We start from the raw sequence: 72,089 nt of genomic DNA, 5'->3' as shown, positions 1-72,089 counted from the left end.
CAAGCCTAGTACATCCGAGTTCGCTTCGCCAGTGGTTATTGTAGATAAGAAGAACGGAAAGAAGAGCTTGTATTGCAAATATCGTAAGTTAAACGAAAAGATTGTTCGAAATAACTTCCCGACAGCTCAAATGGATTGCGTGATCGAAAAGCTATAGGGAGGACAGGTTTTGTACTACGCTAGACTTAACCAATGCTTTCCTTCATGTGCCTGTTTCGCCAGAGTCACATCGTTCGTAACGCTTGGTGGTCAGTATGAGTTCCTATTTGTACCATTCGGTATAACAAACTCTCCAGCAGTTCTTATTAAGTTTATCATGGCAGTCTTGCGTGATCTGATTAAGAACAAGGATGCGGTCGTATATATTCTGTACTTGCTAAGTCAAAGAAATCTGTGCCGACCATACCTATAGGTACACAGAATAAAAATCCGTCAAGATCAATTTGATAAGCGCATGGTAAGTTTGTGTTTTTTCGACAAATATCAATTTTACCATGAAATATTGTCATTTGATTTATTGATTTTTCTCTTTTCGATAAATTATTGATATCGAAAAAGAGACGGTATAACAATCAATTGCGTGGGTGAAAGCGAAATAGATATATTCGAAATTCGACTTGGCTTACTTCAAACATGTTGTCTCGCTTGCACTAACATGGTTTTAATGGCTTTTGAACTTAACGCCTGCGGAAAACGTTGTGCGATAGACCAGCTGGTAAGGTGTCTGTCTCTGATGCTGAAGGTCCGAGGTTCAAGTACGCTCCAAGGCAAAGTATGCTATGAGTGTTTAAGAATAATATCTGAAATGACCTTATAATTTTTATAAAAAAAGCTGCATTTAAATGATTTCAGATTTCAATAAAAAAAAATATAAATAAATTTGTCACGGGGAGGACTCGAATCTCTAACTCAGGCTTGTGTATCAAAAACAAAGCGCTAGCCCTCTGAACCAACGCTTGATTGTGACAAAAAATCTTTGTAAAAACTTTTTCCTAATGATATTACCGAAATATCGTTTTTAACCTTTCGTATCAATTCGGCCCTGATATGTTACATATCAATTCGGCCCTGATATGTCACATATCAATTTGATATGATATGTGACATATCAGGGCCGAATTGATACTAGATTTCATCAAATTGACCATCATATCATATCAATTTTTTTTTCTGTGCACAGTAGCCACAGTTCCTAGATCTCAGCCTACTGAGTTTTGAACTGCTGCTGGAGGGCGTAAGAAACTTGCAGTTGTTCCACAAAAGAAGCAATTATTTGTTTCTAGATTCACCCCAGATACCACATCTGAGGATGTTTTGGAATTTATACGTGAAAAGTTCCCATCCGAAGATATTGCACTTCAACAATTTCGATTTTCATACGCTCGTAGGATATCGTTTTTTAAAATATTTGCTCCGCCTGATGTTTTTAATTTTTTACTTTCTGAAAGCTTTTGTCTAAATAAAGATTTAGTAATTAAAGAATTTGTTCAAAAAAAACCGACAACAAATAACAGGCCCTCCACAAAAAACTAAAAAGTTTAATTTTGGCGTATAAAAATGTTAGGCGAAATGTGAAGCTACCCAAACTTAAGGCTGACTCCTCTGCATTTACTGAAGATATTTTAGTTTTTACGGAAACTTGGCTGAAACTAGAGATATCCGACTCTGAAGTTCTGTCTAATAACTTATTGGACCAATCGTTACTAACTTGGGGGGGTGGCGGTGTGCTGATTACCGTTACCTCTACCCTAACATCTGAAAGAATTCTCATTCATATCCCAAATGAAATTAAATTTCTAAGTGTGAAAGTTTCCTCGCAATTTTTATCTGTTTTTGGACAGATTTGTACCATTGTACAGACAATGAAACTGCCACTGAACTATTCTATACAGTGATAAATACGTTTTTAAATGAATGCGTACCTGATAGGTTTCTTTCAAACCTAAACAGGCCTCCTTGGTTGCCAATGCGCTTCAAAGACTTATAAACCTTAAATCTAACACTTATAAAAAGTATAAAAAATCGGGTAGATAAGCAGATTTTTTACGAAATATGTGTATATTGAATTTTTAATCGATCCAAAAAAGTTTTAAAACTTTGTTAATGCCAAGCGTAAGACTTCGGCATTGCCTTCTTCGGTACGTCTAAACTCAATGGAGGCATCGACAGATTCGGAAATTGCTGATTTATTTGCTGAGTTTTTCCAAACTACTTATAGTTCGACAGCTTGGTCAAATTCTAACTACCCTAATCCCTTAAATAGGGAAAATTGTACTTTTTCCCCTGTAATCACCGAAATCTCTCTCGTAAGAGATTTAGCAACAACAACGCCAGCTTGTTCTCCAGGTCCAGATGGACTTCCTGGATGTGTGCTTAAGTTTTGTGCGTCAACCATTTGTAAACCGATTCTTAAACTTTTTAATTTGTCTATTTCATCATCAGTTTTCTCTTCTATCTGGAAGGACCATTTTATTATTCCATAAAAAAGGTGCGAAAGCAGATGCCCAAAATTATAGAGGTATTTTTATATTGTCAGCAATTCCTTAAGCATTTGAAAGTAGTATCACTTCTCATTTGCAACATTTAGTTTCCTCGCTTATATCACCGTGTCAGCATGGTTTTGTTAAGCGAAGATCGACCATCACCAACCTTCTTGAATTGTCATCTATTGAAATAAATGGGTTTAAGAAAAAAATGCAGACTGATATTGTATATACAGATTTTAGTAAGGCCTTTGACTCCGTTAACCACTCACTTCTTATATTTCAATAAGATCAGCTTGGGTTTCCTGGTAATCTATTATCTTGGATTTCATTTTACTTGAAAGGTAGGACTCAGAGGGTTGTATTCAAGAATGCTGTTTCAAAATTAATCTACGTGACATCTGGAGTGCCCCAGGTTAGTCATTTGGGCCCTTTGCTGTTTACTTTGCTTATTAACGATCTTCCCTCAATCATAACACATTCTCGTGTACTAATGTATACTAATGATGTTAAGCTTTGTTTATCATATAATGATATAGTTCGGGTCTTAACTTACAATCAGATATTGATTGTTTTCATGGATGGTGTGAGTACAACTTTTAACACTTGAACTGTTTTAAATGTAACGTTATGACTTTTTAAAGGGGTACTCCTACGTTTATCAGTTACTTTCTGAAAAATACGCCACTTGACCATATATATTCAGTTAACGATTTAGGTGTTCTTCTGGACCCTAAACTTAAATTTGACTGCCACATAATGTCCACTGTTAACAAAGCCATGAGTGTTATTGGGTTTATAAAGCTTTGGTCAAAAGAATTTAATGACCCTTATACGACCAAATTATTATTTACTTACCTTGTCCGTCCTTTTTTGGAATATTGTTCCTCGGTTTGGAGTTCACAATATAAAGTACACATCGACCGTATTGAGTCGGTACAAAAAAAATTTATCTTTTTTGCCCTGCGTAGTTTAAACTTCTATCCCGGTATTAAAAACTACATACAGAAATTCATACAGAAGCATCCAAGTTCGGATTTGGAGCCGTTTTGCTACAACGAGATTCCAGTGATAACCTGTGGCACCCAGTTTTCTAAATGAACCGCAAAATCAAACCGTGTGAGGAAAAGTATCATTCCTGTGAACTTTAAGTTCTTGCAGACAATGGAGCCTTGATAAGGTGGTGGGTGTTCGTTCTAGGAAAGAAGTTTAAGATTGTCACGTACTGCAACGCTACCATGAACATGAAGGAGAAAGAGATTCCGCTCAGATGAGCAATGAATCTACAAGATTTCGACTGCGAAATGTAATGTCCATTTTTAAATTCGATATTCTCCACTAATAAAAATAATTGTCAAGTAGAATTATTACATATGCTTTAGATATGATTGTTTTGCTTATACACGGCACACGCCGAAACACAGCCCGAACGCTTTGCGATCAAGCTTGTGGGGCAGTGTGGACTGACGACTGATGAACTTTACACACTAATATTATTTTTCCATGCATTTTAAATATTTGTTCTTGTTAAGTTGGAGAGGAGAGAGGCTTACCAAGATTCCAGGACCCCAATACGACATAGCTTATGCCGGCAAAAATGGAGCCCGAACTTCGGACTCCTCTCCCTCGGCCCGAGTCCTTTTCAGAACTCAGGCATTGATAAGCAATAGATAACGACTGTTGAGAGCGAAACTAAATTGGTTTTACACAATCCCACATCACTAAATTGAAAACACAGACGGCGAGCAGTAAAATATGTTTTAAAGTAACTTTCTTTTACATTTCAGCTCTCGAATCAATGTGTATAACATTTGGCGTTGCAAAACCCGTTTAAAAAAGTTGTCCTTTCTAATTTCCTTCTTTTACTTCTGCCGGTTTTAGAGATGGTAGGTATTTCTTATACCAAAACCTCGTGTTTTATCGTGTGCTTATATAAAACATAAAGAAATCAAAATGATATTTAAACTATGGCGGTAACATTCCCCATCCTGGAATTAATTCTAAGGTGGTTTGGAGTCAGCACAGAGTCGTCTTAAAAGGAAAACGAAGGTTAACGGACGTGAGTTAAGGAGCACACCTCAGGTTTTCGACTTTGAACGAGTAATTCGGGCAGATGCCTTTTAGGACTGTTTTAATAGAGCGGACTAATCTTTCCCAAGCACCGTCCATATAAGGGCTCCTGGAGAGTTAAATAGTCATTTAATTATATCGATCGCTACATCTTATTTTAAACCTTGAAATTGGTGCTGTTATCGGAATAAATTTCAATTTCAATTGCCATTACTAAAAACACATCACACAGAAGCTTCTTTCGAGACTGTGACTGTGTCTGTCTGGACAGAAAAGAAGCTCAGACACTTAGCCACAGTTAGCCATCTCTTAACTCTGTTCGAGGTATAATTAAGGGCTCCGCGGGAGTGACCTTTGATTTTGCAGCCAGAAGAAATGAATACCACTTTCCGTCCTGATGATATACCCTTAGAAACATAGCAGCTGTATAAGATGTGGACGATCCGTCTGAAAACACTTCCATCTGCACTGCGGATATTGAAGATGGGATGTAATGAAGTCACCATGCTTATCTCGCCGATCCTCAGCAAGTTATCTAGAAATACTCGTCATCGCTTCGCAAAATTATCAGGAACCGCTTCGTCCCAGTCCAGTACAGTCAGCTCTGCGTGCCTTGTCTTGACCATCATAACCTTCTTCAATATAAGCTTTCCCGAGATGACCGGCGCAATGAAACCCAACGGGTCAAACAACCTTGCTATGCTGGATAGGATCATCCTCTTTGTGGAACTGACTGGAATCTGAAAGTTGATCTTGTACTTAAAACAGTCCTTATTTGGGAGCCAATACATTCCTAAACCCTTTATCGGATCTGTAGTGTCCCAACTTAACAGGGTCTGACTGCAATGATTCCGTTTTCAAAGTTACTTGATTACAACGTAGTTCAAAAGATTTTCTAACTCCGTCTGCTCGTCCATATAGTATTAATCCAAAACTGGTATTTTGAGCCCGTAAGTGTTGTGGGTGCTCCCCAGCGTTGTGGGTCTTCTTGGGCAGCTTTGATGCTACGTAATGCGCCAACCAGTGCTCCGATTCCCCGTCCAAAGCTTGGAAGCGGTGGAAGGCAGCTAGGCAAACATTGACCGTGCTTAGCATGGACCGCAAAAAATTGGTACGTCCTTCTGCACTCTGGGCAACGCATAGATTGCGTTCATATGGTGTGAAAAACGAGAAGAGGATTGTTGTACCTTTTGATCTTCACCAAGCCATAATTTACATCTGTGAGCAGCATTTGACGAATGTCATTATTACGACCGGTTGGCAACGACTCCTTGCAATCTTTGGACATTGCTCAGATTGTTGTTGTTATGTACGAGTATTAGACTTGTAAAGGCGTGGTAGTAGCCTGTCCAGTCCAATCCACACACGCTCCGGAAAGTTTAGGCACCGCCATTTGCGGCAAGCTTAGTCACAACTCCGGGTCAGCGTTCCTGGCGGTTGCGGTCGGCGTAGTATTTTCTGGTCCAAGCCTGTAGAAATCTTCGGCAAGGGCGAATTCTGATTGGAAATTCTTCGTAGCGAGTGCCTCTCCAGAAAAGCGTATTGTAATTGCTTAACTTGGTCCAACCTTTTTTTAGATAAATTTTAGTTTTTCTGCATGCAAATCTTTTTTAAAAGACCTGACTCCGTTTTTATGTTGCCATGTGTACGTCTAAAGCCTCTTCAACTCACCACCCCAAATAATTATATAATAGAACAAGAAAGGAAGTTAGCTTCGACAAGCCGAAGTTTGTATACCCTTGAAGTTATAAGTAATAATAAACTTTTGTAACACTATGTGAAATTTTTAAGGACTGATGCTGACTTGTGACTGACTGTTTTTCGAATTAAATTTTATCAAAATGGGACGACTATATCATATAGCTGCCATAGGAACAATCGGAAAATTAGTGGGAAAATAATATGAAAAAATTATATCTTCGGTGTTTTTTAACATATAACTATCTAAGCTGGGAAATAACATTTTTTATTTTGTTCTGAATTTCGAATTAAATTTTATTAAGATCGTACTACTATATTATATAACTGTCATAGGAACAATCGGGAAATTAGTGGGAAAATAATATGAAAAAAATATTTACTAAAGTTGATCGGCTTCCCGAAGGTAACAATAAATGTGTAAACTGAAATTTCTTAACTTTTTTAAGTTTTGTACTATATTAAGCGTTTGTTTTGTTTTGGTTAATGGCATTGTTTAGTCTAAAATAAGGTCATAGACCAAATAAAAATAGTTCTAAAAAAAACTAGTGCTGAGGCCTGGTCACTGACTAAAATCTTGTTAGGGTCATTGAAAAAAAAGGTCACAGGTTTTTAAAAGGTGGTTAGGCATCGCTATATTCCCAGGATGAAGTCCTGGCAATCCAGAAATTACAGTTACAGGTTACAGTTGTAGGTACCTGCCATACTAATGTCAGCATAAGAAGCTGATAAATCTGCAATGTTTTTACCATTGATTGAATGTACAATATGGCTCTCATTTTGATCAAGAGATGGTGTGGTGATTTCGGAAACGTATGTAAGAGCAGAATTATAAGAGTTGGTGAGAAGTTTGGGTCATAAGGTCAGATTTTTTAACCGCGCGCTGCAAAGGCCGCGACTTGTAAAAACTGCTGATACCAGTTGACGATTTTTCAATTAAATTTCCTTTAAACATTTTTTTAAACTCCCATTGCAGATTTGCTTATTAAAACTATTTTGTGGAAATAAAATATTTGTTGTATATTTGTTTATTTACAAAATATTTTTTATCTATTTATTTATTTATCTGATTGACTTCATTTCTTTTAAACGTAAACCTTTAAAAGCTCTACGTTTGTAAAATATTTTGATGCTTATTTAGCAATTTCTTGAAATTAACAGACAAATTTTAAGTTTTTTTAATATATATAATTGATTCTAATAGGTCCTCTAAGTCGTACTACCAACAAGTGTGCGGCAAGTAGTGCTTCTCGCTCATTCTTGAAGATGTTTTTGCAGTTTGCTTTGCTGCGTCATTTAGCAGTCTCTTTAGCTTACTTTTATTAGATGCTTATGGCTATTACCTTCCGAAATTTTTTAATTGTTCGCTTATATTTTGCGAAGTGCTTTTGACATCCCTAGCCAATTACCAAATTTATTCCTATTCCGCGTGTCTTTTGTGACGTCTTGGTCATCATACTTTCCTGTCCCTTTTCCACTTGAAACCAGCCAAGACATGAAGTGTACTACAAAATTCCACATGTACTATTATTTACCATTCGGAGAATTTTGCTGCCTGTCAAGTGGCTCCATGGCCAGCTCTGGCCCAATCCAATTAATACAGATGATTCTTACACAGAGATGTGCGCCTTATTGATGGTAAATTGTGGATTTGGAAAATTAACAGACATAAGATTCAAAAATCAGTGTTACTGGCGCCGATGGTTTTGCGGAACATTTTTCCGACACATTTCATCTTGCCTCTTTCGCCACTTCTGGTTGTTTTCGCCTCTGGTTTCTTTGCCGCTCATAGGCCGCATTCTTGAGTTCCTGACAAAGTCCCTGATAACTATTTGCGCGAAAAATTTAGAGACCATCGACTCCATTAATTTATCTAAACGAGATACAATGACAGTGTGCTGTTAGTCACAAAATGTAGCTGTAAGGTGGCCATACATGGCTTTCTTTGATTTTTGTATTAGCTGGCCTCATTATGAATAATATTAGAAAATAATATGTCACTTTTTCGAGTGGGAAAGCACTTATCAGGGAGTCTGAGTCCCTGTCAAAGATAGCTCTCACATTGAAGCCCGAGAAAGCCGAAATCGAGTATAAGGGACTTCTTCTGTTCAAGAAATTTTAGCCGGCATTCGAAAAATCGACCTTATTACACACAAACAAACCAACAACGTTAGCTGGAACCGAATAAATCGCGCTGGGCATCTGTTCTTCCGCTACACTCTTTACATGGACTGCATCTTTCATTGATTGTTTGGTGCGTCATTTCTCTCTCATCTTTCATAGTTGCACTCTTTTCCTTTAACGTCACGCTCCCGATGCACGGTAAGCAAACGTCAGAGTTTTTGAAAACTGCTTTAATAGTGGCCCTACGACAATGACATGATCACGGGAGAAGCTCTTCGGCGTTTATACATTCACATCATGCTTGAAGATTATTCTTCAGCTATGGTTCCTAGTAATGTGAATCTTCCTCACGAAAAACTATTATATAATGATGGTATGGACTTAATTTAGATTAAAAATATATTCAATAAGTCTAAGAGGCTTCTAGATTTATTTTTGTTAGCCCGAAGTTTTGCATTAAATTAAGTTTTAATAATATTTAACTCCCTAAATGTGGAGCCCATCACCAACAATTATTGTTATTGATCTCATGCCATATTTTTACGCTTTTTTATCAGTGCTAGTAGTTTAAACCCAATTCGCAATGACATTTCTAATACTTATTTGTTATGGTCATTTTATTTCTTCTCCTTTTTTGTCAGTGCTAGCATTTTAAACCATATTCGCAATGAAAAATCTAATACTAATTCGGTTGATATTCTTTCTCATACCACTTTCTTATAACACTTGTTATGAAAATGTTATTTCTAAACTTTCTCTTTTCTTTCGTTTATTTTAGAGTTCAATGTTCAACCCTAGTATACGGGTGGACTCCAAAATAAATTCTACAAGCCTTGAGAGTGGGACCGCTACTGATCATGATCGGTACGTGGTACATAAGCTTGAATTTGAGTTCTTTTACCAATTTTTTTATAATTAATATATATCAGATGTTGAAAGTAAATTGTGTAAAAGTCCAAAATGATACTAGATATTCGCCTATTGTTGAAATAGTCCATGTATATAAAGCAAAAACGCCCCTCTACTCTATTCTTGTGTTTATCGCAAGCTTATACACTGTGTTTTTGTTGGTGCACTTGCTTTATTATATTTTCGTTATGAACCTTTACACGCACAAAAAGTTTTTCTCTAACCAAACCCCAATCTGCTCTTTCAACATCTATTTTGTTTATCTAGGCCTATATAACAACACACTATGTCATCCTGCTACATCAAACCTTGTCTTTTAAATGGTAAATGCCTGTGTAACAACTTTGCTCATCCTAAATGTTCCGATGTTGGGCATAGACTAATTGCAGACCTTACCATATCAAATATATACCTGAATTGGTTGCTACATATAAAAGTGGATATTATGGCTTTTCTAAGACAACCCGTTCTGGAATACCAGTTCTTATCAGCCGGAGATAAGGACCTATTTCATTGTTTTCAAAATGCTGAATCTACATTTAAAGGCATAAAATTTGAGTCAAATGAAGCAGACTTTAATGGCTATGACTGCCAATTCTCGGTGGTGCACTGCTTCTCTTGGCTCCGGTTATGATCCAGACCTTCTCCTATCGCTGCCTATTCTGGCAACAATGAAGAGGCATCTACGTCACGTGCTGTTGCAACGCAGGACCATCGCAGTCAAGCTTATAGGGAAACTGTCCCCTTATCGGGACTTGCACAAAAAAAAATGTTCGACCCACTCTTTAATACTGGAGCTCCTAAAGACGATGTCAAAAAACACCTGCGGAGTAAACTCAATATTTATCAAATAGAACTAACTGACGTGAAATATCTTAATTTTTGGACTTCCTGGGGTACATCTTGATTTGGCTCTCAATGTTTCTATGTGTCATGAACATGCCATTGTTCACGAGTAAATAAATAATCGTAAACCTCGGGTTCACGGGCCTCAGATTCCTTCAACCAACGTCCCTAGCTCTAGCTAGAAAGAAATTCCCAACCGATTGAACCAAACGAAGAAAAACCACCCCACTCCAGTACATGATCCACCGACCGGATTTTTCAAGTTCTTCAAAAATTCAAAATAAGTAAGGCTATTCCCATTTTCCAAACGATAGCAATATTCCAGCTTTTTTCCACACCCACTACCAACATGTTCGCAGTTTATTGGACAAACTTGGTAAACTGCACGTCAACAGTGACCACATTAATATTCACGGTTCGCAAACTCCTATGTAACTCGAACTTGTTCTCTTTCAAATCCGGAATACGAATAAGGTTATTTTAAAAGCATCAGTTACCGTACTGCCATGTCCTGAAACCGAACCGGCATCCTTTCGTTGTTTTCGTAGAAGCAATCAAATGATGATCCCTCACACATTTCATCTTGAAACTACATCCGCCTCTTGTGAATCCGATGTTTCGAACTTATTTACCAAATTCTTACAGATTACGTACTCTTTTGTCCTTGCATCTAGCTGACCATTTGAGGTATCTAATTACTCGGTCTATATTCTTAATCTCTTATTCTGAAAGCTACAATAGTTACCTGTTGCATCATGTTTTCATTTTGAAACTACATCTTGTGAATCTGATGCTGCGAACTTATTTGTCAAAATTTTCCATTTTCCACTCATTAGTCAGGACGGCGTTTTTAAAATCTTCAAACACTAAAGTGTTGTTTCTCTTCTCTTTCATTTCTTTATCATATCACTTTATAAAAAAGGGACCAAATCGGATATTGCAAAACTAATAACAATTGAACAGCTAATTATCGCTCAGCTACAGCATCCATGCAACGCAGTAATTTCACCGATTCGGCATGGCTTTATAAAACTAAGGTTAATGGCTACGAATCTTTTTAAATTACTTCAATCATGAAAAACTCTTTTAAAAATAATTGTTAAAATGACGACGTATAGCTTTGCTTGCCGTTAAGGAATCCCAATCTCATGAACTTTTGAAAACCGATTCAAACAATTTGCATTTTTTGTGCAGTTCCTAAACAACTGTAAATGTAGCTTAATGTCCTTTTATCAGAAGAATCTTTTCCTCAGATACTTATTGGATCGAGTGATCTTGAATGCATAAATTCCGTACAGACCTTGAAGTATTATTAAACAACAACTTAAGCTTCACTTTGCCTTTGTCAAACGTTGGTCAAAGGAATTTCAGGACCCCTTACTTTTACATTTCTTTGGTTAGTCCAGTCAATGAATACTGCTCGTGTGTTTGGTTACCTCAACATGCTAAGTACCAGGACCTTTTAGAATCGGTACAGAAACAGTTTCTTTTGTTATTTACTTGATTTGTACGGATGGCTTAGTTATGCACAATAACATTTTTTAAATTTTAAAGTGGACTCACAGAATTACAGTCGCAATACCGATAGCATTCAAAAATGTAAATCGTTAACATAATGGATTCCCATGTTTCGTATTATTGAAACTGTTGGTTCATATAGGGATCTAATTTTTATAATCCGAGGATTTTTTTTTATATTCGTTGCTCGTAGAGTAACCTACAGAAAGCAATTGGAGAAAGAATAATAGCGAGATTTTTGGTCCCGAAAATGCTAATCACGGACAACAGGGTACAGTTTACCCGTCGAGCTTAAGTCCACTGATTACTCGTCTTCGTTTCTAAGACAGGGCAGGAGGAACGAACTGTACAATCGGGAAACATTGGGAACATGAAGGCGACGGAATCGCCAAAATAGGATGAGAAATAGTTAAAGAGATCTTCGAAATCATGAGACGAAATCCAGAGAAGGCAGCCCATGACCAAGCCAGGCAACAACAATTGTCGATATTGTTTTGGCCAAGGAGCACGACCTGTCGAATGTCTGGATCGGGTGGTCGATTTTGCATTATCAGCAACTGAAAACATCAAGATTAGGTGATAGATTCCAGTGGGAACGGCGATTTGAGAGGGAAGAAGAAAAGGTTACAAGAAGCCGTTTAGTCGTCGGGCCAAAGACGGAGTTAACGAAAGGGAAAGTTAAACTGTCAAGGAGACCGATCGTTAAGCCGTCAGGTAAATGCAGAACCGCATAAACGGCAACGTTTAATCGTCAACCTAAAGCCCGAGTCAACGGAGCAGGCCACACATAAGCCAGACCTTCGTTATTTAGAGACGTTCCGGATTCAACTACGCATAACAAGAAAGGAGTAGAAAACTGTCAGAAAACTGAACCAGCAGTGTTCAGGTGTGCAAAAGCAGCGGGAACTGTTTAATCGTAGCATAATCGGAGCATGCCACACACAGATTAGATCTGTCGCTCTTCAGTTGAACTGCTACTGAACTGACTTTTGAAAAAACCCTGAAGGGTGACCGAGCTCACTTTTATCAAATCATCTTGCTTAAATCATTTTTGAATAAATATACTTGTCTACTTCAATTTTAACTTAATATCTTCAATATATGAAGCACATAAGCTTTTTCTTCCCTTTCCTTATCTCCATTTAGGTTTAATAACAAAAATAAGATTGTTTATATGTGTTACATAGATTATATTAATACGACTTACAAATTGAGCACATTAAAGTAAACAAAATGCTGTAGCAGACGATTTTTACAGAGCAAACACAGAAGGTAGCAATCAAAAAACAGATTCCGCCTCCAAACTTTATAAATATTGAAGAATCTGATTTCCTTACCACAAGAAGCCGTTATTACCGACACTTCATAGTGCAAATAAAACGGCTCTTAGGTAATAAAATTACAAAGCGTTCTCTTAATATTCATAAAACATAATATTTTTTCATTGGAGATCACAAGGACAAAGTCGAATAAAAATATTCAATAATTTTAATGTGAAAATGTTTCAAAAAACGCAACACTGTAACTAAAATCTATCAAGCTACAAAAAATCTTAAAATGGTAAGTAACTATTGACAATTTAAACGTGAAAATAAAATTCAGCATGGAATACAAACAAATTATAATAAATCCAAAAAATTGACTCGGCTCACATAAAATGAATAGCAGATATTAATTCAAACACAATTCACTTTCTAATGAATTAATTTCAATTTGTAATATTTTTTTTAATTATAATTTTTTTCTTTCAGGTATATATAAAAGTTTTTTTGAGTTTTATTTTAGTAGTATTAAAACTATCTCCACAATTTATTTATACTTTTTTAAACCATTTTAAAAAAATTGTTTATCAAATGACTTATTTTATTGAGTTTTAATAACACTCATAATAGCGACTCTAGCTTTATCTACTGATATTGCTAACTTAAAATATGTAATATTCTCGTCTAAACTCTTGCATAATTTAATCGTCGATCTAAGAGTATCGTCGTGAAGCAACTGGTTCCCGAATGTTTTCTTCCCATCAGATCCTTACTTTTAGAAACCTTAACGTGTCGATATGCTAATCTGCGCTGACTTGTTTTGACATGCGCATGGTAAGTTTGTGTTTTTTCGAAAAAAAATCATTTTTACCATGAAATAATGTCAAACTGATCGAAACATCGAAAAAGACAGGATAGAGCAATATGGTGGCGTTAATTACGTAAGTGGAAACGAAATAGACCTATTCGAAATTCGACTTGGCTTACTTCAAACATGTTGTCTCGCTTGCACTAACATGGTTTTCATAGCTTTTGAACTTAACGCCCGCAGAAAACGTTGTGCGATAGACCAGCTTGTAAGGTACCTGTCTCTTATGCTGAAGGTCCTAGGTTCAAGTACGCTCCAAGGCAAAGTATGCTTTAAGTGTTTAAGAATAATATCTGAAATGTCCTTATAATTGTTATAAGAAAGCTGCATTTAAATGATTTCAGATTTCAAAAACGAACGACTCACTAACCCTGAGTCCTGTGTATCAAAAACGAAGCGCTAGCCCTCTGAGCCAACGCTCGATTGTGACAAAAAAGCTTTGTCAAAGGTTTTTTCTAGAAAAAAGTGATACCGCTAATATAAAAATTATATTACCGAAATATCGTTTTAAACCTTTCGATCTTATCAAATTGATGTGTGACATATCAGGCCGAATTGATACTGGATTTCACCAAATTGACCATCATATCATATACATTTTTTTTCTGTGGATTAAACCCTTCGACACTTAACCGCCTGTCCTGCAAGGAAACAGTTCCACAGTTCAGCTTAAGCGCACAAAGACGATTGATATTGGATTTCACCAAATTGACCATCATATCATATAAATTTTTTTTCTGTGGATTAAACCCTTCGACACTCAACCGCCTGTCCTGCAGGGAAAGCGCACAAAGTCGATTGCGACGTCGGCAGAGCAGCTAACGACTCGGGCAGAGCCAAATGAGAGTCGCGCGGGGGAGAACGCACAACAACTTTTTTTCGCCGTCTCTCACGATATGCCTTTCCTGAAAAATGCGGGTGAAGGCAAAGAAGCCGAATTAAAGTGACTAGCTTTTGTACACCCTTGCAAAGTAAGTAATGCAAAATTTTTAGTAAATGTAAATACAAATAATATAAATAATTTGTGCGGGAATTTAATATGTATTATTTTTTTTATTTTTTTTAGTTTATCGTCAATAAGTTATTAATAATAAGATACTTACATTATTAAAAATAGGAGTTTCTCAGACAACACAGTGTCGAAAAAAAATAGCAGTGAAAAAGATTATTTTTTTAAGAAAAAAGAAAAAAAGTTTTTAATTGCTTATTGGCAAGGAAGACTATCAAAGTTTCGTCAAAGCTTTCTTTTTCGTTTTTTTGCCATCAAGGTGATGGCAAACCGTACAATAAGAAATGTCATTTCGGAGCAAACAGTTTTGACCCATAATTTTGAGGGGGGCAAAGCAAAAAGAAGTTAAAGCCCTACCCAAATTTTTTCGCGATCTTACTTAATAAATGTTTATTACGCGCTAATTTTTATTTATTTAATTTTTAAAAGACTTTTAAGACTAAATGCCAAAAATTAAATATCTTTTACTTCAACTAACTTACAACTTTATTTGAGTCTCATTCTATTTTGAAAACAAATTTTTTTATAATTCTACGTGCAATCTCTCAGATAGAACCATCCGAGCCTCCGGAGAAAGCGCTGCAAAGGGCAATTAGGTATGGTACCCAGGACCTCAAGGACCCCAATAAAATCCAAGCCCACATTGTAAATCAAAAAAAATTAAATCTATAAAAGAAAACAAAAAATTGTATTTCATTTTTATGTGTCTACCAGAGCTAAACCTGTGCTTTTTCGTATGCTTAATTAATCGCAAAAAATGGTGCTTTAAAAGCACTGAATGTGTCCTCATTTTGAAATCTAGGACATGCCTATGTTGATTTAAGCAGTCAATTACAAACGAATTGATCAATGTGTAGAGATTCGGTGCTTTTTCTGTGGTGAATGGTACTGCAGAGTTGTTTTGACCAGTTCCCGCCGAGTCAAGGCGAACACCAAGAAGCTGCCTCGCTCTTAACTTTGCTTCTACGCCTAGTTCAACCCTGGCCCCACCCATTTGATTACTGTAAGTGACGTTTCCGCGAGGCTTATGGCACGTAAGATTCTCCTGGACGACTACACTTGAGAACTTACCGATCGTACTCTTCCTTCTGACTTATTATGATCCGGGTTCGGACACACATTCCGCGATTTTACGATTCGAAATCGTAGAGCTCCTGGAGTACTCCACTAGAAACCGCTCTCTCAGCTAATCGCGCCAGGACCTGCTTATGGCTCAATTCGGAGGTGTCACAGCGCTGTTTCCAACGATTTGACTTTTTCTGGCCATGACGGTTTGACTCCTTGTGATCGACAATGATGCTAATGGTGAGTGAAAAAACATTTGCTCACGTGTGTCTCACGTAGTTCCACGGAAAAATTTGTAGTAAGCCTTTTTTTTCAAATAAAGTCCTTCTTGTTTTGGATCCTCCTATGAAACATTACGACGACGGTTTTTGTCCCTAGAGCGACGTATGAAAGTGAACACAAAGAATCTATAAATTCGCAGTGTCGGCAGAAATCACTTAAATGAACAGACAAGCTGTATTAAAGGAGGCACATAGAAAGATTCAGTTGACAAGACGTTAAGCCACGCGAGACCCTTTACATATGTATCGACTAAACACTGTGGCATATGGTACGGATAGTGCTCCATTCCTCGAAATACTTTGTGTTTCACCCGGAGTCGAAAACAGTATACATCCAAATTCAACGCCTATAATCTACATCTCGAAAACCCAACCTCTACGCGGTCTATGATTTTATTTGCAGCACGGCTATTTAATCCACTACCATTTCAAAAATCGTAATTCTGACGGAACAACAACTCGCATAAGGCAATCAACAGCAACAAAACAACCACCAGCACCGGTCTTTAATTTTTTTGGTATGTCTCAATGCATCTGGAATGAAATTTATAATTAACAATAATTGTACAGACCAGGCAGTTGTTAGCTGCGGGTCTTGATGTTTTTACCTAGGTACAAATGCCTAAAGCAGGAAAAGTTAACAAAAAGAAGAGAGAGGATGTCAGAAAAACATCCTAGATCTAACAAGGAAGAACGCTATAGTCGAGTGCCTGGAATATCAGATACCTCTTACTCAGCTTAAGTGAGCAAAAGGGAAATGGAGATATATAAGCAGCAAATCGATATTTTAGGGTTCCACCTAGCGGCTCTTAAGCTTTTAAACCGTTTGTGGGCGTTAGAGTGGGCGTGGCACATTTTTCTAGGTCAGTGGATAGGTATTGATGAGACAAACACAATTCAGTTAAAATTTGGTTTCTATCATAAAAACTGTAGGTGCTACAACATTTCGCATTACATACTTTCCGAGGAATATAGTATACCCTTTTACTCTACGAGTAAAGATAAAAAGATAAAATAATTAAATAGAAAAAACATGATGACAAAACTACCCTAGTGTCATGGGGGGAAAATGTAAAAATTAGGAAAGAACTAGAGAATGCGTACAGAGAGTAAAATGCGTAAAAGAATAAGAAAGACATTAAGGAAGCGGGAAAAGCAAAGCGCCCTGCAGATGTAAACGGCCTTTTGAAAATACAAATTGCGATTATGCATGCCACTGGAAAACTAAATATATAAGAAAAATATTCAATATAAATTCACTTTTATTTTAAATTAACACATCATCCAAAACACGTCTGAAATACCACATAAAACTTAAATGCAATACAGAAATAATACCCAAAATGAATCTAATTGACACTAAAACAGACTCCTCTGCTAACGTAAATAACAAAGTGGAATCAAAAAATATTGATACCGACTTAACAAAAATATTATTATAGGAATAGTTATATTCACAATGCTTTATTAGGATTAGGTTTAAACATAGAAGTGCTCATATTAATTAACAGTTCTGCTTAATTTCTTTAAAACTGTCTAGTGCTCTTTTTACGAACGCTAAATGACGACTCCTTGCTCAGTCGTACAGGTAACGGCGGTCTGAGAAGAATCGAGTACTCAATCAAGGATTTTAGATGGTGAAATGATTAAGAGTTGCCATATAACTTAGCCCGCTACGAGTGTGCCATGCATTAGGCCCGTCTGATTCCAATCCCGCAATATTATTAATAATTATTTTCATTATGAGTGCAATCATTTTGTATAAAGCCTATATGTACCACAATAAGTGTGTATTAAAAAGGGCCATAAAAAGAAGCCACGCTAACGATCTGGATAAGATCTAAATTAAAAAAGTGCAAACAATTCTTAAAAAAATATGTTTTAAAATAAAATAAAATGCAGACATATTAAGAAGACAGAATTAAATGTTGTCTCAGAAACAGAAATATAAATGATTAAAAACTAAAAATTAATACCAAGGACTATATTACTATCGATTGAATCAAAATGTAAGAATAGGGTATTAGCCATAGTTAGAAACAGAACGGAGCAAGAATCCTAGTACATGAAAATAGGAAAGCAATAAATAAAACGAATTGGTCAAAGTTTTCTAAGTTATTCATCAAGTTACGTATAAATCTAAAAACTGTCAAAGACAGGTATAATTTAAGTATCGATACCGATAATTTTAAATACCCCTTTTACAATAGATCAAGAAATAGACATAACTGAAAATTAAGATTCCGATTCGAGCAAAGGATTTAAAATATAAGAAAAAGAGCAACATGATATAACAATTCCTGAATTTATAACAGTAACAGAAGCAGAAAAAGAAGAAGATATAGACTTAGATATAACAGTGGCAGAGAAAAAAAAAACATAATGGCAGATTCGGCCGCCTAAAGGGTACATACAAAAGATATCTAGAATGTCATCCCGGAATTTTATGGACAAAAGATAAACCTTCGATGATTTTTAACAGCCTTAAAGTTGGTTAACTTGACTAAAGGCACATTCAAAGATTTGACAGAAAAGTCATTAGATCAAAAATTATAGAATCTTTATTTTACAAGTTACAGAATGAGCTAATCATAAAAAAACTGAAATACACTATAGTCGATGAAACATCTGACGCATTCAAAGCCAAAATGGCGAAAAAAAGACAGAAAAATGCCTAGAATATACAATACAGAAATAGACAACAAAAGCTCCATGAATCTTTATACATTGTACAAGACCCATGCAAAGAGAAAACAACAACATAGCGGATTTTAGCAAAATAATGGCTATAACGAAAATAACAGTTATAACCGAAACTATAGTATTCACCCCAACAACAAATATAGAGGTCATGGCAATTATGGTGGAAGCAATTATGAAAATACCAACAATAACAATATAAATACAAGCAGACAAAAAATATTAATTTTTTACACTAAGAACTTTAACTTCAATATTATATATTATATATATTCATTAATACATTATGATACAGATGCAGACATCTCTTTAACAAAAGAAACTTTAGACCCATTTATCAATGTTGACTATAAAAAATAGGAACAACCAATTTACAAGGATTGTATTAATTATAACATCTTTCAACCAACTATGCTATACCACATAATTTTTCTTATAGCATCAAAATCAAAAAATACAATTGTTTTGTTGATTTAAAACCAGAAAATGATTCGCCAATTCTAAGACCAGATAACCTCTTAGCCCCAATTAACCATCTAATAAACAATACACTCAAAAAGAATTAGACAATTATACAAGCAAGATCATAAGTCGACCAAAAATTGCTATAAATTCAGCAACAAGGTATAAATATTGATACCAAACCAAAGAATCCAAGTTGGAATATTCATTGGAAATTCCATTGCACATGCTAATCGATCTTTTTCCCGAATTTTGAATACAACTAATACAACTGAATACATTTAATTAAATACACTGAAAGTTTAATCATTGAATGATTACGACATAATTAAATCTAATAAAAATGCAAGCCTACACGAAATCTTAGACAAACTGAACAAACATTTTACACCTCAATTCATAGAAATACTTAAGAATTGTGCACCTAATACACAGATATATTCGGAACAGAATTCAATCAATTAATCATTTTTCAAAATAAAAAATAAGAATAAAAGCTTATAAGCCGGCATACATAAAGAGTTGAAGAATTCTTCACAGTCAAAAATAATATGAAGAAAAACAAGTAGGAAATTTACAAACAAACTAGTAGAACTTTTAGCTTCTGAGTACAACAGCCCATTAATAATCATATTTTCAATTCAAGATCTGTTGTTAGGATTTTATCAAAGAGAACTCGAAAAATCGTCTAAAAATATAACATCCATTTCCACGAGCAACGGCTCCGGAAGAGCAACAAAAATACGACTGAACAAGAGTTAGCAGCTATCCGCCGGGCGATAAATCATTTTCGACCATAAATTAATGAAAGACATTTCACAGCCCAAATCGATATAGCGTCCCTCGTGAACAGTTGTGTTTTCTCTTGTGCTCTGAGTTTTTGTCTTTCTCAGTTATTTTTACGAATATCTTGTGTTCGATTATTTACAAAGCTTAGCCTAATAATTTTGTTAATAATTTTATTGTTTATAGGTATTTTAAAATTTCTATTAGATTTGTTTAATCTCTTTGTTTTGTTAGTGTAATTTAAGCTTTCTAAACTTGCCAAACCTCTTTTATTTCCTCTCTCCTGCTCAATATTATAAGTGTAATTTACTCTCTCTGAACCTGTGCTATTCTCTTACTCTCTCTCTCTTGCTTTGTTTACATTGTAATTGTTCGTGCGTATAGTTGTTAGTGTCGCACTAGAGTATTCCTTCTTTCGTGCTCTCTTACATTCAATTTAATATGCCATCTCGCGCTCTTATTTTTTTTTCGTATTGTGTGCCTTTTTTCAGCTGGCACTGGCAGAGCTAAAGACTTCATTGATTTTAATTCTGGTCTCATGTGGTCGTGTGGGTCCTGCAAGGAAATGGTAGTTGAGATGACCGGCTTTTTGAAACAGACGCCCGAGTCGCCTAAACGCAAAAAAAAGCCATCTCAACGGCTGTGAACATAAAAATATACAGCTAGTTTGGTTGGAAACCCTGTTTCTGGAAGTCAGGCTGTAAAAAATTGTTCAGTGCCTTATCTATAGCTACAGTAGATACCGACCCCGGTTCTCAGCTTAGTGAGTTTTGAACTGCTACTGGGGGGGTAAGAAACTTTCAGTCGTTCCACATAGAAAGAAATTATTTGTTGTATATTTATCTATATTCACCCTAGATACCACATCTGATGATGTTTCGGAATTTATCTGAAAAAATTACCATCCGAGGATATTGCAGTTGAACAATTTCACTTTTCATACGCTTTGCATTCACACTCATATCCCAAAGGAAATTGAATTTGTTAGTGTGAAAGTTTTCCTGCAATCGTTATCTACTCGTATTTTTGTCACATCCACCTCCTTCGTCTCCTACTGGCTCACTTGCCGCTGTACCTTTATTCGCACATGATTGTGTGAATGACCTTTTAAAATGTTTGTTACAGCAAGTAAGCTTTTTAGAAAATTTCTTAAATAGAAAATTAGATCTAGTTTATTTTAGACCAGTCAGAATTCATGGTATGTAGAATTGACGTCCTTGGTGTACCTGAAGACCGATATCTTCCCACAATGGAATTGACTGTAATTTAAAACCCGACGGTATAATTATATGATAAACAAAGCTTAACATCATCAGCATACATAAGTACACAAGAATGTGTTATGATAGAGGGAAGATCGTTAATAAAAAAATTAAACAGCAAAGGGCCCAATTTTGAAATAGCATTCCTGAATATAACCCTCTGACTCCTACCATTTAAATAAATTGAAATCCAAGATAATAAATTACCCAAGCTGATCTAATTAAGGAAAAAGAAGAGAGTCAAAGGCCTTACTGAAATCGGTATATATAACGTCAGTATACATTTCTTTCTTAAATCCATTTATTACGATAGATGACAATTCAAGTAAGTTGGTTGTGGTCGATTTTCGCTTAACAAAAATATGCTGACACAGTGATATTACTGAGGAACATAAATCTTGCAAATGAATTGCGCACACTATCACCAAACTGGAATAACCGTGGAGCGAAGCCACAGAGCATTTTATAGGTTTAACCGCTCATACATCTCAATTGATAAAACTGTATATATTTTTCTAACACAACACGCTCTATGGCACATGACTATTGTCCATAGGAGTTAGTTTTTGGTAAAACTGCAAATTTACCTAAACATTTTAATAATATAGACAAAATTAATCATTTATATACTATAAATGACTATGCTTAAGAATCTAAGTTTAGATAGAAGAAGCATTCTAGAGAGGTAGATTAATGTTAGAATCTCATAAGCAGAAACAAAAAACAAGGAAAAACGCTTTCGTCGAGTGCCTCGACTATGAGATATACGTTACCCAGATTAAGTGAGCAAAAAGGAAATGGAGATAAATATAAGCGAATTTTTTTATTTAATTTTTCCACTAACTTTCCTATTTTTCCTATGGAAGCTATTTTATATAGTCGTCCGATTTTAATAAAATTTAATTCCAAATTTTGAATTTACCAATAAAAAAATGTTATTTCGAAGCGTAGGAAGTTATATTTAAAAAAAAACACCAAAGATTAAAATTTCTTTTTTCCGTTATTTCCTATTGGATCTATAAGATATAGTTGTCCGATCCATCTGGTTCCGACTTATATACTACCTGCAATAGAAAAAAGACTTTTGGGAAAGTTTCAGACCGATTTAAAACTGAGGGACTAGTTTGCGTAGAAACGGACGAACAGACGGATGGACAGAAGGACATGGCTAGATCGACTCGTCTAGTGACGCTGATCAAGAATATATATACTTTATGGGGTCGGAAACGTCTCCTTCACTGCGCTGTAAACTTCTGAGTGAAATCATTATACCCTCTGCAATGGTATAAAAAAAATAATAAAATGTTCATTTATATTATATATACATAAACTAAAAAATTAACTTCATAGAATAACATTTTAAAAAAGGAGCGATATGTTGTATGTTTACATATCGATAGCACACTGTACTGAGTTTTATGCTGACATATAAGTACAAACTTATTGTAGCATTGGCTACAATACTTACATACAAATGTACGACCCAAGCAGTTCCTCAAGTACTCGGTAATATGACCGCTCTTGAGTGCACTGGGAATGGAGATTGCAGAGTCAGCATAATTGTGAACATAGAGGTACTATTCCGCAGCGGCCCTCCGTCAGCCATACACTTTTATGCATAAGCGTCGACCGCCGCTCTGCCGGCGACTATGCCAATGTAATAAAATTAAAGAGCAAACAATCTTCGAGCAAGTCGCTCATCTAACTGAAAAAAACACAACTTGATTATTTAAATTTTGGAATAAAATTATTTAACCACGTTCAAATACCGTTTTCTCTTGCTGTTGTTAAAATCATTTGATAAATTGTCTTTCGCAATAAAATTAACCCAAGATCTCGAGCACAGATACATAGGTCCTGACTGACTTCTAACCTAAACAAGAGAGGAAGTTAACTTCGGCAAGCCGAAGTTTGTATACCCTTGCAGTTATAAGAAATAATCAACTTTAGTAACAGCAATTGACATTTTTAGGGCTTGTGGCTGACTTCAGTGATATTGAAAAAAAATTATTTCATTCTTTTTTTCAGACCATTTTTTTGACATCTACGAGTATATGTTTGAGTAGTCCGATTTTTATTAAACTGAATTCGAAATTCTTAAAAATATAAAAAAGTTATATTCCCAATATTATAAGAAAATATTTTAAAAGCCCCAAAGCATTAATTTGTTTCATATTATTTTCCCACCAATTTTCCTATCGTTCCTATGACAGCTATATGATAAAGTCGTCCGATTTTGATAAAATTTAATTCGAAATTCAGAACCAAATAAAAAATGTTATTTCCAAGCTTATAAGGTTATACTCGTATGTTAAAAAACACCAAAGATATCATTTTTTCATATTATTTTCCCACTAGTTTTCCGATTGTTCCTATGGCAACTATATGATATAGACGTCCGATTTTGATAAAATGGATTTCGAAATTCAAAACCATTTCCAAGCGTAGAAGGTTACATGTTAAAAAACACAAGATATCATTTTAATTTTTTTTCTCCCGATAGTTCCTATGGGAGCAATAAGATATAGCTGTCCGATCCGGCTGGTTTCGACTTATATACTACATGCAAAAGAAAAAAGACTTTTGGGAAAGTTTCAGCCCGATAACTTTTAAACTGAGAGACTAGTTTGCGTAGAAACGGACGGACAGACAGACATGGGGAAAACGACTCTTCTAGTGACGCTGATCAAGAATATATATACTTTATGGAGTCGGAAACGTCTCCTTCACTGCGTTGCAAGCTTTTGACTGAAATCATTATACTCTCTGCAAGGGTCAGCTTCTTTCCGGATTTCAACAGCGCTAGGCCGAGAGTCGGCCGTGAGTTGGTATTTGCTAGCCATTTCTCGGAATTTTCATTGCCCTATTTCTCGCTAGATAATGACATTTTTAACTCACAGTTGTACTGGTTTATTTAAAGAAGTAAACAAGTGTCATAAGTTCGCGTAAAAAACTTGAGCTGCGTAGGAAAATAAGGTATCCAAATCTGAGATCTCAACCCTCGCTCTTATACGGTCAGACGGGAAAGACTTAATCCACTCAGCTAGTGATGGTGATCAAGAATATCCATACTTCATGGGGTCGGAAACGCTTCCTTCTACTTTTTACACACTTTTTTCCGAAAAACTATACCCTTTTACTATACAAGTACATTAATACATTATATTATTAAAGAAGGGTTTAAAAAGAAAAACTTACAAATCTATTCAATTTGAGATGATAAGAATGGTGTTCAATGGCTCAAATCAAAACAAGGAATAACGCTACAGCCATGTCCCTCGACTATTAGATACACGTTACTCAGCTAATGGGAGCAAAAGGCAGATTGATTACGTTTTGGGCGTAATTTTTGATAATTTAAAATTTTAATTTTGATTAGGATATAAATTTTTCTGGTACTCAAACTGGAGGAAATAAACTTACGATGCGCAAGATACATACATGCCATATCTAAATTTTTAAGCTTTTATAATTTCCGAGATCTTAGCGTTAAAATGGATGATCTGATCAAGAATATATATACTTTTGCACGGTCGGAAAAGCTTCATGAAACAAATTTTCCACCGAGTCTATTATACTCTTTTACCCAAAGAGTAACGGGTTTAGTAAAAACTTGATTTGCAAAGGCAAACTAAATATCTACGCTTGATAATTCATATCATAAAAAAATATTAAAAGCAAAATGTAAGATATATTCTTTTTTATTAGCCTATCAAAGTACAACATTTAAACTATGCTTTCACAAGTTTTTATGGAAAAAAATAAAGCTGTTTGCAGCCAATCTCCGTTGACCCCTCCAATAATAGAGGTTTTGCGGTGTACAGCATAACTCAATACTGGTTTCAACAGAAAAATTAAAACCGAAAATTGTTTATTAGTTCAATGTTTCCGAAGATAAACTTTTATTTTTTGTCTAATTTTTGGATTTTTGGTAACATTTTGAAGTCGAAAATGTGATTTTAGCCTAAAAATTCGATATATTAGTTATTATAAAATAAGTTTTTAAATAAAATTAATTAGGAAAATGTTGCGTCAGTACCTGCGGATTAAGGTACAGAAACAGTGTGCCGAATTTCAGAATGATGAGTGCATTCGATTTTGAAGGACAGTGTAAGAATCTTTTTCAAGAGAACGATTGTAAGTTTTGAACGATAGAAGACCGTCCTGGTCCTTGTTCAAATGTTAATATCTTATTTATTTTTTGTCCTATGGGCATGAAGGGAAAAATAACGTTCAATTGGTCATATCTTTTCCAATTTTCGACCGATAGGTATGAAATTTAAACACAACATTCTGGAAACGTTAAACATTAAACAATCCAAACAATAAAAAAAAAGAAAAATAAAACGAAATAAAATATAATAATACCCACTTATTAGGTAAATTAATTTATATGATTTCAATCCCTGCCAGTTCAGTCTATTTGCACTTTTGTTGATTGTAATAAAATTATTTAATTGGCTACCAAATTTTAACTAAGAGCTATTTTAGTTTTGTTTTTATTTACACGAGCACCCGGTTTGGGTATATATACAACTTAATTTACGTCCTCCAAAATATTTAATTTATAATTAAAAATTTTGTAAGATTAGATATAAATTAGCTTTAATTAAGTGTACCCCGACATCCTTGAGCACCACATAAGCAAGGTATTTTTTCTTCTTCCAATGGAAATTTATAATCGTACGTAATTTCCTCGTTGATTCCAATTGGTTGCTTTGAATATATAACTATCTTCTTTTCAGACTCAATTGTAATGACCTTTGCATAACAATTCGGCTACAATAAAAAAAATTTACATTAGAACAACGTAAAACATTTAGATCACGAGCACCACTTACATTGCAACTGTGATTTATAAATCGTGCCAAGTTTCCACACTTGGTAGCATCGATTATAGTTTCCATGTCTATTCGAAACAAATAGGAACTGCCAATTCCAATTGCTTCGTACTTTGTTTCCCTTAGATCTGCAACAACGGGTCTAATCATTTGACCAACGTATTCAATAACCATTTCGTCTGCAGCTATAGGCTCCATTGCAAATAATCCCCAGTCATGTATTGCAGATTTCGCAAACTTAAGTTGTTTTTTCCGAAACTTGAGCTGATTAAATTTTAGAAGCTCGGACTCACCCATCGAACCAAAAGCTGTCAAAAGTCTGCGTTGGTTTGAGCGCGCTTCGCGGGAAATACCTTGCATTTTGGATATTAGTTTATTATGGTGGTGATTAGTAAGTGCTGTAGGTTCATCACTTCGGTCTTCACTATGGGAATCTTCAGTATTGGCTTTAGCATGATGGTACTTGTGTTTAGCCTTTTCCCGTAAATCCAATTTATAAAAACCTTCAGTTCGAGCACATCCAGTTTTATGACGCAATAGTTCATCATCTTTTCTACGTTTTTTCTGTGGTGGTGGCCAAAAGGCTCTGTCTGTTGTACAGTGATCAATCCAATGGGTGTTGTTTAAAAACATACTAGAAAAAGAGGAGGATTTATTAAATTCTTAGTGCTCACTAAAATCACTTACGCGTATGGCTCCTTTTGTAAATGGTCCGAATAGCTCATTTTTATGAAGTTAATATCTTCTGAATCGATGCCTTTAGTTAGAAATGTGTATAAAATAACCATTTCCTCATTCTGATCACGAGCTTTAAACACCTCACACGGTACAAAATGTACAGCTTTCCGTGCCAGTTCGGTCATAAGATCTTTAATTGGGGCTATTTTATTCTTCACGTTAGGCATCCGCGAGATTGAATCTTTCTTTTTTCTTTGAGAACGAATAGTATCCTTTCGAGGTCTACCTGGCCCTGACTTAGATATTTGATCAACAATTATAATGTCATCCGATTTGCGATCCAACATAGTCTTACTATCGTGTAAGGGTCCAGGTGAAATAGCTCCGAAGGGAACTATCTGAGAGTCGGGCGGCAACGAATAACAATGTTCTAGGGCAACCTGACTAGCCTGCGATGCTTGGCTGGAACCACCATCTGAAGAAGCTGGTGATTGAAATATTTTTGTTTCGTTCTTTGAATTTTCGCAGATTTGATAGCAGCCATTTAAAACTATGTCAGTATTTTTATTGGCGTCCGATTCGTCATCCTTATCGGTTTCAATGTTTATATTATTATTTAAAGTTGTGAAGCCTGAATTAATTTGCAAGGTAGATGTACCTTCATTCATATAAATTGAGGACATTCTGTTTTCTGATACAGGATTAGACAATGGCAATTTTTTATCCAAAACAGCTTCGAATTTTTTCTCTTGTTCCTCTAAAAATTCTCTTTCAATTTGGGCCATGTACTCAGTATTCCTTCTTCTTTTTTCCTGATACTCTCGCTCTTCTTCAGAGTCGCTGTAAATTCTATCGTACTCAAAAACTGACTTTCGTTTACACTCAGTTATCGTTTGTATGTCCTCTTCATTGTAGCCCGGTGGCGGAACAGGTGTAAGAGAGCGACGACGCTCTTCATTTGTTTTTGGCGAACTTTGTTGCTCTGATATATAAGTGGGTTCTATATCGTTCTCGCCCAATTCGCAGCAACTATCTTTACTTATATCTTCGAGATCAGAAGGAATAGATGAAATTTTGTTTTCTTGTAACGAAGGCAACAAATTCTTTAATTTAGTATCTTCATTTTCTTCATCAGTATCCGAATAAATGTTACTAATTTTTGTTCGCTGTTTTATGTCGTGTTTCATGTACTCATCGGAGTCCGTAAATACGTTTCTTTCATTATCTCTTAAAATCCCCCGGTTTCTTTTCTTAATATTTTTTTTCCGTAGGTGGTGATTTTTTTGATTATGTTTCTCTTGAATATCTTCCTCACTCGTCCTTTCTTTTTCACCACATTTGTCGCCTTCATACTCACTAGATGAGGAAGAAGAGGAAAAAAAGCTTGAAGCACTGCCTTTTCGTTTTGAATTAAGGCCTATTATCTGCGGTTTTGTATCAGAGTCATGGTTTGAAACTTCATTCTTTGAATTTGAGCGGGCTGTCGTATCAGAGCTTCCCATATTAGAATCTTCCTTTTCTGAGTCTGAACGTTGTACCATTTCCTCTTGGTCACTCAGATCTCTTTCCAAAAAAGTTCCTAGGTCTGGAATAGGACTAGACAATTTCCTTATTCGCCGGAACGATGGTAACTTAGGCATTGCCGCCCTTAAACTTACACTTGAGAACGTTTGAAAATCTGTGATTTCCCGTTGCGTATTAATTAAATGATTAATGTCAGGTGGCTTCTCGTTATGTGTAGTTTCTTTGATGAAATTTGAAGTGGTTGAATCTGCAATATCGGCTAGGGGTTTTGATCTAAACTTTAATGTATGCTCGTCCCACCATGTCTCGAAATGTTTAAATGCCGTTATTTCTATCATGCGTTTATTTACATCTCTTTTTAATATCTGCTTGAGCTCTTCGACAATATAGTTTATAACCTTTTTGACCTTTAGGGGAATCCCATCATTCTGGTCCGAAACATTATTCATATGGTAGTCATAGGGCTCAGCAAACGAATCAAAATGAAATGAGCCCACGCCTTTTAAGTAATCGGACTGTATGTAGGCAGCAAATCGGCTAGTAAAAGAAGAGTCGGGCGGTATACCGGAAGGATAATGTCCATAGCTAGAGGAATGGTAATACAAATGATTTTGATCTGAAGAATTTGGATACATGTAAGACGACGTCACAATGGGTCTCTTATATTCCTCATCTTCTAAAGCCAATACACTCTGGATAGGATCCTCATGGGAAGATAAACTTGATAAAGACATATTGTCATCATTTTTTTCTTTTTCACTTGTAAAAATGTTTTTAGACCTGTCCTTTCTCATTAATATTTCTTCGTCACTTGATATATCACTTGCTCCATTTGGTTGTTTTAAAGATTTCATATTTCTTTCGAGCGACTTTATTTTCTTGTCTGACTTGTTTGAATCGGAATTATTGTCAAAGAACACATCCTGTTTTTTATCTGTGTCCGAGTCGCTACTATCCATTTGAAGAAAGGGTGGTGCATTACCAAACGTCTTTCCTTTAAATATTAAGGCTATCCGAGTATCTAAATCTACGTTCCCTGGTTCGAAATTCGATTCTGTCGCCGTCTTGATTGTAGACACATAATTTATATTTGTTGCCTTTGGCGATTGAAGTTTTTCATTGGCGCATTGCGTAGTTAATTTTGAATCAAGTTCATTATCCCAATTTTCTTCCTCTTCTGGAGGTGGTGGAGGAGGCAGAAAAGGCTGGAGGTTTGACTGTGGAGCTGTCCATCTTGTATGGTCTGGCCATGTCTGAACATTTTCGATCGAAGAGTAAGAATAATTATTAAATCCGTAACTTTCATCAGACAAACTGGAACCTGAAAGTCCGGAATAGTATTGTTTTTTTGTGTTTGTTGAGCTTCTAACATCAGTCTCTGCATATTCATGTAGGGAACCGCGCTTAGAATACCTATGGTTGTTAAGATCGATTTCTTTTTCGCGATAATCTCGATCTTTTGATGAATTATAACGATGTCCTCTTTTTTCTCTGAATTGGTCTCGGCATTTGTCACGAGACCTTTTAGATTCACGAAATGAATCTCGTTCCCTGGAACGACAATACTCGCGCGGAAGTGAATCTGGGTCTCTAACTCTTTCCTTTGTCATGAACAATCTATTACGCAGAATTTCTGGGCTTATATCTCTAGAGCGCCGACGGTAGATATTACGTTCATGTCTTACAGAGGTTTGGTACTTTTCTCGCATTTCACGATCATAACTTTGCTCTTCTGAGCGTCGACTCCTATCCTTAAAGTGGCGATCTCTTTCCCTTTCCTTATCGCGATCCCAGTTTCGATCCCGTGCGCGCTCTTCTATTTCACTTTGAAAGGAGGTGTATGCACATTTTACTAGATTTCCAGCTTTGTTTTCCATTCGGCTAAATTCGTCATCTTGGGTAGCAACATGCATTAAAGTCGACTGTTGCGTCATTTTAATTCCTTTCAATGGTTTTGCCACAATAGGATTTGTAAGATTATGAAGCGTTTTCTTTAAAATTATACCAAAAGGGTCGCAAAACACATTTAAGACCTATAAAACATAAATTATAAATTGATCAAGTCTATAGGTATTCGTCTTACCTTTCCCATTACCGATTTTTGATTGTATTTCTCAACAAACTGCCTTGCTCCCTTTGTACTTTCAAACACTATACGAGCAATACCCATATGTTTATTTGTAGTTGGATGATGGTAAATATTTATTTCATCGGAGGTACCACACTTGTCCAACATGTTAGAAAGAAACTGCTTGTCGATGTTATCATTTAAATTAACCAGAGTAACTTCGATTGCAGGTGGCTGCCCCACATAGTCTGAATCAATGACAAATCTGCGGAAAGTGTGTAAAAATAAAAATTAATGAACAAAAAAACAATCTTACCTAGGAATACGAAGTAAAAGTGGATCAACTGGCCTGGCACGTATGCGAGTTAGTGGATTCCGCGGATCCCTTGGTGTTATTGTTGAATAGGCCGGGTCTCCGGGCACAACGCCATCGTAACGGTATAGTCTGGCGCTACATTTTACCAACTGCGGATCAGCTAATAGTTTAAAATTGCGGGGCATTTTCGTGTTGGACAGAACCGTAACATGGTTGCTGTTGGAAGTGCTGATGAGGGTATTATCACGAATGTCCTGCATCTGTAACAAAGGATATATTTGTTAAGTCAATAATTAAGCTTAACCCTCTACCTCCAGTTACAAATTCTACAAGGACGTATATTTAGTTCTACTTTTATTTAAAGAACCCAAACCCCCCGTTCGAGGAAGCTAAACTAAATAGAACACTTCACAAAAATATGTATTGATTTGCTATAACAGAAAACGATATGTATGAACCAATGCTACACAGTTAAAATATTATTTCATTTTTCTGATAGCCTCAAGCAAGATCCAGAATAATTTTGGAAGCATTTTGTTTTCCTTCCTTAATATTACAACTTTTCTAAGCCAATCAAAAATAATCTTATGTGGGACCAAAAGCGTGCACTGAAAGGGCAGTTTGACGTAGCTGGTATTAGCTCCACATATTAGTTGTAAAATACATACAGCTCTCAAGTCCATATGGCATTAAAACTAGAGCATAATACACAAAAAATAATACGAGACTTCCTACATGTAAGGCCAATGTGATCGATGTGTACATTAATTTCCTAACTATTGCTAAACACTTAATTGAGATTCCTGAAACAGTTCAGCAGCTTTATTCCAGTACAACACTTTTTAGTGGGTTATATTCTTTTCACGCAGCTGCAAAAAAATTCTGTGGATGTTCACACAAGCCATCGTAGTGGGGAAAAAAATTCTAAAAAGAAATAGTAGCAGTAGTTTACCCTCCACTATTTTTTCTTTTTTATTTTCTTTGAGGCAACGTGTTGAGTCTCTTTCTAGCATACAAACGGCGCAGTTCTTTTCTTCGGCGTAAGCTTAAAAAAAATTGTTGTTAGAATAATGTAGTTTTTAGAATGTGTTTCATAAGCCTTTTATCAGTTCTTTTTGGCAGTTCTTTTCTTCAGCGTAACAATAAATAAATATTGTTAGAATAATGTAGTTTTCAAAAAGTATTTCTTCAGCCTTTAATCTTATTGTTTATTTATTTTGCTTAAAACTTATCCGGTATATTATAAATTATTTTAGTAGAACAGCTACTAGTACAAGTATAAGTCTTAAGATTAAATGCTTGGTAATCACATGATCAAAACCGCGACCTAACAATATAAGTGCGCCTGCCATTTTTGATTTTTCCATTGTCAGCATGGCTTAATTTTTCGTAGTAAATGATTTTTCAACAACAAGAAGAACTCAAAGTAGCACTGAAAAAAATAGCCGAACTATAATATAATAAGTCTGTTCAAGGGATGTTGGATGGATGGATGGATGTCAGTGGGAATACAAAACTACGGTGGTATTATTGACCCAAAAAAAAATATACTATTTTCTAAAGTTTTGAAAGGGTCAGGTAATGATACATTTGATATAAATTTACGGTAACACTGGCTTGAATACCAACAAAAAATTGTAAGCAACAGATTGTAACGTATAAAATGACATGCTGTAAAATCTTAAGCTCTTAAGAAATGACGAATATCAACGTATGTAATTTACCCAAAACTAAAATAGACTTCAATATAAATAAATTGTTTCGTTTTTTTTCGCCTATCTAAAAAAACTTTGGTGGTTAAAAATTTTGAGATATTTAAAATATTGCTAGCATAGTCATTATAGCTTTTCGGTATTGCTGCCAAACAGCTCGATAGCCCAATAAACATATAAAACTAATTATTTCTTGAGCGGTATTTAAGTAATTTTTTTAAGCATAAAGACTGACGTCTAAACATTTAACCAAAATTTTTTCTCCAAGTATTTTGTGCGGATTTTTTATTTTAAGTGTTTTGTCTTGGCCGACTTTTTTATGAAGTATTTTGGGTTACTTGGTACCTGCTTAAGCGACCAAATAAATTTTGTAGCTTTTAGTTCCCAAAGAATTATACTTGCCAAAAAGAAAAGGTACATAACAGCGGATTTTAATAGTACTTCTGTACTTTTAATAAATACCGGTGATTTCTGTATTTGAATTTTTGGGATTTGGAAAAAGTTTAAACTGGGGCGTCTACCGTCAAAATTACATAAATGATTATCGACGGAAAGAGATTTCTTAAAATATATGCTCCAAAATATTTTTCGCGGTTTTATGTTTTGCCTTAAAAACAAACTTACCTCTTCTAAAACTAAAAGTGCTGTGCTCTAAAAAACATATTAGCATACTATTCGTTGTTATAATAATCATTCCCCCATCCGTGAGGTATACAACCTCGATAGAAAGTGTTTTGTTTAAAGTAAAGCAAATGAATTTAAAAAAATTGCTAGACTATAGCGGTTTTTTATTAAATTTTCGTTTCTACACCACTTCTACACGAATTGATTCAAATTCTTATTGTTTGGGCGTTAATCGAAACCCTATTTAATTTATTTTTCCTGGTATTTTCTCAGCTCTTCTGAGAACCGTGTTGAAAAACAACCCCATCAAGAAGCGTTAGGCGCTTCTCGCTCAGTCCTATGGTAAGCTCGTGGCTTTAATCAATGTAAATAGGAGTTCAGGATTTCATTATTCGTCCGTAGGTGAGAAAAACGCATTGAGTCTTTATGTGTGGTTCAGCGTGACCGCGCCGAACCAATCGAAAAATACTACTTTTCTAAGAAAAATATACTATTTCGATATTCACTAAATACTATAAAAATACCATAATAATTTTCGGTTAAAAACGCCCAAAAATTTGAATTTCATATTAGAATTTTAACTATACAAAAGAATAAAAGATATTAATAAATCCATAAAAAAGGACTTATTATTTAAAAAAATAAGAGTGTTTATTCATTTCAATGTTTTTGTTGTATTAAAATTATTAAAAAAAAAATTATAAGTAAAAATAAACAAAAAATTCATTTAAGTCCTTAAAACTAAACAATGTGTTAAAACTAAAAAAAAATTCAGTTTAAGTCCTTAAATCTAAGCAAGTGGGTAACATATTGAGTATCAGGTTTCCTTTTGAGTATCAAATCTTATGCTAATTCTAATCTAATTTTCGTCAACAGAGCTTAAATTAATATTTTTTACATCTGCCAATAACATAAGTATATCTGGAATAAAATTATTGCAACCATGTTCTAATGATTGCTGTACATGCAAGATATTTGCAACGTTTTCGTTTTTAAAACGATTGCGATTTTTAGTTTTAATTAAATTTATTTGTGAAAATATGCGTTCACAAGACGCATTCGATACTGGCAAAATTAGCATGGATTTGGCAAATTTAACAATATTTGAATATTTAAAGCAATTATTAATGTCTCTTAGTTGGCCCAATTCACACCAAAATTCGTCGCAATTTAAATTTTTATCTATAATAATTTTTACCATGTGCAGTGCGCATCCATCTTATTTGCGCTCCTGCCCAGCCATTTTGCATTTTCCGGCCTTAAAATCTAAGAAAAATGCTACTAAATACCTATATACCATTAAAATACTTTTGAGCAAAATCATGGCTGATAAAATACCAAAAAGTATTTAAAATACCATATTCGGTCACGCTGGTGTGGTTTGATCATCCTCAAAAAAGAGTTGCGAATTTGACCATTGGCTACTAAAATTCATTTACCACCTACCAGGTTCTGAACAGATTGTCCATAAGGTTTGGACTCTTGTAAGCGATACATAATATACATAATATTTTATTCCAGATATAAAAACTAAAACATTAACTACAAAAACGTAAGCCAGAAACATAACAAAATGGAACGAGCAGTTGCAAAAGGATTGGTTTGATTAACCACAGGTTTTTAGAGCAGTTCTTATAGAATGGTAGATGCGCTTTGTGGGGTCATATCAGTTAAGAAGCCGTTACAAACAAGTATGGAAGAAGCTGACGTTCATATTGTATTTAATTTTGGGTTGTTTTACATTTTTTTTTTAATAAAACCCAATTTTGCCCGCCTATTGATTCGTGTATGAATTGTTTGTCTTGCCAGTCAGATTTTTTCGCTTCAGGAATTCTGTTTATAAACAGGAATCCGTTTCAAATTGCAAAAAGTATTTTTAGGACTTATAGCCATATCACACCTTGGCGACAACCTATCGAGTGATAACTTGATTCCTCCAAACAACATTTATCAGAGCTCGTAAAATATGGTCAACCGAATTTTCAGAAATGGGGCTCTAGTTAAAATACAGAATGAGTAGCTCAGGGTCTGAACACTGTTTTTGGTATTAGTTCTTGTTCTTGGTCTCGGGTTTTCGGTTGACCGGAACAATCGAATCGGTCCCTTACCGACCTCGATACGAACAAAATCGTTTGTCGCTCATACATATATTGATTGTCAGTAGGTGAGAATAACAACTAAAAGGATCCTAAAAAATGTCTTTAATTTTGTTGTAATAATAATATATTATAATATATCATAATATCCCGAAAACCTTGGCTGTCTTATAGTCACCTTTCAGGTCCGGAAAAAAAGTTTCTCTGGGGGGAATTTAATTTACTTTTCATTATATTTTATTTAAGTTATATTTAAAAATTTTTATATAATTATAATTATTCGAAAATTTGTTTTTCACTGGCCAACGCTCCTGTCGTTGTTTATTAACAGCTTTGCATTAGGTCAGTATGTAAGGAATTTTATTCGGCCAGCAAGTACAAGTGAGACCCTTCAGTTCCAAAAAAAAGTTTCCCACGGAAATCCCTTGGGACATGTCCTCTTGCGCGGGAAAGTCCACGGCTCGCCCCATATAAAAAATTTTATGGGATGTCCGTATTTTCCAAGGCGGAAAATGCAAAGGAAATTTTTTCGAAGTGCCATGGGATTTCCCCTGTTCTTTATACTCATTTGTTGTATGGCCTGTCCCCTGCAAGTGAAACGTCCCAGGGAAATCCCTTTGGAAATTCAGAAAATTCTTGATTTTTCCATTGAGTTACAGCTGTTAAATCCCTTGCAAGGGAAACTGCCTAGTAAAATCGCTTCGAAAACTTCAAAATTTTTCCATGGAGTTTCACCTGCAAGGGAACTGTCCCAGGGAAATTCCTTCGAAATTTAGCGATTTTTCCATGGAGTTTTCGAAAATTCGAGATTTTTCCATGGAGTTTCACTTGCATGGAAACGTCCCAGGGATATCCCTTCGGAAATTCGGAATTATTTTCCCTGGAATTTCATCTTTTTAACATTGAATTTAAAATACATACATATTAATTTACTTATTACTATATTTTATTTAAATTGTATCACTTAAATTTACTGTATAATTACAATTATTATTCGCAAGTCTTTGTTTTCTTTCTTTGATAATTTATTTTAAATATTTGAAATCGCTTTTCTTATAGTTAGGTCCGGGTCCTCAGAATCCCTGTCCAACGCTTCTAAAAAAAGAGCATGTGTTTTACTTGTATATTTGTGTATTTACCTTTTCAAAATGTTTAAAACCCTTTGAGGGTTCATCACGCCACTTTCGGGTAACGGAACCAGAATTTTCTGGGTTATGTTAGAAAACCTATAAAAAATTTCAAAAATGGACGTTCTTTAAACGTGGATCAACGCACAACATCTTCAACTTAAGGAAGCACTTACCTGACTTGATATTTTTTTTTTAATAACTTTTATCAATAAATTAAAATGTGTTGCAGCGCACAATCTAAACAGCTGCTGTTTCTCTTTTCATAACTTAAACAGAGTGCACCAGGTCTTCTTCTGCTTCTTTTGGTTTCTTTCTGAACATAACGGAGAAACGCAAAGCAAAATAACCGGCCGAAGGTCATTTGTTCCCAGGTCCCTGAGAGCCGCGGGCAGGCAGATTCTTGCCGGACCGCTTTCGTAGGTACTAATCTAAGCTGCTCCTAATTCTCTGCTGATGTCGACATAAGCATACAGTTTAAGGCAGAAAAAAAAACAAAAACGCTTTTTGCGCTCGGATATGTCCTGGCGACCGGATTGCGGAACTAAAGGGATACCTTTTTATGAATTTTGCTTTTTATACCCCATACCGGTTAACACAAATGCATATCCACCACTACCATTCAATAACCTTTTAAATGAGCACAACAACGCTTCGCGAACAACGAAATCTGACTAACAATTCTGCAGATTCGAGCCAGCATGGTGAAAAAATAAGATCAGATGTCGCCCAGTATTGTCTAAATGTTAAAGTTTATTGAGTATAAATATGTTTCTGTTTCATTGCAATACCATATGTAATGTACACTTTACTAATTCAATAATTCTATCTGCATAAATCCCCTAACTTTCCACCGCCTGTTATAATATTCTCGACTGTAAAATTAAAAATTTATTGTTACAATCGGCGCCTGCCACTTTTAAAAGTTTTCCGTCATCATTCTTTATGTTTTCGTAGACAATTTTTTAATTTTCACTCTCCAGCAGTGCTGCCAGGTTTTCAGCTCGCGTATAAGCTAGACTTGTGAAAAAATAAGCTAGAACAAGATAAAATTAAAAAAAGAAATGCTAAAAACATGCTTTACCCAAATAAGAAAAAATATAAAACGTTTTTACGTTTTTTGTAGGTAGCACAAATCATAGGGGGCTATATTTATGATAGGGTCTTTAAATTTCCGTTGCGAAAGTTTGGAAAGAAAAAACAATAATTAAAAGTGATTGTTGATGAATTTATAATAGTTTTTTATATGGGTGGACAATAATCTTATTAAATATCTTATTATTAAACCTTTTCTAATAAATGTATTCTGAAAGTTTGCAATTAAATTAAATTAGTTAATAATTCATCGATTTCGTCATCTTGATCGTCATTTGAATATTATTCATTTTTTTATAAGCATGATGTATTTTTTAGGCAAGGTACGTATGGCTACATTTCCCATACCTACGAAATTCATATCTAAGAAATTAAAAAAAAGTATTACAAAATAAAACCATTCTGACTAAACAAATATAACAAAACTTATGCTTAATATTGCATTTAAATGTATTTTGTTATGCAATTTCGTTTTCATGCTGTTCACTTCGTCCCACTGCGGCTTTGAACCATGGTAAGAAAGTCATTTGAATTACAAATAATGCAAAAGACTCAAAAGGTTTATTTTCTCCAGTATCGTTATAATCCATTGCCTCTGCCCAAAATTTTACAGTATCATTAATATTCTCCCATTTAATGATATGCATTTCATCTATTTTGGATTTTAGTTATCAATACTCGATATATAAAAATATAAAAATATTTTGATGAAATCCAACACATTTTTTTGGGCTCGCAAAAATCTCGAAACTATCCGTGAATCTAAAATAAACAAGGAAGAACGCTTTAGATACCCGTTACTCAGCTAGAGGAAGCAAAATAAAAATGTAAATAAAAGGAATATTGTTAAGCGCTACCTGCCGGATATTTTAGTATTTATTGACAGTTTTTGGCGGCAGACAGTTTTAAGCGTTTAAGGCCTTTGGGGGCGTTAGAGTGGGCGTGGCAAACATTTTTTAGGTCGATCGAAAGGTTTTAATGAAACAAATAAATTTTATCAAATTTGAGCATGACAACTGTGGCTACCACAGTAAGACAAATACTGTGGCAAATTTTTTTGGGTCAGTCGATAAGTATTGATGAGACAAATACATACCAGTTAAAATCTAGCCATGTCAGTCCGTTTCTAAGCAAATTAGTCTCTCAGTTTTAAAGCTATTGGGCTGAAACTTTCCCAAAAGTCTTCTTTCTATTGCAGGTAGTATATAAGTCGGAACCAGCCGGATCGGACAACTATATCTTATAGCTCCCATAGGAACTATCGGGGAAAAAATTAAAGGTATAATGATTTCAGTCAGAATTTTGCAACGCAGTGAAGGAAACGTTTTCGACCCCATAAAGTAGATATATTCTTGATCAGCGTCACTAGATGAGTCGATCGAGCCATGTCCGTTTGTCCGTTCGTCTCTCTGTCCGTTTCTACGCAAACTAGTCTCTCAGTTTTAAAGCTAGAAATTTAACCAAAAGTCTTCCTTCCATTGTAGGTAGTATATGTCGGAAGCAGCACGATCGGACAACTTTATCCTATAGCTCCCATAGGAATTATCGGAAAATTTTTTAAAATTAATTAAAAGCCATATTTATGAATTATTTTTATTCATATATCGACTTAAAATATTAACAGCAGTGGCCAAATCTGGACGTGTACATAACATAACATACATAAGACTAAATTCCGACAAGGTGCGCCATACCATTCCTCTGAATTTAATAGTTCATAATTAAGCTTGCTAGTGGAGTACTGGCTGATTCACAATCACTCATCTTAAACTTATTCGAAATCTTATTAATATAAGCAGCTTGGCTTAAAAGAATTTTATTATTATCATTTTAGTCTCTTTAGTCTATCACTTCTTCTAGAACTACATTCATTACTGCCATTGGGATGTTTTGTGTCAAATATTTTCTCTAAACTGTGATTCTGGATATTCATTTTATCACAATCCTTACTCTCATTCAGCATACTAACATGATCACTCATTTTACTATCATTGTGGATATTCGTATTTTCAATCTCCTGTTTACATATACATCAATATAGTACTGTTAATACTTTCATTTTTTAATTTGATCCACTTTCGTTTAGGGGTTGATAAAAAAATACTTTTGATTTGGTTGGTTATCGCCCGCTCCCAGCTCGTTTATTTTTAAAAATATTTCATACAACGCTTAGAATTGAATATCTCTTTGCTTCTGCTGGCTTGGTTCATATCGCTAATGATCGCTAAGCTTTGCCAGCAAAACTGCGGTCGAACCTTGTGTGTAATTGCTTAAGGCTGACGGAGGGTCGCCGCGGAAATGCGAGGTAGTATGTTCACTTGGTGACAGAGCGGCCGCGCATGGCAATCATGCTGTCTCTGCAATGTCCAGTCCCAGTGCACTCAAGGGTGGTCGTGTAACCGTGCACTTTGGGAACTGCTTTGGTTCTAGTTTTGTGTGTAAGTATTGTGGCCAAGTGCTAAAATAAATTTGTACTTACGTTAATGCATAACACTGAGTACAGTGTGCATTCGATATGTGAACACTATACACAATTATTTAATTTGACTGCTTGAGCGGATTTTAATAGGTTGCTAAATTCCAATTTTTTTCTGTTTCCCTACCGCGGAATTAAGTAATAATTATTTTTCTTACGAGTAATGGCATTAAAATCCGCTTTAGCCCAATTTACAGTTTACTGCCTCATCCAATCTAAGACCATGTTGCGCACAGAAATCACAAAACTAAAATAAAGTATCAGTCAAAATATCTGAAGCTTTAGTAACTCCATCCCAAAATTCCATATCCAACGCCAGTCGGCTCTCTCCTATCGACACAGAGGTTTTCCTGGGCGATTATCCTCGCTGGTAGATTTTTGTGAGACCCTTTAACGGCGATATACATGGACAATCCGAGTCTAACGTCCATTAAAAAATGTTCCATTCACCAAGGATGGCTTTATTTTTGTTTATTCTCTTTTTAACTCTTCCTAACGCTACAAGTACAGGAATATTTATAAATTACAATTGTCTTAACTACTTAGTTCTAATTCAAAACATTGTATTTTTAGGACTAAGTTTTGTTTTTAAGTATATACTGTTTTGAAGATGTGTGTGTAAAAGAGTAATATGAATTGCGTGGCAGATTTAATTGTTTTTAATGATTGTGGTAGTTTATTCCAAGAACGTACAGCACAGATAAAAAAGTTTTTCTCAGCGTGGGAATGTTTTACTTTTTGACAAATTATATTGTTTTTTCTGTGGGAAGAGCTATGTTTTAGTTTGCTGAAAAGATATTTTGGTTCGCAAGTTGCATTTACATTACATTTAACGGCATATCAAAAATGTTAAAAGTTCCATCAGAGATTCGGTCTTGCGATTAAATATATATCTCTTTACATTGTTGAAGGCTACAAGGAGTTTGTGCTGGCTAGTAACATTTAAATTTTTAAAGATTTCAAATAGTAGTGGTGTTCGCTTACTTTTCGCAATAAGTATTTTTAAATTTACTGTCTAAGTATCTCATACAATAGTAGAGTGAAAGATTTTCCAGATGATCTGTGTTAAAACATCGGTTATGTATTACTTTTGATTTGAGGGGTTTAAGGGTAATATATTTCGCTCTGCCCATTTGCAAACCATGTCTAATTCACTGTTAAAGACTCGAACACATTCATTAATTTGGCTGGCAAGGCAGCTTACATGTAGTTGGACGTCGTCGGCATACATGTGCATGTCACATTTTGTTAGAATACGTTGAGATCTCGGAATCTATAAGAGCTAGAACAGTCAGACTTGGCATGCAGATTCCTTGGTTTCCTGGTTTGTTTCAGCGGGGTGCCATGCCCACTCTAATTTAATTTTTGTCGTCAATGTATTCTTAATTTTTATTATTTTCAAAACGCAATCCGCTCATCAACTGGATTAACGTTATCTAGAAGATTATTGTCAACAAATAAATTATTTCTTTTAATTTCAATAAATTTCCCTTTACTAATGTGATCTAATCTCTCATGCCATAACCAATTTTCATAATTTTTCTTTCCCACGTTTAGTGTATATGCTTAAAATTTAAGAATTGGTGTTTTGAACATACCTAAATTCTCAGCCACAACATATCGGTCATACCAGCTTCTTGCAGTCGCTTAACAGAAATTAAGTTTTCTCCAACTTCCCGGCGATAGAGTACATTCTCGAGCGTGATTTGGTTTCCATTGTGCATTCTGACAATTCCTCGCTTCGTTACAAAAATGAATTCACCATGCTTTTATTGCCGACTCCAGGTCGATGTAGTCCATTAAGAGTTTCTCGTCATTTACGAGATGTTCTGTACCACCAGAATCCAAGATAAATTGCACGGTTTGGTCGCCAGTTTTGGACACATTTTTATTAAAACAATAACGAAACGATTGTCCGTGTTTGGTATTTTCCTTATTTTTATCATTTATTATGCTTTTATACGCATAACAATTTTTCTTAATATGCCCTTCCTTGCCACAGTGATGATCTTTAAATGATTTAGTTTTATAGCTGTTGTTATTATATACTGTTGCTTTCAGATTTTTATCTCGTGATCAAGCAATCTGTCCCTTACAAAAGCTAAAGTAAGGTTTTCCTCAGATAGGGTCTCCATTGCAGTTATTACCTCGTAAAATTACGATGGCAAGGTAAATAGAATGTGGGAAACTTAGTCCATTTCATCGATTTTCGCTCCTGAAGCCAGCAATTCACTAATTAATTCGTCGAAAATGTTGAAATGGCACAATAGTGTTGTCTCACACTGCAACTTCAAGGAAAGCAATCGTTTTCTAACAGCTAACTACGACGCGAGACTAGTGCGTTCATAGATGTCGTCTAAATTTCTAAGAATTTGTCGCGCCTTATTGTAGCTTGCCGCAAAAATTTAAAAATAAGTCACTAAGGTATTCTATCAAAGTGTTATTTGCTCAACGCTCTGCCCTTTTCCACGAATCGTCAACCTCATCAGGAATGTTCTGGTCAATTAATCTTAAAACATTCAATTCGGCGAATAGAGCTCTAATTCAGAATTTTTATACCATACTTTTCCCCGTCAAAAGACATAATGTTGCGATTTGTCTTTTCCTTGGTAATTTACACACACACACACAGCTATATGTATAGATGAGAAACCGTATTTCACAACGTTATGCAAACCGAAGTTATTTCACAAACTAAGTAAAATTTCACTGATCTGAATATATTAGGCGTAGCCTGAGTGCATAACCTGTTGGGATTCCAAGTTTTAATTCAACAAATCAGTGTATTTTGTATTGAACTATAGTTTTTTTTATTTTAGCACTGCACAACAAAACACAACATACGAGATCAGAAAAAAAGGAGAAGGATTAACCGCGTGGTTCAGGCTTTAGTGTTATTATAATGCTGCTTTGGTATATACCATAAATGAAATGTTGTTATTCAATTTCCGGACTCAATAGTAATTAAGCTTAATAGCGTTGAAACCATACTTTTAAATCACGATTCCTAAATGTTTTAAAAAGTTAACATATACAAAGACAATTAAATTTTAGACCCACAAATATATTTGTGCAAATAAAAAAGAAAATAATGTAATATTTAACAAGTAATTTCGACACACTAATATCCGTGGGCTCACTCAGCATTAAGCTACATTTTAAAACTCTGATGTCGACGCGCAAGTCTTTCATGAAATGCTTAGCTAACACATTTATTATCTGCGTGCATTTCGTACGCCCCAGATGTATTGGAGCGGTTGCACTTCATGCTTTAAATTTAGTTTTGCACAATTGCGACAAGTGGTTCGTTGGCAACATAGCAGAGTGTTGGGCAATGTATAAACAAAGGGCTGCTTCCTGCTCCTGTGTCTTGCAGAAAACTTATTTTCTGCGTTTGAGCAATTGTCCCCATTGTTAACATGTGCTGCAAGCAAAAAGGCGATAATTAGTTAGACGATAGCACACATTTTACAAAAACAAAAAGGGTCGCGATTTCGAAGAAGTATCTTCTGAGACACTTCTGGACGATAGGTAGATGATATAAAAACAGAGGTTCCGGGAAAAAGAAGGACACGATAATTGTCGTTAACCTTTATTTCTGAAAAATCCCCTCCCTTTTTACCTACACGTTTGTTTTTCATCCGAGCGTCAGTTTATTTCGCAATTTGCTCGTGGTCAGTCCAGTTTTGTAAAAAACTTATGTGCCCGCGATCCGAATGCGATATCGCGGACGATAGTTTTCATCTTCTAGAAGTCACTTAGAAGTGTCTTCCGCGATAGAAAATGGTTGAAGGGATGCTGCCTTATTTCGATAACTTGCTGAAATTGTAGATCTACAATAGCAGCAATATGCTTTGGTTCCGTCTCCTGGCAGTTTGCGTAACCTTGCATTAGACTGCCTTGGAGCCATGCATCGCGAAAAACGCAAACGCTTTATTTAATTTCCCAACTCCAAATGATTAGTGGTAAAACATCACACAGCCAACATATTGATGACACTATCAATTATAAATTATATCACGATCTTATGAATTGCACATAACCATCGGCAAAAAAGAAGAAGCTCCGATATTTTTATGCCATAAAGCATACATTTCTTACGAAACAACCCGTTGATGTCGCAAATACACTTAAAGCTAGAATGTTCCCGATGAATTTTAAAATAAGGTATATTTCTTGCTGTAACTATGTGAACATTTTACAAGCTTTTCCCATTTTTAAATATGCTAGAACTAGCTTAAAATAAGCTAAACTAGCTTCACTGCTCTCAAGAAAAAGAAATCAGAGTTGCACTAAAAAACTATCGCCTATCTATCACATAAAAGAGAACTAACTGAATACTTTTAGGAAAGGCAAATGTACTATAATTTGAAAGGGTGAGGAAGACGGGTTATTATTCGGCCGCTCGACGCATGTCGTTAAACTACTAATTAGAATCTGAAGAACTGATAAACTGAAGTTAGTCATTAAAATTAATCAGGGAAATACACATAAAAAATTAAAAACCTTATTTATTGAGAAAACCTTCGTAGTCGCTGCGACAACATTACTCACAATCGTTGGGTTCGCAGAGCACTACCGTTGCACCATTTATATCTCAGAAAAATTCTCACAAAAAAATGTTTGAAATGTAAAAGTATTGTTCTGATTTTTTGATTATTATTTTATTGTGTTCTAAAATTTTTCTTTGCTAAAAACGTTGAATGATGACTCCTTGTAAGCTCGAGCCCATGACTGAATTATTTTGAACGTTCAAGGTATTAAGCCGCTGATTTTTTAAGGGAATTTTGGGAGTTTCGAGGGCTATTTAAGATTTAGACTCTGTGTTCTACGAAATATGACAATTTGTGTGAAGACGCTATTACACTATGTCACACTGCTTTGATTTTAATAATATGTTGAATATGTTCGCTCTACAGATCCGACAGCGTTTTCGTTGCCTCTTATGATTACAGGATTTTATGTACAATATGGACTTTTAAACTAAACTAATCTTAATTCATATACTCACAAATACATCAACACACTTTTATTTTGTATTATTAGGTATGACCAATCGCGGCTTCGATCCTAAAAAGACTCATTTTTTAATTCTTAATATATAAAACATAGAATAATTAATATAAAATTAAAAACTCATAATTATTCATTTTATTTAAATTTAATTATTTAAGTTTTCTGGTGAATAACAATTATGGTTAGAAACCCAATTTTTCTGTTTCGTTAATTTGTTCTTTTAATAATGTACTGGTCGGTAGCATTCGCTTGTGCTTGTTTTAATGTGCCCACTTTGATTAGCCCATCCTGTCCGGGAACAACTGATTCGACGAGCCCGATCTTCCATCATTGACGATCCAGTATTCCAGACGGATTGGCGCGACTAGAGGTTTCGGGCCTCCATGGCAATTCCGAAGATGTAAGTGCTAGGCAGTAGCAGGGTGTACCATTCAGATTCAGGGATGTCGGCGTACTGGAGTCGTCCTCCAGCCCTGATGAGTGCATATTCTAAGGAGTTGTTGACAAATGGAGTTAAATACTAACCAATGTAAGAGCTAATACGGATCAAATGGTGGAGAACGTGTTTGTTGATTATAATTTCACAGAATGCGCTCCTTCTTTGCTCCGCCTTGACGACTTCTATGCTTATATCGATAGTTTCTGGAGACTTTGGCCACTGGGATATCGGTTGGGTATTTCTGTGAACCATACAGAGGTTGTGAGTTCAGTTGTGGTAGTCAACCGGGAAAAAATGTCTACTTGCTATGCGGTTACAGACGAATGCTGACGGAGTTATTGAGTGCTGTTTACGCCAATGGAAAAAAAGTGAATCGGTCCAAAAATATGTATTTTCTGTTCGTTAAGAAGTTGTATCTTTGTATACAGTTGTTCAAGCAAATGTGCTCCGCACGACTCCCATTTCGGAAGAGAATTCTTCTTAGTAGAAACTACTCTGGTTTTGCCAGTCAGCAAATGAACTGTAATATTTCCTTTCGGTGTCTCCGAGCGTAGATACAGGCAGCAACCGTAATCTCTGATTGATGATTCGCACAAAACCATAAAGTTGAAGTAATCGAGGCTTGTGTCGAAAACATTATCGAGGTATCGACAATATTGAGACTTTTTGGATTGACTCTAGACACTTGCTCTATGTTCTGTGGTACGCTCTCATCCCAGCACAAGTTAGCGAACCAAAGTTCTTGAAGGAGTATTTTTGCGACGACAATAAGCGGCAAGGGTAGATCAATAAGTTCGAAGAAGGCCGTTGCGATAGATATAATTGTTTTTTTCCGGTAATGATGGTTGACTGGTTCCTTGGAGTGAACTTAAAGAACAGTGTATCTTAATGTTGGTTCCAGTTAACGCCGAGGGCGCTAGCTAATCGCTCACCATACGAACTGAGCTCCTTATTCAATCCAGCGTTATTTGAGTGCGGAGCGTCTCTAGGTCGTCTGCAACCGTAAGTAGCCATCAACGTAAAATGACAACTGTGCAGTCAGCCCGATGGATATCACCAAGATAATTTTTACTGCGTGTTAAGTTGGTATGTGCGTAGAGTGTTTTTTAAGGATGATCTCCAAATAATGTACTGGTACTTGTGATTGATAATGTCAAGATGTATTTGCGTGTACATTTTAGTCACGTCCGTAGTGATGGCATAGCGATATAACCTAAATTTTAGGAGTTGGAAGAGAACTGGTTATTGAGGTCAATGTAGAGAGCACGCGCTCCATGCACACACACAAGCGACGAGATGTGTGAAAGAGAGTACCGAAAAGGTCGATTACTTTTGAGACTGTGTCGTTTGCCGTTGTGAAGTTTGAGAATTGTTAATAACTTTAATGTTAAGATATTTAAATTGCGTTATGAGCGACTGTAGAGTTGAAGTTCGATGGCGGTTATAACGATATTCAGTTGTGATGGGCGGATCAAGAAAATGATTTATCGGTGATGACTAGTTGCGATTGTTTAATGATTAATAATTTGTTAATTAATTTTTTGTACAGTGAAAACAAAAAGGGTCGCGATTTCGAAGAAGTATCTTCTGAGACACTTCTGGACGATAGGTAGATGATATAAAAACAGAGGTTCCGGGAAAAAGAAGGACACGATAATTGTCGTTAACCTTTATTTCTGAAAAATCCCCTCCCTTTTTACCTACACGTTTGTTTTTCGTCCGAGCGTCAGTTTATTTCGCAATTTGCTCGTGGTCAGTCCAGTTTTCTAAAAAACTTATGTGTCCGCGATCCGAATGCGATATCGCGGACGATAGTTTTCATCTTCTAGAAGTCACTTAGAAGTGTCTTCCGCGATAGAAAATGGTTGAAGGGATGCTGCCTTATTTCGATAACTTGCTGAAATTGTAGATCTACAATAGCAGCAATATGCTTTGGTTCCGTCTCCTGGCAGTTTGCGTAACCTTGCATTAGACTGCCTTGGAGCCATGCATCGCGAAAAACGCAAACGCTTTATTTATTTTCCCAACTCCAAATGATTAGTGGTAAAACATCACACAGCCAACATATTGATGACACTATCAATTATAAATTATATCACGATCTTATGAATTGCACATAACCATCGGCAAAAAAGAAGAAGCTCCGATATTTTTATGCCATAAAGCATACATTTCTTACGAAACAACCCGTTGATGTCGCAAATACACTTAAAGCTAGAATGTTCTCGATGAATTTTAAAATAAGGTATATTTCTTGCTGTAACTATGTGAACATTTTACAAGCTTTTCCCATTTTTAAATATGCTAGAACTAGCTTAAAATAAGCTAAACTAGCTTCACTGCTCTCAAGAAAAAGAAATCAGAGTTGCACTAAAAAACTATCGCCTATCTATCACATAAAAGAGAACTAACTGAATACTTTTAGGAAAGGCAAATGTACTATAATTTGAAAGGGTGAGGAAGACGGGTTATTATTCGGCCGCTCGACGCATGTCGTTAAACTACTAATTAGAATCTGAAGAACTGATAAACTGAAGTTAGTCATTAAAATTAATCAGGGAAATACACATAAAAAATTAAAAACCTTATTTATTGAGAAAACCTTCGTAGTCGCTGCGACAACATTACTCACAATCGTTGGGTTCGCAGAGCACTACCGTTGCACCATTTATATCTCAGAAAAAATCTTCCAAAAAAATGTTTGAAATGTAAAAGTATTGTTCTGATTTTTTGATTATTATTTTATTGTGTTCTAAAATTTTTCTTTGCTAAAAACGTTGAATGATGACTCCTTGTAAGCTCGAGCCCATGACTGAATTATTTTGAACGTTCAACGTATTAAGCCGCTGATTTTTTAAGGGAATTATGGGAGTTTCGAGGGCTATTTAAGATTTAGACTCTGTGTTCTACGAAATATGACAATTTGTGTGAAGACGCTATTACACTATGTCACACTGCTTTGATTTTAATAATATGTTGAATATGTTCGCTCTACAGATCCGACAGCGTTTTCGTTGCCTCTTATGATTACAGGATTTTATGTACAATATGGACTTTTAAACTAAACTAATCTTAATTCATATACTCACAAATACATCAACACACTTTTATTTTGTATTATTAGGTATGACCAATCGCGGCTTCGATCCTAAAAAGACTCATTTTTTAATTCTTAATATATAAAACATAGAATAATTAATATAAAATTAAAAACTCATAATTATTTAATTGCTTTTTACTTCATTTTATTTCAATTTAATTATTTAAGTTTTCTGGTGAATAACAATTATGGTTAGAAACCCAATTTTTCTGTTTCGTTAATTTGTTCTTTTAATAATGTACTGGTCGGTAGCATTCGCTTGTGCTTGTTTTAATGTGCCCACTTTGATTAGCCCATCCTGTCCGGGAACAACTGATTCGACGAGCCCGATCTTCCATCATTGACGATCCAGTATTCCAGACGGATTGGCGCGACTAGAGGTTTCGGGCCTCCATGGCAATTCCGAAGATGTAAGTGCTAGGCAGTAGCAGGGTGTACCATTCAGATTCAGGGATGTCGGCGTACTGGAGTCGTCCTCCAGCCCTGATGAGTGCATATTCTAAGGAGTTGTTGACAAATGGAGTTAAATACTAACCAATGTAAGAGCTAATACGGATCAAATGGTGGAGAACGTGTTTGTTGATTATAATTTCACAGAATGCGCTCCTTCTTTGCTCCGCCTTGACGACTTCTATGCTTATATCGATAGTTTCTGGAGACTTTGGCCACTGGGATATCGGTTGGGTATTTCTGTGAACCACACAGAGGTTGTGAGTTCAGTTGTGGTAGTCAACCGGGAAAAAATGTCTACTTGCTATGCGGTTACAGACGAATGCTGACGGAGTTATTGAGTGCTGTTTACGCCAATGGAAAAAAAGTGAATCGGTCCAAAAATATGTATTTTCTGTTCGTTAAAAAAGTTTTATCTTTGTATACAGTTGTTCAAGCAAATGTGCTCCGCACGACTCCCATTTCGGAAGAGAATTCTTCTTAGTAGAAACTACTCTGGTTTTGCCAGTCAGCAAATGAACTGCAATATTTCCTTTCGGTGTCTCCGAGCGTAGATACAGGCAGCAACCGTAATCTCTGATTGATGATTCGCACAAAACCATAAAGTTGAAGTAATCGAGGCTTGTGTCGAAAACATTATCGAGGTATCGACAATATTGAGACTTTTTGGATTGACTCTAGACACTTGCTCTATGTTCTGTGGTACGCTCTCATCCCAGCACAAGTTAGCGAACCAAAGTTCTTGAAGGAGTATTTTTGCGACGACAATAAGCGGCAAGGGTAGATCAATAAGTTCGAAGAAGGCCGTTGCGATAGATATAATTGTTTTTTTCCGGTAATGATGGTTGACTGGTTCCTTGGAGTGAACTTAAAGAACAGTGTATCTTAATGTTGGTTCCAGTTAACGCCGAGGGCGCTAGCTAATCGCTCACCATACGAACTGAGCTCCTTATTCAATCCAGCGTTATTTGAGTGCGGAGCGTCTCTAGGTCGTCTGCAACCGTAAGTAGCCATCAACGTAAAATGACAACTGTGCAGTCAGCCCGATGGATATCACCAAGATAATTTTTACTGCGTGTTAAGTTGGTATGTGCGTAGAGTGTTTTTTAAGGATGATCTCCAAATAATGTACTGGTACTTGTGATTGATAATGTCAAGATGTATTTGCGTGTACATTTTAGTCACGTCCGTAGTGATGGCATAGCGATATAACCTAAATTTTAGGAGTTGGAAGAGAACTGGTTATTGAGGTCAATGTAGAGAGCACGCGCTCCATGCACACACACAAGCGACGAGATGTGTGAAAGAGAGTACCGAAAAGGTCGATTACTTTTGAGACTGTGTCGTTTGCCGTTGTGAAGTTTGAGAATTGTTAATAACTTTAATGTTAAGATATTTAAATTGCGTTATGAGCGACTGTAGAGTTGAAGTTCGATGGCGGTTATAACGATATTCAGTTGTGATGGGCGGATCAAGAAAATGATTTATCGGTGATGACTAGTTGCGATTGTTTAATGATTAATAATTTGTTAATTAATTTTTTGTACAGTGCCCCACGTTGTTTAGTGCACAAAGCGTTTCGTGTGCTGCACAAAAAAGTTACGTTCGTAAATATATAAATTTTTTGTCGTGTTCAACGTTTAAGAAGTTAATATGGCCCGTACCAAGCAGACCGCCCGTAAGTCGACCGGAGGAAAGGCTCCTCGCAAGCAGCTAGCCACCAAGGCTGCCCGTAAATCGGCTCCATCCACCGATGGAGTGAAAAAGCCCCATCGCTATCGTCCCGGAACCGTGGCCCTTCGTGAGATCCGTCAGTCGACTGAGCTGCTAAGCGCAAGCTCCTCTTCCCCCGACTGGTTCGTGAAATTGCCCAGGATTTCAAGACCGATTTGCGTTTCCAGTCGGCGGCCATTTAAACTCTTCAGGAGGCTTCTGAGGCGTACCTAGTGGGTCTGTTCGAAGACACAAACTTGTGCGCCATCCACGCCAAGCGCGTCACCATTATGCCTAAGGACATCCAGTTGGCGCGCCGCATCCGAGGCGAGCGTGCTTAAGCTGGATCATCCCGAGGATCAGCTATCGGATCGATCGCTGTCGTCCATCCCCGAACCGACCATTCTGATTTATGTTATATGAGGGAGACGAGCCTGAGCAAGAGCACCAGCAGCGACACTTGGATTCGATCTATTCATATTTACATGGTTACATTTATCATCCTTTTGTTGGCCAATCGGATCGTCGGAATGCCGATGCGATTAGCGCCACCGTACACAAAACATCAACAACACACATTACTATTTATTATATCTGTGGGAGTGATATTATTGAGGGAGTGATATTACTAGAATAACCCTACCTATCCCTAACCATCCCTAAGAGAACGACGAGCAGTAGCATACATTTGATTTTAATAATATGTTGAATATGTTCGCCCCACAGATCCGACAGCGTTTTCGTTGCCTCTTATGATTACATAATTTTATGTACAATATGGACTTTTAAACTAAACTAATCTTAATTCATATACTCACAAATACATCAACACACTTTTATTTTGTATTATTAGGTATGACCAATCGCGGCTTCGATCCTAAAAAGACTCATTTTTTAATTCTTAATATATAAAACATAGAATAATTAATATAAAATTAAAAACTCATAATTATTTAATTGCTTTTTACTTCATTTTATTTCAATTTAATTATTTAAGTTTTCTGGTGAATAACAATTATGGTTAGAAACCCAATTTTTCTGTTTCGTTAATTTGTTCTTTTAATAATGTACTGGTCGGTAGCATTCGCTTGTGCTTGTTTTAATGTGCCCACTTTGATTAGCCCATCCTGTCCGGGAACAACTGATTCGACGAGCCCGATCTTCCATCATTGACGATCCAGTATTCCAGACGGATTGGCGCGACTAGAGGTTTCGGGCCTCCATGGCAATTCCGAAGATGTAAGTGCTAGGCAGTAGCAGGGTGTACCATTCAGATTCAGGGATGTCGGCGTACTGGAGTAGTCCTCCAGCCCTGATGAGTGCATATTCTAAGGAGTTGTTGACCAATGGAGTTAAATACTAACCAATGTAAGAGCTAATACGGATCAGAATGCGCTCCTTCTTTGCTCCGCCTTGATGACTTCTATGCTTATATCGATAGTTTCTGGAGACTTTGGCCACTGGGATATCGGTTGGGTATTTCTGTGAACCACACAGAGGTTGTGAGTTCAGTTGTGGTAGTCAACCGGGAAAAAATGTCTACTTGCTATGCGGTTACAGACGAATGCTGACGGAGTTATTGAGTGCTGTTTACGCCAATGGAAAAAAAGTGAATCGGTCCAAAAATATGTATTTTCTGTTCGTTAAAAAAGTTTTATCTTTGTATACAGTTGTTCAAGCAAATGTGCTCCGCACGACTCCCATTTCGGAAGAGAATTCTTCTTAGTAGAAACTACTCTGGTTTTGCCAGTCAGCAAATGAACTGCAATATTTCCTTTCGGTGTCTCCGAGCGTAGATACAGGCAGCAACCGTAATCTCTGATTGATGATTCGCACAAAACCATAAAGTTGAAGTAATCGAGGCTTGTGTCGAAAACATTATCGAGGTATCGACAATATTGAGACTTTTTGGATTGACTCTAGACACTTGCTCTATGTTCTGTGGTACGCTCTCATCCCAGCACAAGTTAGCGAACCAAAGTTCTTGAAGGAGTATTTTTGCGACGACAATAAGCGGCAAGGGTAGATCAATAAGTTCGAAGAAGGCCGTTGCGATAGATATAATTGTTTTTTTCCGGTAATGATGGTTGACTGGTTCCTTGGAGTGAACTTAAAGAACAGTGTATCTTAATGTTGGTTCCAGTTAACGCCGAGGGCGCTAGCTAATCGCTCACCATACGAACTGAGCTCCTTATTCAATCCAGCGTTATTTGAGTGCGGAGCGTCTCTAGGTCGTCTGCAACCGTAAGTAGCCATCAACGTAAAATGACAACTGTGCAGTCAGCCCGATGGATATCACCAAGATAATTTTTTCTGCGTGTTAAGTTGGTATGTGCGTAGAGTGTTTTTTAAGGATGATCTCCAAATAATGTACTGGTACTTGTGATTGATAATGTCAAGATGTATTTGCGTGTACATTTTAGTCACGTCCGTAGTGATGGCATAGCGATATAACCTAAATTTTAGGAGTTGGAAGAGAACTGGTTATTGAGGTCAATGTAGAGAGCACGCGCTCCATGCACACACACAAGCGACGAGATGTGTGAAAGAGAGTAGCGAAAAGGTCGATTACTTTTGAGACTGTGTCGTTTGCCGTTGTGAAGTTTGAGAATTGTTAATAACTTTAATGTTAAGATATTTAAATTGCGTTATGAGCGACTGTAGAGTTGAAGTTCGATGGCGGTTATAACGATATTCAGTTGTGGTGGGCGGATCAAGAAAATGATTTATCGGTGATGACTAGTTGCGATTGTTTAATGATTAATAATTTGTTAATTAATTTTTTGTACAGTGCCCCACGTTGTTTAGTGCACAAAGCGTTTCGTGTGCTGCACAAAAAAGTTACGTTCGTAAAAATATAAATTTTTTGTCGTGTTCAACGTTTAAGAAGTTAATATGGCCCGTACCAAGCAGACCGCCCGTAAGTCGACCGGAGGAAAGGCTCCTCGCAAGCAGCTAGCCACCAAGGCTGCCCGTAAATCGGCTCCATCCACCGATGGAGTGAAAAAGCCCCATCGCTATCGTCCCGGAACCGTGGCCCTTCGTGAGATCCGTCAGTCGACTGAGCTGCTAACCGCAAGCTCCTCTTCCCCCGACTGGTTCGTGAAATTGCCCAGGATTTCAAGACCGATTTGCGTTTCCAATCGGCGGCCATTTAAACTCTTCAGGAGGCTTCTGAGGCGTACCTAGTGGGTCTGTTCGAAGACACAAACTTGTGCGCCATCCACGCCAAGCGCGTCACCATTATGCCTAAGGACATCCAGTTGGCGCGCCGCATCCGAGGCGAGCGTGCTTAAGCTGGATCATCCCGAGGATCAGCTATCGGATCGATCGCTGTCGTCCATCCCCGAACCGACCATTCTGATTTATGTTATATGAGGGAGACGAGCCTGAGCAAGAGCACCAGCAGCGACACTTGGATTCGATCTATTCATATTTACATGGTTACATTTATCATCCTTTTGTTGGCCAATCGGATCGTCGGAATGCCGATGCGATTAGCGCCACCGTACACAAAACATCAACAACACACATTACTATTTATTATATCTGTGGGAGTGATATTATTGAGGGAGTGATATTACTAGAATAACCCTACCTATCCCTAACCATCCCTAAGAGAACGACGAGCAGTAGCATAAATTCCAGAGGAAGACGAGCCAAAAGGAGTAAAAGACGAGAACGACGACGATACGATGATAATGACGAGAAAAGAAGCAGTTTTTGACGAGATCTAGTTGAGAGAAGACGTGCTTGTGTGAAGAGCAAAACGACGCGACGACGATCTTAATTCTACTCCAATTGTGAAATCATTTTCATTTAAATAAACACTTAAATATATATATATTCTGAAATAATAAAAAAAACACATTTGGGGGCTCGTCCGGGAAGTATCCGATAAGGTTGGAAGTGATGCGTGAAAGTAGTACGACGTGAACGAGACACATAAACCCTTTGTGAAACATACATTTTTTCAGTTATGGCGTGTTTAAACGATTTAATTTCAAATAACTTAAAAACTGCATCAAATGGAAGCATTTGGGCTCTGCACAAAACTAACTCAAAGGGATTTAATTTCGATATGCCTAGTTTTAAACATAAGCCACGACGTCGGAAATATGCAATTGCATATTTTTCGCAATCTTCGATTTGGCCAATTTCTCACTGGCAACGAAGTGGAAGATCCAGAGGAATCTGATGAAGAAAGGGAAGACGAAGAAGAATACCAAAGCGACGACGAAATCGAGAGTATCATTGCAAATTCCGCAGGAACAATCCAACGAGTGAAAGAGAACGAAAGAAGAATTCACAACCAGTGCCAATTCAATGCAACGAAATGCCGCGTTTCGCTTTAATTTTCGCGATATAGAGGAATCTATAAAGAAATTCGAGGGCACAGACGAAATTCCAGTCGAGGTCTGGATAAGTTATTTTGAGGACCAAGCTGTACTTATGGGTTGCAAAAGCTGATCTTTGCCAAAAAGTCGTTTAAAGGTGTCGCGAAATTGTTCGTCTTGAGCGAGAAAGGAAAGGAAAAGAGTCTTTGTTAAGCGAGTTCAGATCAAGAGTAAGCAGCAAACAAATACACATACAACTTGGAAAGAGCAAGCGACGCGCGAACGAATGTGTACAGGAATATTTTTACCGTATGAAAGATATTGCCTCACGGGGAAATGTTGAAGAAGACGCTCTTATCCAATACGTGATCGACGGTATTGATAAACTCTCAATCAACAAATCGATGCTTTATGGAGCCAGAAACATGACCGAATCCAAATACAAATTAAAGGACTACCAAACAATCAGTGCAAAATCCCATTTCGTCGAAAGCAGTGATTATAAAGGTGGCAAGAAGGAAATCGTTTGCTACAATTGTGGCGAGAAGGGACATCTGTCTAGTGGATGCAACAATAAAGAGAAAGGCAGAAAATGTTTTAAATGCAACAAATTCGGTCACATCTCCGAAAACTGTCCCCAACGTGTCGAAACAGTCGAAGAATGCAAGCCAAACGCGCGAGTTTTAAGTGAGCATAACAACATGACGAGCAAAGTGGTTTTAATTAAGACACAAAAATGTATTGCACTGTTCGACAAAGGTAGCAAATTTAATATTTTGCGCGAAGATTTATACGATGAGCTAGCTTTGCCGAAGCTAAAAGAGTGCAGTGTATACCTAATTGGATTTGGAAAAAATCGCAATGCCAATAAGATCAAGCCAATTGGACAGTGTAAGCAAGCAGTGTGGATCGACAACAGTCCCTACGATTTGAATTTCTACATAGTTCCGCTTGATTGTATGGACACTCGAATGATCATTGGCGAAGAATTGTGTTTGCCAGCAGAGATATCGTTCGGTCCAAGTGGTTTGCGTGTGCGAAATATAAATAATCTTTGCCAAGAGAACATCCCATCTAACTTGCTGAAAATTGACACGGTTATTAACAATGATGAACTCGATATAAACGAATCAGCCAGTGCGTGTGCGAAACAAGAAGTGCGTGAACTGATTACGAATTACAAGCCGCTAAAATCGAAGTCGACAAACATTGAAATGAAAATCCTCTTAAACGACGAATATCCAATTTTCTAGCGTCCGCGCAGATTCGCTTTCGCTGAAACGAATGTAATCGACGAACAAATTGAGCAGTGGTTGGACAACGGCATAATCGAGGAGTCTGATTCCGAATTTACAAGCCCGGTAGTGCTTGCGAAGAAAAACGACGGTTCGCAACGACTTTGCATTGATTTCAGGCGTATAAACAAGGTAATCGTAAAAGATCATTTTCCGTTGCCCCTGATTGAAGACCAGCTCGACCGCTTGCAAGAAGCGTTGATATTCAGCACGATCGATTTGCGGAATGGCTTTTTCCATGTGCCAGTGGCTGAATCTAGCAGGAAGTACACTTCATTCGTGACGCAGAGTGGGCAATACCAATGCCTAAAGGTGCCTTTTGGTTTGTCCAACTCACCTGGTGTGTTTCAGAGACACATAAATGCGATTTTCAGAGGCCTGTCCCGCAGAGGAATCGCTCTACCTTATGTAGACGATATAATTATACCAGCGAAGGACGAAGAGGAGGCAATTTCGAATCTCAACGAAGTTATATCAACTTGCAGCGAATATAGTCTTGAGCTTAACATAAAAAAGTGTCATTTTCTGCAGACCCGTATCCGGTTCTTAGGTCACATTATCGAGAACAAAACCATTTCTCCAACTCCTCAGTAGATCGACGCAGTTTCGAAGTTTAAGACGCCACAAAACCTAAAACAGTTAGAAAGTTTTCTAGGACTCACAGGATACTTTAGGAAGTTCATCCAGAATTATGCTCTGATTTCGAAACCCTTGACTGACCTTACCAAAAATAAAGCTGAATTTGTTATTGGCCCTTATGAAGAGAATGCTATTGAATCCCTAAAGAAATATCTGACTTCCACCCCTGTTCTAGCAAAACAACCCGAAGTACGACACCGAGGTACACACCGACGCCTCCATAGACGGGTTTGGCGCCGTGCTATTACAGAAATCAGCTGACGACGGCCAATTTCACCCAGTCTACTTTATGAGCAGAAAAACCACAGATGCTCAGCGTAAATACTCAAGCTACGAGTTAGAGGTGCTAGCGATAATCGAAGCTATAACCAAATTCAGAGTCTATCTACTTGGCATCCCTTTTAAGATTGTCACTGATTGCAATGCATTCACGAAGACGCTGGACAAGCAAAGCCTCTGCACCAGAGTGGCACGTTGGGTAATATTGCTTCAAGAGTACGATTACAAAGTGGAACACCGTTCAGGTACACGTATGAAGAACGTTGACGCTCTCTCCAGGTACCCTATAATGACAATCGTAAACGACTCCGTAGCACTTGGCCTTAAACAAGCTCAAGAAAAGGACGAACACTTGAAGGCGATCTGCAAAATTATTAAAGACTCCAACTCACCCTACGACGATTTTTTCCTAAAGTCCGGAATCTTATACAAGATAGTTAACGACACAGAACTTCTTGTTGTGCCCAGGGATTTGGAAAGACAGATCATTGGCAAAGCACACGACAGAGGACATTTCGCCGTCAAAAAGACGAAGGAGATGATTTGCAACGAATATTTCATCCAAAACCTTGACGAATAAATACAGAAATTCATCGACTGCTGTATTCCATGCATTTTAAGCAACCGCAAGCGCGGCAAGCAAGAGGGCTGGCTACATCCATTGCACAAAGAAGATTTTCCATTACATACGTACCACATCGATCACTTGGGTCCATTAGAATCTACAAGCAAGAATTACAAGCACATACTCGCCGTCATCGATTTCTTTACGAAGTTTTGCTGGCTTTATCCTACAAAGTCAACAACTGCAAGCGAAGTCATTACAAAACTACGAGGACAAAGTAATGTGTTTGGCAACCCAGCTTGTACCATTTCGGATCGAGGTTCAGCTTTTACAGCCCAAGATTTTCATCAGTATTGCGACGAGGAAAATATAAAGGTTGTCAAGTCTACGACAGGTCTACCACGTGTAAATGGACAAGTGGAGAGACTGAATGCCATAATTATCCCAGTTTTGTCAAAACTCATTGAGGATGATCCTACAAAATGGTACAGACACGTTAATCGAGTTCAACAAGCCATCAACTATACTTTCTCGAGAAGCATCAACGCCACACCTTTTGAGCTTTTAATCGGAGTCAAAATGAGGAACAAAAATCTCCAGCAGCTTCGTGAGCTAATCAACAACGAAACTTTAGCGCTGTTTCAGGACTCTCGTAACGATTTAAAGCTGAAGGCAAAATCACAAATTTTAAAGCTTCAAACGGAAAACAAAAGAACTTACAATCTGCGACGCAAACCAGCAAGGCTTTACAACGTTGGTGACATGGTAGCCATAAGGCGCACTCAATTTGGTGGAGGTCTCAAATTAAAGCGGATGTATTTGGGTCCTTACCAAATCAGAAAGTCAAGCACAACAACGCCTACGATGTCCAGAAAGTTGGCAACTCAGACGGTCCAAAAATTTCTTCGACTTGTGCCGAATATCTCAAGCCATGGCCCACCCACGATAACAACGACGAAACATTCGAGGCGAATGTTTAATCAGAATGGCCGAATGTGGGAGTGATATTACTGAGGGAGTGATATTACTAGAATAACCCTACCTATCCCTAACCATCCCTAAGAGAACGACGAGCAGTAGCATACATTCCAGAGGAAGACGAGCCAAAAGGAGTAAAAGACGAGAACGACGACGATACGATGATAATGACAAGAAAAGAAACAGTTTTTGACGAGATCTAGTTGAGAGAAGACGTGCTTGTGTGAAGAGCAAAACGACACGACGACGATCTTAATTCTACTACAATTGTGAAATCATTTTCATTTAAATAAACACTTAAATATATATATATTCTGAAATAATAAAAAACCCACATATCTTAGCTATTAAGTTTTTTTTCTCGCCTGTGCGTCGACGGTTCGTTCTCGCTGTGATGATACCTCGCTGCTTTTCGCCCGATTCCGCCGGGTCCACCACCAATAGTTACGGCGGAGCAGTAGGTCTCCACCGAGTGGCCGTCGTTGTCTGTCTGCCTGCAACATCCGCCACCAAAAACTCCAACAACTGTCTGGCTAGCAGATCGCGACTTCAAGTGATCCGCGGTCCTTGAAGCGCCTGCTCCTCCCTTTTACTCTATTTCCTAAAAGGGGAGCTCAACATCTGGCTGCCGGGGCTCGTGGACCTGGGCATCGGGGCCAACGTAACGCCAGCTGGACGCGGCAAGGCGGACAGACGGTGGCGGACTGCTCGGTGGCGGGGCGTGGCCTTCTGGCGGTCACCCGGAGACGCACGGCATTTAACATATGATAAGATGATAAGATGGGGGTGGATAAACTTTAAATGTGTTCTGGAACTACAACTGAGCCTTTGCTAACAGAGGATTAACAGAGTGCAAATATGTAGTCGATTTTTAAATGAGATTATGGTTATTATATAGGGTACAAAGAGTAACCAACTGAGGGAAAGCTCGAGTTTTACCGAAAAATATATTTACCTTTTCGAACTGTGTAAAAGCCTTGGCAGAATTTTTATTGGTACAACTTTTTACCTATGTAGATTAACGCACAACATTTTGATATTAAGTTAGATCCTACCTGAGTTTATAATTTCCAAAAAAAAAATTTGTTCGATAAAACAAATATGTTTTGAAACTAACTTGCCTGCCTCTTATTTTTGAAGAATTAAAATAGAATCAGGTCTTCTTTTTCTTTTGTTTTTTTTTATAGGGGTGACACTGCACTTATACCCTTTCTCAAACGAAACATATCCGACTATTTAACTTGTACTCATTGAGTAAAATACACAATATACAATTTTTTAAAATGTTGATATTAAAATGTTTTAATTATTTAAATGCATTTTAACGTACTAAATGTATCATAGACAAACATAACATTATTTGTAAACTCAGTTTACTTAATTTTGCTTTAATGAAAAATTCCTCTTTTATAAACAAAAAGAGTTGTTTTTGTTCAAAGACTAATATTTTTTCAAATACTACGGCGACCAAAATTTTGGTCGGTTGCTGAATAAACGGTGACCCAAAAAAATCAACCGGCCAAAAGTTGTACATAGAAGCGCAACGCTGCGCCGACTTCTAGAATTTTAATTTTTTTTTTAAATAAAAACCTATCCAAAAACTTTCACATCCTGTTGTGACATAAAATTATGCTGACCAATGCAATTTGATTGCAAATCGGAACGCAATATGATCTGATCTTCCCAGTCGTAAATGACAGCATTCCAGCAAGTGCTCTTTCCTTATAAAATGGCATCAAAAAAGAGTTTCGAAAGTGATAACTCTGTAAATGCACATGGAAGCAACGAACTAAACCTTTTTTACGATTTTAAAACATATAAAGCAAAGTGAATACTATCGGAGGTGTCACAAAAATCTCTTCCAACAAAATTTTCCCGATAAGCAAATCCCTGTGTCACAGACCTCATTTTTGACAGTTTCTAAATCTTCCGTATTTTGATAGACATTTTGATAAAATAAACCAACTTATAAATGCTTACTAAGGATAAAACTGTATTTAAGACAACACTAATGAAATCAATGAACTATCTGCATACTAAAATTTTTATAATTACTTCGGCTTAAATTTACAAATAGGCATTTTATAAACCGTCTTAAAGAAATTAGCTAAAAAACGTCTACAAACTATGCAGCCTGAATGTGGTACCCATTTGCTCGAACTTTAAAATACCAAATTTCGGAATAGTTATCAAAATATTGTGCATGATTAGTTATAGTACGGTACCTACTATTGTAGTAAAAAATAAATCCTATTTCTAGTAAAAATTGCATGTTAAAAAATTGTGTAGTTATTGAGAAAAAATATAAAATGCAAAGTGTTGGCAGAACTTTCGTGACAAATGTCCCATTTTCTGCCGGATAAAAAGCCGGATATGAAGAAGAAGAAAAAATTTTTGTTTCTAATAAACATTGCTGATTTTCAGGGGTAAACATAAGTCAGCAGAAAATCATTCCAAATCCGTCGACGGTTTCTGTGACACCCCTGAATAAAATCAAATAATAACTATTTTTATTTAGATTGTGATTGTGCCAAAATAAATTAATTGTATAAATATCCAATATTGAATGATTATCGAATTATATTTTATTTATTTTGACCATTTTTGAATAAGCTTAAAACTTAATTTTTTTTCAATTATAAAAAGAATACTTGTTTAAAGCGCATATAATACAAAACAAAATAAAAATATTGAATTAAATGCCAAGCTACATACTGCAGCCCTGAACAGCAGATTGCGGCTGCTGAATTGGCTTATTTACATTTTTTAATTGTCAAGAATTTTAAAAGCAAACCAAAATGCCATCAACTTAGAGAGGCAAGGATGCAGAGAACAATACTAAGAAGCTCCTCCGATTTTTTTTTGCAAAGAAATTAAACGTGAGATAATTTAAAATTTTATTTTCCGTTGGAATTTAAAATATTGGTTTAAATTTTAGGTTTCGGTAAAATGTTCGTCTTAATAAATAAATATTTTTGACAGTGTTTCGTCTAATTGAGGAGCACATCCCAATCCCGGCTTTATTCCAGCTGGTCACGGTTCAGCGGTTCCTGGCAGTTGGCTCTTTTTAAAGAGTAATCCTGGACCTTTCTAAAACTATAGTTTGCAAAATATTGTGGGATCTACTTCACGTGATGGAAAAGATTTTTGCCAATAATTTATACAATTTAAGCAAACCGTTCGCAATGTCGAGATTTTACCGAATTAAACGCAAAAATATTTCGCCTTGTGCTCTTAAAGTAAAAGCTCTTGGACCTCGGATACTTGCCCTGAAAACCAATGTACAGCTTCTGGAATGGCCTTTCCGTCTCTACCCCTCTTCCGATTCCGACCTGTATACTGAAGTTTGGCGCTTTGGACTCTTTTCACATCCGCATCAGTCCACCTCCGACTATAAGTCTGATCTATGTATGCATACTTAATGGCCATCCCTGTCAAAGGTAAGGAACCCTTCCTTTATCATATCTAATGCCAGCTTTTCCTCCGCAGAAAGGCTCCAGGTCTCGGGTTTCTCCCTTACCTCCTCATCTTTCTGATCGCCGTAGTGCTCCATGGATTATTTGAGCTTCTTTGAAGTCTCTCGCCACCGACTACCCTACAACGGTTGGAGCTAGTTCAAACGTCCGCCAGAAGTCGACTTCGAAGAACACAGTTTTCCCGTTATGGGTAAAAGGTGACCGGCTTACTTACGCCTTGGTACTTCACAGGCAGCTCCACGCGTCCGATAATGGATCGATCCCCGCCACAAGCCGTCCGGAGAACGGAAAATTACTGTTGGACGGTAACTCCCAGCGCTTCCACGAGCTCTCGACAGCTCTTCCCAGTTGTACACTCTAGATTGACGTACGTGTACTCAATACCACTTCATCGCTCTGCCGGGTAGGAAGACGTGGAAGTTCCAAAGAATCGTCAACGGAATGGCGGTCGTCCTCGTCGCCGAAAGAGAGGTTTCAGCGGTCCACTCGGATGTAGTGGTTCCCGTTGCCGGCTCCCGCGTTGGCGTACAGCCACGGCGCGTCCCGGAAAACTGCCGTCCTTTGGTCCTCGATGCGCCACGGCCGTGCTCACTTCTCACTCCATCCTCCTGATGGTACTGCGGTTCCTGGCTTAGGCTACTATCGATCCCCAGGGAGTCATTAACCGGCGAGGTCGCTGCCTGGGTGGCAATTGCGCCGGTCTTTGTGCCGCCTTCTGGACACGACGGAGTGGGCACCATCGATATTTCGCTACTTGAGCTCTCCTTTAGCGGCTGCGGTCAACTGATTACTGGCCTATGGACGTCATTCAGCAACTTCATCATGTCCATAAAGCCGTTCTTAATTTCCTCTCTCAAAGCTCGGCTAACTCCCATCTCCTGAGATGCGCGATAGGTTTGGGCCGCTGGCGCCAAAGCTGCTTTCATCGCTGACTCTGCCACTTTATCCCGTTCTAGGTTCAGCTTCTGAGGACTTTTGTGGTCCAGAAACTGAAGTTGCTCCTCCGCCCCGATGATCGCCTTGAAATCAAGGACACTGGGCGACCGATGGTGTACCAGATCCACCAGTTGATCCCTAATTCGATCCACCGCATTACCGCCTACCGGCGTTCTGGGTAAGCCCCCAGCCAGGGATATTCGCGGCAACTCGGCAGCACCCTCTCAGGGACCAGATCTCGTCCTTTTTCATCGTCAGAAGAACGCATATCTTCATGCATATCTCTTAAGTCCTTACACTCGGAAATATTTTCCACTAATAATTTATATGTATACAAAGATAAATAAATGGAATAACAAATAAATACGATAATAAATAACAAAATAAATAAATAAATACGATAATAACTAGTAACGAAAATAAATAACAATAAAACAAATCTTCCTGAATTTCAAACGCCTTCCTTGCCGAACACCCTTTCAAATTTTCCTATCCTTTTTTTTCTTTATCTTACAGAAATGGACCTGGCGAAATAAAACTGACCCTCACCGGTAAGCTTCCGACCTAACTCGTCCTTCTTTTTCTCCAAAACCCCTATTCTACCGTCACCGCCTAGCCGTTCGTCAACTGAACATCTATCACCCGTTGTGATAGCCGCCAGTTTAAGACCTCGGCTGGCTTGGGTTCTCTTGGGTTTTCTTTCCCGTCCTCGCTTTCTATCTTAAGTTCAGATAACCGTGGGGTTGCCACGGGCCACGGCTACGCAATAAGTATATATAGCGAAATAAAATTAGAAGTCAAGGACGGGAAGAAAACTCCAGAGCCCAACATCCAAAAGTCATTTTAAATAAGTAAATAAAAAAATACAAGCCTTAAAACCACTTGATCACAGAAATCATCACCGATCGGCTTCAGTGTCTCCAGTGATGCAAATCTTGCATTCGGCCAAGATGCCATCACTGGTTCACTGGTAAACCCGTGATCAAGAGAAATACCTCGGCAATGTTCGCGGAACAGTCTCCTGCTCTATTTTCGACATTCCTACTCAGATGACTCTCCCGTCACCACTCCCTAGCAATTGCAATTTATTTTGCAAGCCACAGTTCGGGATGACGGGAGCGTCAGGGTCATAAATGGCCGAGACGTCGTCGCCTTGACAATTTATTTAGTTTAAATCGGGCGCCGCTATGTTCCGAACTGCAACAATCTTTCCCAGGGCGGAGTATCCCTAATGCCACAACACTCAACATAAAATATCGAAAACTCCGCTGTCTCACATCATGATCGGTCATCTCTAAGAACAAAAACGTAAAAAAAGATAAAGATATTTACAAATATTGACAGACAAATGGGTTTTACTTGGAAGCTATTGATGACTTTGCCAAGCGCTCCCTCCCAACAATGGGTACCCTTTAGATGCTGCTAGGCACCACCCATTCTCGCTCGAACGGCGCCCCTCCTCGTGACTATGCTGGTGCCATCTCCTCCACTGGCACAACTTACCCACACATTGTGGGTTTTACAAACATTTAATGAACATGGTGAGTACAATAATTTTTATTCATGTTCCTCCTAACCGGTCTATCCTTCCTCAGCCTTCAAGACCAAAACTCGGCCTCTGTCTGCAATATTTACGCGGTCAAAGCAGAGGATCTGCTGCTAGGAAAAGACTAGAGGCACCGCGAGGCGTGCGTGCTGGGTAACCTAATCCTGAGGAGCTCCTGGGGAATGGAAGGGGCAGGCCAAAAGGTACATAACTGCACTGTAAATTGAATATTATTTAACAAATTAAGCTAAAATCGACTGTTGTATCATGACTTGTACACTGTACATCAGTGTTAGCCAGCATAAGCGAAACTACAATGACATGTTGGAATCTGTTTGACAAGCTCTAGCTTTGGAGCTTCCTTTTTTCTGTGCGCACTTCATTTTATCAATTTTATTCTGTTGTTACATTTAAATCTTATTTATCAAAATATATAATTAAAAGATCAAACATCTCCGGAGTTGAAAAGTTGCACTTCAATCAAAGGGTAGAAATGGAAGATGATGAACTGATCGTTTGCTTTAACTGTTTTAAATTTTCAGCCACTGCTGGCCCGGCGTGGAGGGCGACTATAGTCGGTCTGAAAATTTTTCGCCAAAGCTCATCGGCAATATGGGTCTTCAAGATGGATACCTGGCGCACTCGGTGAGTTGCGTAAGGCAAATGGCGGTAACTCTGCACGCCGCGATGCGAGGACCGCGAGATCCCAATTTGGGGTGGACGTTGTAGTCCGGAACTGACTCACTGGGAAAAGCTGGACGTAGTCGGCGTGGATGTGCGAAGGGCGTTCGGGCCTCTGAGCGTAGCACCGGTGGCTGGCAGCCAAATCGTGGCTAGTATGTAGAGTATTGTAGTAGAACTCCCAAGAATGTAGTGAAACTCCCAATTATTTACTTTACTCCCGGGGCACTCTATGTTAACTATCCTATCATTATCTTTTATTTACTTTTAAGCACAAAACTTATCTATGAACTTCCAGCTGCATCTGGCTGGTTTGCCAACATGGCTGCGACTATACCAATATCTCTTGATCATCTGACCCAAAATTGGATCATTGGCCACATGAGTGCCATCTAAGGTCATCTTAGAGCGAACCGGGATTAATCTTTCGACCTAACCTATCGAAAGAGTCCCTTCAACCATAGATTTCGAGCACCTCTCAAGCACCCGGAGTTTCAGCAGAACGACGAAGTAATTGGTAGCTTTGAAGATAGAGTGGGACTAAACCTAGCATACATACCCGTTCTATCGGCGCTAAACGCGGGGCCCACGCATGACGGGAAGTATAGCATATGTGATGGCGATGCTCGTTTACTTCGTTTTGCCTTCTTTCAGATCACAGCCGAAGGTCCTTGGCGTGATACACTCCCAGACTGCGGTCTTGGTTGTTTTCGAGGAAGTATCCATTGACGCCGACGGATTTGACCACCCTCCCCTTTGAGAAATTGCGAGCAAACTTGGCGTTAAAGGATTTGCTGAAATCACTAAGCACGGAGTTGCGGAGGAAAACTTATTGGCCTGGCTTGGCGAAAAGCGTACGGGCACGCTTATCATAGCGTTGCCGGCTAATCTCGTATGCCCCCTCCAGTTGTGTCAGCACCTTGGCGTGGATTACTCGAAGCTTGTCTGTGGTCTGCATTCCGGCCATTTCATGGTTGACCAGTGACCTGAGTCGTCTGGCTAACTTGTAGCTGGAACCGTTGGGGAATATATGAATGCCAAATACGGTCAAGAACGGCGCTTCTCCTGTGGCTGAGTGGACAGTGTTTCGGATGGCCACCTCAATCTCCGGCAGATGTGCATCCCAACTTGTAAAATACCTCATTTACCATGAAATTCACTACTTTCGACGCGTCGCCTCCTTCATCCCCTTTAAGAAGGTGTACATAAAGAAGTGCCTACTCTTGGACCTCGGATACTTGCCCAGAAAACCAATGTACAGCTTCTGGAATGGCCTTTCCGTCTCTACCCTTGTTCAGACTCCGACCTGTATCCTGAAGTTCGGCGCTTTGGACTCTTTGCACACCTCGCAACCCCGGACGTATTCATGCACCTGGATAGTCATTCCTGGCCAATAGAACTAGCGTAGCAAGATCTCCAAGGTCTTCGTCATCGCACCATGGCCATCATTGGGGTCTGAATAAGCACACTCCATCAGATAGTGCATCAGGGTTTGCGAGATCCACAGCATTCATTCGGATCCTTCCAATTCCACGTCCATTTTCGGATTACTCATGCCTATTAGTCCGCCACCTTGAGGTCCGGGAAGGGCTCCCTCTTGGACTTCACTTCTTACATTAATTCCGTGTAATCCTCCCCAGCAAATTAGGTCCTCTCGAATCCTAGTAAATCCTAGTAAATCTATCCGGATGCTCGCTGCCTTTGCCCTGCCTTTGCCCTACAGATCCTTCATCATCATCAACCAATTTAGGCTGGCGTGATCAGTGTTACAAGTGAACGGCATCCCTTCCACATCCGGCCTGAACTTCCGAATGACTAGAATGGCCGCCAGACACTCCTTCTTCGTGACCGAGTATTTCACCTGGTGCTTGTTCATCTTGGCCGAGAAGAACAAGATAAGCTGATCGTCTCCGACGAGCTGAATCAATACCGCTCCGACGCCCACGTGGGATGCGTCGCACTGGATGTAAAAATGTTTCTTGAAATCTGCATGAACCAGGAATGGCGCGCTCATCAAGGCAAGCTTCAGGGAATCCACTGCCTGTGTGGCGCTGAAACTTAGGACGAACTTTGTGTTAACAGCCTTCTTCAAGGACTCGGAGAGTGGTGCGGCCAGCGTAAGAAAGTTCTTGACGAACCGTTGATACCATTCCGCTGTGCCTGTACCGCCTTCATGGATTTCGGGTAAGGCATCTTCTGAATTGGCAAAACTCGCTCAGGATCCATCCACACCAGTCCACCTCCGACTATAAGTCTGATCTATGTATGCATACTTAATGGCCATCCCTGTCAAAGGTAAGGAACCCTTCCTTGATCATATCTACTGCCAGCTTTTCCACAGCAGAAAGGCTCCAGGTCTCGGGTTTCTCCCTTACCTCCTCATCTTTCTGATCGCCGTAGTGCTCCATGGATTATTTGAGCTTCCTTGAAGTCTCTCGCCACCGACTACCCTACAACGGTTGGAGATAGTTCAAACGTCCGCCAGAAGTCGACTCCGAAGAACGCAGTTTTCCCGGTATGGGTAAAGGTGACCGGCTTACTTACGCCTTGGTACTTCACAGGCAGCTCCACGCGTCCGATAATGGATCGATCCCCGCCACAAGCCGTCCGGAGAACGGAAAATTACTGTTGGACGGTAACTCCCAGCGTTTCCACGAGCTCTCGACAGCACTTCCCAGTTGTACACGCTAGGTTGGCGTACGTATACCCAATACCACTTCTTCACTCTGCCGGGTAGGAAGACATGGAAGTTCCATAGAAGGATGGCGGTCGTCCTCGTCGCCGAAAGAGATGTTCCAGCGGTCCACTCGGATGTAGTGGTTCCAGTTGCCGGCTCCCGGGTTGGCGTACAGCCGCGGCTCGTCCCGGAAAACTTCCGTCCTTCGGCCCTCGATGCGCCACGGCCGTGCGATCACTCCTCACCCAACCTCCGGAAGATACTCCGGTTCCTGGCTCAGGCTACCATGGATCCCCAGAGTGTCGTTCACCGGCGGTCGAGGTCGCTGCCTGGGCGGCAACTCTGCCGGTCTGTGCGCCGCCTTCTGGACACTACGGAGTGGGCACAATCGATGCTTGGTTACTTGCGCTCTCCTGGAGCGGCTGCTGTCAACTGATTACTGGCCTAAGGACGTCATTCAGCAACTTCATCATGTCCATAAAGCCGTTCTTTATTTCCTCTCTCAAAGCTTGGCTAACTCCCATCTCCTGAGATGCGCGATAGGTTTGGGCCGCTGGCGCCAAAGCTGCTTTCATAGCTGACTCCGCCACTTTATCCCGTTCTAGGTTCAGCTTTTGACGACTTTTGTGGTCCAGAACCTGAAGTTGCTCCTGCGCCCCGATGATCGCCTTGTAATCAAGGACACTGGGCGACCGATGGTGTACCAGATGCGCCAGTTGATCCCTAATTCGATCCACCGCATTACCGCCTACCGGCGTTCTGGGTAAGCCCCCAGACAGGGATATTCGCGGCAACTCGGCAGCACCCTCTCAGGGACCAGATCTCGTCCTTTTTCATCGTCAGAAGAACGCATATCTTCATGCATATCTCTTAAGTCCTTACCCTCGGAAATATTTTCCACTAATAATTTATATGTATACAAAGATAAATAAATGGAATAACAAATAAATACGATAATAAATAACAAAATAAATAAATAAATACGATAATAACTAGTAACGAAAATAAATAACAATAAAACAAATCTTCCTGAATTTCAAACGCCTTCCTTGCCGAACACCCTTTCAAATTTTCCTATCCTTTTTTTTCTTTATCTTACAGAAATGGACCTGGCGAAATAAAACTGACCTTCACCGGTAAGCTTCCGACCTAACTCGTCCTTCTTTTTCTCCAAAACCCCTATTCTACCGTCACCGCCTAGCCGTTCGTCAACTGAACATCTATCACCCGTTGTGATAGCCGCCAGTTTAAGACCTCGGCTGGCTTGGGTTCTCTTGGGTTTTCTTTCCCGTCCTCGCTTTCTATCTTAAGTTCAGATAACCGTGGGGTTGCCACGGGCCACGGCTACGCAATAAGTATATATAGCGAAATAAAATTAGAAGTCAAGGACGGGAAGAAAACTCCAGAGCCCAACATCCAAAAGTCATTTTAAATAAGTAAATAAAAAAATACAAGCCTTAAAACCACTTGATCACAGAAATCATCACCGATCGGCTTCAGTGTCTCCAGTGATGCAAATCTTGCATTCGGCCAAGATGCCATCACTGGTTCACTGGTAAACCCGTGATCAAGAGAAATACCTCGGCAATGTTCGCGGAACAGTCTCCTGCTCTATTTTCGACATTCCTACTCAGATGACTCTCCCGTCACCACTCCCTAGCAATTGCAATTTATTTTGCAAGCCACAGTTCGGGATGACGGGAGCGTCAGGGTCATAAATGGCCGAGACGTCGTCGCCTTGACAATTTATTTAGTTTAAATCGGGCGCCGCTATGTTCCGAACTGCAACAATCTTTCCCAGGGCGGAGTATCCCTAATGCCACAACACTCAACATAAAATATCGAAAACTCCGCTGTCTCACATCATGATCGGTCATCTCTAAGAACAAAAACGTAAAAAAAGATAAAGATATTTACAAATATTGACAGACAAATGGGTTTTACTTGGAAGCTATTGATGACTTTGCCAAGCGCTCCCTCCCAACAATGGGTACCCTTTAGATGCTGCTAGGCACCACCCATTCTCGCTCGAACGGCGCCCCTCCTCGTGACTATGCTGGTGCCATCTCCTCCACTGGCACAACTTACCCACACATTGTGGGTTTTACAAACATTTAATGAACATGGTGAGTACAATAATTTTTATTCATGTTCCTCCTAACCGGTCTATCCTTCCTCAGCCTTCAAGACCAAAACTCGGCCTCTGTCTGCAATATTTACGCGGTCAAAGCAGAGGATCTGCTGCTAGGAAAAGACTAGAGGCACCGCGAGGCGTGCGTGCTGGGTAACCTAATCCTGAGGAGCTCCTGGGGAATGGAAGGGGCAGGCCAAAAGGTACATAACTGCACTGTAAATTGAATATTATTTAACAAATTAAGCTAAAATCGACTGTTGTATCATGACTTGTACACTGTACATCAGTGTTAGCCAGCATAAGCGAAACTACAATGACATGTTGGAATCTGTTTGACAAGCTCTAGCTTTGGAGCTTCCTTTTTTCTGTGCGCACTTCATTTTATCAATTTTATTCTGTTGTTACATTTAAATCTTATTTATCAAAATATATAATTAAAAGATCAAACATCTCCGGAGTTGAAAAGTTGCACTTCAATCAAAGGGTAGAAATGGAAGATGATGAACTGATCGTTTGCTTTAACTGTTTTAAATTTTCAGCCACTGCTGGCCCGGCGTGGAGGGCGACTATAGTCGGTCTGAAAATTTTTCGCCAAAGCTCATCGGCAATATGGGTCTTCAAGATGGATACCTGGCGCACTCGGTGAGTTGCGTAAGGCAAATGGCGGTAACTCTGCACGCCGCGATGCGAGGACCGCGAGATCCCAATTTGGGGTGGACGTTGTAGTCCGGAACTGACTCACTGGGAAAAGCTGGACGTAGTCGGCGTGGATGTGCGAAGGGCGTTCGGGCCTCTGAGCGTAGCACCGGTGGCTGGCAGCCAAATCGTGGCTAGTATGTAGAGTATTGTAGTAGAACTCCCAAGAATGTAGTGAAACTCCCAATTATTTACTTTACTCCCGGGGCACTCTATGTTAACTATCCTATCATTATCTTTTATTTACTTTTAAGCACAAAACTTATCTATGAACTTCCAGCTGCATCTGGCTGGTTTGCCAACATGGCTGCGACTATACCAATATCTCTTGATCATCTGACCCAAAATTGGATCATTGGCCACATGAGTGCCATCTAAGGTCATCTTAGAGCGAACCGGGATTAATCTTTCGACCTAACCTATCGAAAGAGTCCCTTCAACCATAGATTTCGAGCACCTCTCAAGCACCCGGAGTTTCAGCAGAACGACGAAGTAATTGGTAGCTTTGAAGATAGAGTGGGACTAAACCTAGCATACATACCCGTTCTATCGGCGCTAAACGCGGGGCCCACGCATGACGGGAAGTATAGCATATGTGATGGCGATGCTCGTTTACTTCGTTTTGCCTTCTTTCAGATCACAGCCGAAGGTCCTTGGCGTGATACACTCCCAGACTGCGGTCTTGGTTGTTTTCGAGCAAGTATCCATTGACGCCGACGGATTTGACCACCCTCCCCTTTGAGAAATTGCGAGCAAACTTGGCGTTAAAGGATTTGCTGAAATCACTAAGCACGGAGTTGCGGAGGAAAACTTATTGGCCTGGCTTGGCGAAAAGCGTACGGGCACGCTTATCATAGCGTTGCCGGCTAATCTCGTATGCCCCCTCCAATTGTGTCAGCACCTTGGCGTGGATTACTCGAAGCTTGTCTGTGGTCTGCATTCCGGCCATTTCATGGTTGACCAGTGACCTGAGTCGTCTGGCTAACTTGTAGCTGGAACCGTTGGGGAATATGTGAATGCCAAATACGGTCAAGAACGGCGCTTCTCCTGTGGCTGAGTGGACAGTGTTTCGGATGGCCACCTCAATCTCCGGCAGATGTGCATCCCAACTTGTAAAATACCTCATTTACCATGAAATTCACTACTTTCGACGCGTCGCCTCCTTCATCCCCTTTAAGAAGGTGTACATAAAGAAGTGCCTACTCTTGGACCTCGGATACTTGCCCAGAAAA

The 72,089-nt window shown here is 38.0% G+C and overlaps 1 protein-coding gene, 3 long non-coding RNA genes and 2 pseudogenes across 20 annotated transcripts; 2 read left to right on the top strand and 4 right to left on the bottom strand.

The window, feature by feature from the left end:
• Nucleotides 1-25,772: 25,772 nt before the first annotated feature.
• On the bottom strand, nucleotides 25,773-31,611 carry LOC108026830 (histone-lysine N-methyltransferase SETD1). Of its 2 annotated transcripts, none has more exons than XM_017098005.3 (6): nucleotides 31,506-31,611; nucleotides 30,771-31,030; nucleotides 30,470-30,719; nucleotides 26,872-30,419; nucleotides 26,185-26,818; nucleotides 25,773-26,122 (listed from the first exon to the last, which is right to left on the bottom strand). In XM_017098005.3, the coding sequence occupies exons 1-6, from the start codon at nucleotides 31,533-31,535 to the stop codon at nucleotides 25,949-25,951; spliced, it is 4,896 nt and encodes a 1,631-aa protein (XP_016953494.1). In that variant the 5' UTR covers nucleotides 31,536-31,611; the 3' UTR covers nucleotides 25,773-25,948. The 2 variants fall into 2 exon arrangements, with proteins under 2 accessions (XP_016953494.1, XP_016953503.1); XM_017098014.3 differs by having other exon boundaries at nucleotides 31,439-31,601.
• An 11,332-nt stretch (nucleotides 31,612-42,943) lies between these two features.
• Nucleotides 42,944-44,061, bottom strand: LOC127012070 (uncharacterized). Its single transcript, XR_007765538.1, has 2 exons — nucleotides 43,527-44,061; nucleotides 42,944-43,324 (listed from the first exon to the last, which is right to left on the bottom strand). It is a non-coding gene; the product is annotated as an uncharacterized LOC127012070 (long non-coding RNA).
• Nucleotides 44,062-45,240: 1,179 nt separating this feature from the next.
• LOC108026823 (uncharacterized) lies at nucleotides 45,241-48,290 on the bottom strand. Of its 8 annotated transcripts, none has more exons than XR_007765524.1 (4): nucleotides 47,988-48,290; nucleotides 46,288-46,568; nucleotides 45,442-46,222; nucleotides 45,241-45,389 (listed from the first exon to the last, which is right to left on the bottom strand). It is a non-coding gene; the product is annotated as an uncharacterized LOC108026823 (long non-coding RNA). The 8 variants fall into 8 exon arrangements; XR_007765528.1 differs by lacking the exon at nucleotides 47,988-48,290 and adding an exon at nucleotides 47,629-47,652; XR_007765527.1 differs by lacking the exon at nucleotides 47,988-48,290 and adding an exon at nucleotides 47,056-47,367.
• A 285-nt stretch (nucleotides 48,291-48,575) lies between these two features.
• On the bottom strand, nucleotides 48,576-53,332 carry LOC122818542 (uncharacterized). Of its 9 annotated transcripts, XR_007765529.1 has the most exons (5): nucleotides 53,191-53,331; nucleotides 52,793-53,073; nucleotides 52,162-52,727; nucleotides 48,991-49,145; nucleotides 48,576-48,938 (listed from the first exon to the last, which is right to left on the bottom strand). It is a non-coding gene; the product is annotated as an uncharacterized LOC122818542 (long non-coding RNA). The 9 variants fall into 9 exon arrangements; XR_007765530.1 differs by lacking the exon at nucleotides 52,162-52,727 and having other exon boundaries at nucleotides 48,991-49,772; nucleotides 53,191-53,332; XR_007765532.1 differs by lacking the exons at nucleotides 52,162-52,727; nucleotides 52,793-53,073 and adding an exon at nucleotides 49,838-50,118 and having other exon boundaries at nucleotides 48,991-49,772; nucleotides 53,191-53,328.
• Nucleotides 50,505-51,891, top strand: LOC127010489 (histone H3.3A-like; annotated as a pseudogene).
• A 101-nt stretch (nucleotides 53,333-53,433) lies between the features above and the next one.
• LOC108023845 (histone H3.3A-like) lies at nucleotides 53,434-54,213 on the top strand (annotated as a pseudogene).
• The last annotated feature ends 17,876 nt before the right edge of the window (nucleotides 54,214-72,089 follow it).

Source organism: Drosophila biarmipes, unplaced genomic scaffold (assembly GCF_025231255.1).
Source record: "Drosophila biarmipes strain raj3 unplaced genomic scaffold, RU_DBia_V1.1 ptg000017l, whole genome shotgun sequence".
In the NCBI taxonomy this organism is placed as follows: domain Eukaryota; kingdom Metazoa; phylum Arthropoda; class Insecta; order Diptera; family Drosophilidae; genus Drosophila; species Drosophila biarmipes.
This window is presented reverse-complemented; position numbering and strand designations above follow the sequence as displayed.

What these genes read in the sequence shown, in the direction of transcription:
- LOC108026830 (XM_017098005.3), bottom strand. Translation starts at nt 31,535, where the DNA reads ATGTACACATCGATCACATTGGCCTTACAT. An exon ending in TTACAAAAGGAGCCATACGC is followed by an intron (nt 26,819 to 26,871) that starts GTAAGTGATTTT and finishes CTCTTTTTCTAG; the next exon opens with TATGTTTTTAAACAACACCC. An exon ending in TTATAAATCACAGTTGCAAT is followed by an intron (nt 26,123 to 26,184) that starts GTAAGTGGTGCT and finishes TTTTTATTGTAG; the next exon opens with CCGAATTGTTATGCAAAGGT.